Source organism: Humulus lupulus, chromosome 8 (assembly GCF_963169125.1).
Source record: "Humulus lupulus chromosome 8, drHumLupu1.1, whole genome shotgun sequence".
Lineage (NCBI taxonomy): Eukaryota > Viridiplantae > Streptophyta > Magnoliopsida > Rosales > Cannabaceae > Humulus > Humulus lupulus.
The window spans coordinates 13,247,243-13,319,331 of record NC_084800.1 but is presented as its reverse complement, the minus strand read 5'-3'; the positions used below and the strand labels follow the sequence as shown (position 1 = coordinate 13,319,331).

General features: G+C 40.8%; 2 protein-coding genes across 2 annotated transcripts; both read right to left on the bottom strand.

The window, feature by feature from the left end:
- Positions 1 to 35,921: 35,921 nt before the first annotated feature.
- Positions 35,922 to 36,284, bottom strand: LOC133795049 (uncharacterized). Its single transcript, XM_062232503.1, has one exon. It carries the CDS (start codon positions 36,282 to 36,284, stop codon positions 35,922 to 35,924), a length of 363 nt encoding a protein of 120 aa, XP_062088487.1.
- Positions 36,285 to 36,287: 3 nt separating this feature from the next.
- Positions 36,288 to 37,700, bottom strand: LOC133795048 (uncharacterized). The gene has a single exon (XM_062232502.1). It carries the CDS (start codon positions 37,698 to 37,700, stop codon positions 36,288 to 36,290), a length of 1,413 nt encoding a protein of 470 aa, XP_062088486.1.
- Between the last annotated feature and the right edge of the window lie 34,389 nt (positions 37,701 to 72,089).

Below are 72,089 nucleotides of genomic sequence, written 5' to 3'. Positions count from 1 at the left end.
TTTTAGCTCATTCAATTAATAAAGTGAATCATTTTGTTTCTTCACTTTGTCATTTTCTCAAACACTTAACGTTGTGGAACCCCGATGCCTCACCAAACCAATTTTATCATTTATTTTCCTTTCATTTCAATTCTTCAAAACCATAAAAATATAATTTCTTTTACTACTTTCACATTACTTACCTTCTAACTGTTTTATTTGTTCTTTGTTTCTTTACCTCTTTGTGGAATCGATCGCCCATCTATACTACGACTACCGCTAAGTGGACGTTACGTTTGGGCGTTAAACAAATTTTGGCGTCGTTGCCGCGATTTTGAAACTGAACATTTTCTTTTTCCTGAAAATGTGATTAATACTTCTATTTTTTGAGATGCAGGATAAAAGAAAATTCATTTTTGATACTCGATAGTGCGCCAATATGAAATGGGTAGACTTGCCTGAGAGTGATGCTTCTGCCTACCAAAGACTAATTAGGTTTTATCTTTCCTTTCTGTTTTGTGTGTTTGTTGTTTTGTTTTTTCTTGGGTGGATGTCATTTTATAATTTTACCCTTGACATGTTCATAACGTTAGACATTGAGGACAATGTCTCATTAAAGTTGGGGGTAGTGAACATATTCATGCGATGAAACTAATTTGATTACCATTTTGAAATTTTGAGTTAAATTTTTCCAAAATTCATGATAACAAAATTTTTGTGAGATAGTTTTTTCTATTTTTACTATTAGGAAGTAATTTTGAGAGTTATTCTATGCACAACCAAACATTGAAAAAAAATTGTTAACACATTCAATTGAGAAAAATTATAAAGTTTAAAGCTTTTAATTTTTGTGAGATGTGAGAATGAGAAAACAACTTTTAAAACTTCTATTGATCATTTGAGTTGGTAAAATTAATTTTTGGAATTTAAAATGTTATCCAAAAAACTGGCATAGATGACGTGGCAAGTGATTCCTGGACACGTGGCTGACACTTGGAGGAACTCTGCTAGGATATCGACCAGAAGGCACATTATAAGCAGTAGGCGGCCTAGTCTTACCTGCGACCAGTCTGGTCGATGGTTCCGCATGCAACATGATGTTTCCATAAAGATCTTTGTAAATCCCGAAATTGACTCCCACAATCTCCTGAATATCCGATTATTTAGGAGATAATATCTATAACAAACTTGTGTAATCCCCTTTGAGCCTATAAATAGAGAAAGATAGCTCAAGGAAGGGACTCTTTTTTGGCTTTCGAATTATTTGAGACTAGAGTAATTCTATCTAAGATATTGTATTGTTCTTCAGAGGTTAGTGAAACTCATTGAACCCTAGTTCTTTGATCACTCATTTGACTCTCACATCAATAACAATCTAAGTGGACGTAGGTTATTACCAGATTCTGGGGCCGAACCACTATAAAATATCGTGTTCTTATTATTTTCGTCATCACGTTCTTTTCAACGAATTCAATCCACCTCAAGCGTATTTTGACTCCGTGTCAGTTGCCCAAAATTAGGGTCAACATAAAACATGACATTTACTAGAGGTATAATTTTTGTTTTAAACAGCATTTGTTGTATTTTATTGTAATTTTCTTTTTAATTTATTGTAATTTTTTTTATTCTTTTGTTGTCTCTGGTAAAATATATATATATATAAAGAAAAAATATATGTAAAAAAAAATGAATGAAAAAAAAGAACAAGAACAACATTTTTTATCTTCATCTTTTGTAGTTTTGTTGAGGAAAAAAAATTGTCAAATAAAAAAAAACAAAATCAACATTACTACATTTGTTTTCAATTTATGTCATAAAAAAAAAGAAAAAAAAATGAGTATTTTATTTTGGCTCTTAATATCATTTTATAAAATCCTGAAGGTTCTTATGTCATTTAGATTCCAATTAATTGATCAGCTTATCTTTTGATCAATATTTGCTAACATTGTTTGTCCTAAAACGATAACATCCCTTTTTGAGTGTTAATTGGTAAATTTCCAACTCCAAGAGTGTTAACCATCTCCCATAAAAATACTTTCAATACATTTGTGAGGATTTGGAGTTGAGACTTTATTCTTTGGTGATTTTTCAATATTGTTTGTGTTGCAAATTTTTTGAAAGAACAATATGGGTTGGTGTACACACACAAAGCTTTTGAATTACAACTTTGATAGTTTTAAATAACATTTTCTAAATTATCACTAAACATTTTTGTTGACCCTGATTTTAGCCAACTGACACGGAGTCAAATATGCTTGATGTGGACAAATGCGTTGAAATGAATGTGATGACAAAAACAATAAAGCACACAAGAGTTTATAGTGGTTCGGCCCCAGAATCTGGCAACAACCTACGTCCACTTGAACTGTTATTGATATAGGATTCAAAGGAGTGATCAACGAACTAGGGTTCAATGAGTTTCACAAACCTTTGAAGAATAAAACAATCTCTCAAATATGATAACTCTAATCTCAGATAATTAGAAAGCCAAAAAGTCCCCATTCCTTGAGCTATCTTTCTCTATTTATTGGCTCAAGGAAGATTACATTAATTTGTTACAGATATTCTTTCCTAAATAATCTGTAATGACCTAACTACTCTAGACTTTAGACCATTAATGAAAACTATATGTTGACGCCGTTTTTCGTCAACAGTGAAAGAAGAGCACGTAAACAACAAACAGTGATGGCCAATATAAATATGATAATACAAAACACAATTTTTACGTGGTTCAACAGTTAAATCTGCCTAGTCCACGAGTCTTTGTTATTAAACTCAAGATGATCTCTGAAAATTCTTCACGTATGAATTCTTCAGAGTTTTCTCTCAAGATTCAGAGATTCGGTCCCTTACAATGGTGCATGACCTCTCTATTTATAGAGAAGATTGCAGAATACTATCCCACATATTTTGGGTAGTTACTCATTTTGTGCAAATAAATCAAATGGCCTTAAATGCCTGTGATCCGATATAAAAGGAAACGTCCCCTGAAGACCAGGGGGCGTATAACTAATCAAATAATATCCCATGATTTTAGGGGATTTATAGTAACAAATGTAGACCACGTCTCTTATAGACAACACTTTAAGATATTCATGGTTATTATCATATATCACCAAAGCCTTATTCTCCCAGGTCTCACATCAACTTTCGAGCTAATAACATCTCTCGAGGTCACATGGCTTTCGAGATCGTACGCGCGTCAGGCTCGGAACCCATGATCCGAGGTCATCCCTGAGGACAGATGCATCTCGGGAGCTACCCTTCGAGATCGTGTGGATTTCGAGGCCACCATATTCGAAGTCGTCTCGGCTTTGCAGGCTCGATGTCTGATCTTGGAACATACTTCAGACTTTACGAGTTCATTCGCTGCGAATCCAGCTTTCGAGGTCACATTTATCATGGCTCGAAATCTGGGTATAACACTATACATAGACCCTAATCTTTAATAGAACTTACAAGTGAAAAAGATCATACTTTATTAAAAACTTGTAAAAACCAATGTTTAAACTTACATAAATTCAAAGCAGGATATGGGATCCCATTGTTTTAAAAAGAAAACATATCTTAATTGAAATGAAAAGAGATTACATAAATATGTGCGGAAAAATACACATAAACCATAAATAAAAGACTACATCATCGAAATCGAACTCTCGACTCCTTGAATCCATTCATCACCGATACACATTCCCCAAGCATCCACGAATCTTACCCGCCACTATAGCTATTTTCCTGCATATATAAACAAAAAGGAATGAGCCTAATGCCCAGCAAGGAAAATCTACCACATAGTTCATATACATAAATTTCATAAGAAACATAAAAGCATATCATAACACTTACATCATACACATACTATAATGGTCATTATTACTTGGGGTCCCATAGACTAAACAAGTCATATGCCCATTAGATTAGTGGGGTCCTACTAGCTAAGCAGGTCATATGCCCATAATCTATTTGGGGTCCTACTAGCTAAGCAGGTCATATGCCCATAATCTATTTGGGGCTTGTTAGTCATATGGGTCATATGCCCAAGCCTACAAACATACATATCATAACATATTTCATAACATAAAAACATAAGATAACATAAGCATATAACATATAGATTCTATCCTATTTTCCTTACCAAAATACCGGGATAAGAGGACAGAGGTGGGACTTTGGAACACTCCTAAGAACCATTTGAAAAAGAGTGAGTATATAGAAGAAGAGAAATGAAAGGAATGGAAGGACTAAACCATTGAGAAAATACTTACCAAAAACTTATGTGCGAGTTCTTAGATTTCCTAACCAAAATAAGAATAAGGTTAGAATAAGTAGAAGACTATGAGAACTTTTGAAGAAAAAGTACAGAAACGAACTAGAGTTTGGGTTACCTTGAAGACTTGTAAGACCAATCTAAACCTCGAACCGAAATACTATAAATCCTTACTTTCCCAAGTGTTTGATAAGCTTATGATGATCAAGCTTATGATTTCCCCACCCAAGTGTTTACACTCTCACACACACCTATCAACTTGCAGCCTCTGAACTTAGAGCAAAAGATGAATAATGGATGGGTACTAGGTCCTATTTATAGAGTTTAGGAATGAAAGGATCTTAATTTAACTTGAATAAAAATAATGGCTTATTAAGTGAAAATAATTTGAATTATCGTTCAGCAGAGGCTGAAGACTCGTTCAAAAAGGTGTTGGACTTATCAAGAGGTTGAAGGGTTGAATGGAAAATGATTTCAAAATCATTCAAAATATGCTGAAGGAGGCGATATATCGCCCCCCTATAGGCGATATATCGCCTGGACCATTATGCCCGAGGCAAACGTGCATCGTTTCGTGTTTTCCGTATCTACGTGCTGCGATATATCGGCATACGCTGATTATTTAAACACGAAATTTCACATTTTTAGCTTAATTCAAATTGAGTAAACAGCCTTGACTAAGCCCTCAAACGTATTCAAAGCTGCTGACTGACCTTAGAGCATTCAAATTTTACCCTTATTAAATTTAATCCTCTAAATACTTAATCCTTAATCACCCATACATAACATGTGCTTAAAATCCTATTGGTTCTTATCTAAACCTTATAGTATAATAAATATTATCCTCAATATCAGCCATACTAATCAAACCTTAGGTTAACATCAATATTCTTAAACTATAGGTTAAACTTAGAAAATCTACAAGTACTACTATGATTGTCCAAATAATTCCTGGTCTGAACCAAAAATCCACAGTTATAAAGATAATACTATAGTTACTATAATACTACTATCTAACTAGCTAAGTAAAGTTCTTGGACTCTACATAATCGAATACTCAGGAAATCATGGGAGATAATTTCGGATTTGATCATAACTGCATAAGATTTTCTCCGTATATAGCGTGTATACGACCAGGCTGGCCGTATATAGAGATTGAGTGTTGCGCCAATAGATATCTTCCTAGTCGATAGTCGAGCAAGAATTCTGCCAGATGTCAGCCACGTGTATTAAATATCTTCCATGTCATCCATGCCTATTTTTTGGATAACATTTGCCCCCCAAGTTTGTTTAGTGCGACCAGCAATAAAGAAACTTTAGGGAAACAACCGTTCATTGGCCCCACGAAATCTGTCAGGATCCTCGTGCGTTTTTTAAAGCCGTGACATAATTATGTCTAATCAAGCCTTTTCAGTTTTCAAGAAAACAATTTGACGGCTTATACACTTCCCCACGTTTCGAAAATGAAAAGTAATGATTGCCACTTTTTGCCATACCTCAACCTCTATAAGTAACTTCTTTTTCTTCCTTGTAATTTTTTACTCACCATTCTTATCAAGAATCTCAAGAACTTTGCTTCCAGAACCCAGAGCTTCGAAACCAGTCAGACGTCCAGCCGAAGGTCTTTCCGACTCGAAATTTCTACTTTTTTATGAATCTCCACCTTTACCCAAGTAATCACTTTGTCTTTTAAACTTTTCATTATGCCATGCATGCCGTTACTATGCTCTGTGATTTCCCGTGTTCTTGAGCAGGGTTTTATGAGGATTTTTGTATAAACCTTCTAATGCTTGGTAAGAGAGCGTATTTCTGCTTTGTATAAGTTAGGATTTAGTTTGATAGTAAGGATCATAGGCTTAGGGCGTAAGATCGACGTAAAAATTCAATCTTTAAGCTAGTTAAAAAAACTGGGTTTTTTCCCGCCCTTTAGGAGTTGAAAAAGTTCCCTTTCAGAAAACATTTTATTTCCTTTTTGATCCGTTTTTCAAACCACTAGCACCGAAATTAGTGTAGGGGTAGGATGTTGCTGGTCACTTAGACGCAAGCAACGTTATCTCAATCTCCCACGTACTTCGCAGACTATGTGTCTTATCTCCTCCATTGTCTGTTTGCAGTTCATATGCAAGACCCTTGGGGAGGAGAAAGACCCATTGAAGACGACCTCTTGGCTCAACTACTTGAAGGTGAAGAAAACCCATCTACTTTGATACCGGATATCCTTTTTTCTCGCCCTAGCCCAAACCTTCCTCCAGTCCCAACCCAGAGAATGGCTCGAACAAAAACAAAAGCTCAAAAAAGGAAAACCCCTAACTCCTCAGGCTAGCCTTCTGCTGATGCCCCCTCGACCAGTGGTCGAGGTGAATTTTCTCCTGACACCAATGTTCAAAGGCGTGCCCGTCCTCGACATGCTAACCAGCCGGCTGTTGAGTGGCACGTTGTTCCTCAGAGTAAGGTGACACTGCGGATGATCGCCAACTATTTAAATAAATACAACTTGACGGGGGTGACCTTTGTTAAACCTTCTATCAACCTGCGGGCCAACCTGCCAGGTGGAGCCTACAGTGCCTGGTCGAGGTTTCACATTGAGGCAGGTGCCACCCTGCCTTTTCACTCGTTCTTTCAGGGGGTGGCAAATTACTTCTTAGTAGCCCCCTTTCAAATCACCCCAAATGGATATAGAATGTTGGCCGCACTCTATATCCTTTATAAACTCAAAAAATGGCCAGTACCTACTCCCCACGAGGTCAACTTTCTTTTCGGCCTTAAGTCCAACCCCAACCAAGATGGCACGGGGTTTTTCCATTTTTGCCACCAAGAAACTGGGCGCACTTTCTTGTCCGACACTACTCATATCTCTAACGTGGGGAGGTATCACCATGAATACTTCCTTACTCCTGACCTAGCTGCAGACAACTTGGCCTTCACTCGAGGAGGTAAAAATTCTTACGCCAGTAGCTTCTTCACTTAGTGTTTTTCTGTCACAATGTCTTGACATTCCACTGTGTTCCAGGCCCATGGTTACGTCCAATCCCCACTCCAGGGATGGAGTCAAGGGCATCACTCTTAGCCAGCATGCCAAATGCTGATAAGAGTGTCAAAAACTTAGTTACTGAGGCTAACCTTAGACTGGTTGGCCTCTGGAGTTCCCAACCCACGCCGAGTGAACCTTCGGCGGGCGATGTCCAAGCCGAAGTGGAACCCGAGCAGGAACCTGAGCAGCAACCCCAGGCGTCTCCTCCGCGGAGGAGACCAACTGGGGTTACGATCAGGGAACCTGCCGTCCCTTATCGAGCGGAGAAACCCTTGGTCCCCGAGGGCAAAGGGAAACAAAAGGCTGCTGAGCCTACCGAACTTTCTGACGATTCGTCGGATAAAAATTGTACAATAATCTCGCTTTTAAATCATTTGCCAATTCCCTCTCATCTATTTGATGGGGATGGAAACTTTAGGAATGCAGCAAGACCCCTTCGAAGAAGGCTCGAACAAACGACGCTCCAGTCACCGCCCCTTCCAAGGAGAACTTACCACCTCCGCCCCCCACCGAGCAGACGACTCCCACACCTGTTAATCCACAGCCTTCTTCTAGGGCCGCTGACAAGGAGGCATTGGACAACTTGCCCGAAGGCTCCCTGCCCAGCTTCGTGGTCAGATCAGCCAGAGAAAGGATATACAAACTCTCAAAGCACAGACGCAGTCAGGCTGCCATCACCGAAACCGCTTCAATGGAGGCTGATCAGGTCGTCAACAGAGGGTTGAACGAGATAATTAGCGTAAGTCATCTCCTGCTACTTTATCATTTATGTCTGATTTCTTTCCCTTACTTTGTCTCATTTTTTGTCTTTCAGGGGCTGCTAACTCTAACTGCTGGCTGGCGCCGTGTTGGGGCGTTGGTTTCTCGGGGCAAGAACTTTGACTCTAGGCTTGCCCAGACAAAGCAAGTGTTTGAGGTGACAAGGACAAGCTGCGGGAGGAGAATAAAGAGCTGTCCAAACAGTATGAACAAATGTACGAGGACCAAGCTACTTTCACCAAGGAGCTTCTGGACGCCCAAGACGCCTTGAAGAAAGCCAACGATACCCGAGAGAAATTCAGGGAAAGTGTCAAGCTTGTCACCCAAGAATGTAAGCAGCTTGGATTTGATCTGACCGCCAGTAGGCAAGAGACGAGGGAGCTTGAGAAGCGAGTGCAGGAGCTTGAGGAGGAAAGGGCCAAGAATTTAAAGAAGTACAAGGAGGCCACTCACCTCTGCTTCTACGAATTCTGGAAGCACAACCGGGAGGCCAACTTCAACTACCTATCCGAGCGGTTGAAGAGGACTCTGATGGCGCAGTGCGCCATCCGGCTGGAAGAAGAAGAGAAGGCCAAGGTGCCTGCCGCTGACACTGAAGCTGGTCCTCCAGCCGACCAAGGCAATATGGCCCACGGGTCGTATTGTAAAGACAATTGGTTTTTATTGCTGCGAGGGCAGCTCTTTTACTTTTAATTAAACAATTACATCAGAGTAGTACTGCTCGTGGTGTAACAGAATGCTTTTTGATACTATAATATTTTTGTCTATTATAACATCTGTTCGCATGACCGAACTTAGCATAGTACTTTGGTTTGATTTAACAAAATATAAATTTTGAAAAATACTCTAAGTACAGTAGCATGCTTTCACTTATTTTGTTCATGTGTTTACATACTTATTGGTATGCTTTGCTATCGATGTACCTTATATACCTCCCAAGTGATCGAGGAGCTTTAGGTCCTTGGTCACTTGCCTTGACCACGACCTGTGCGAACAGTACTGCTCGATAGGAAACGTAACACTTATAATACACCAAAACAACACACGTAATGAACAAATACTTGTAAAAATAAATTTACAAAGGTTGACAAGAATGACTGGCCACGCACAGTCCCTTATAATCTCGTATTAAAAATGGACTAAATATGTCTTTACGACTGATCTTAGAAAGATCTTACACTTATAACGTGGCTAACCCTTTTTCGCAACTTGTAAAAAGTAAAAATTAATACAAGCCAGTTCTTTAAAAAGGACTGTTTATTGGTAGTACTTGCGCAGGTGTTCACCGTTCCAATAGCGTGGAACGAGATCTCCATTTAAGCGTGCAAGCTTGTAGGTGCCTGGATGAAGGACTTCTTCAACCTGGTAAGGTCCTTCCCAGTTTGGTCCGAGTACTCCAGCAGTGGGGTCGCGGGTATTTAAGAAAACTCGTCGTAGCACTAGGTCACCGACGTTGAATTTCCTTTCTTTCACTTTTGAGTTCAAATACCGGGCGACCTTTTGCTGGTACGCAGCAACTCGGAGTTGGGCTCTTTCTCGTTTCTCTTCAAGTGAGTCTAGGGATTCCATCATCAGTTGGCTATTCTGCTCCTGGTCGTATGTAATACGTCAATGTGAGGGGGGATCTATCTTGACAGGAAACATAGCTTCATACCCGTATGCTAAGGAAAACAGGGTATGACCTGTCGATGTCCAATGAGAAGTTCTATACGACCAGAGTACTTCAGGCAGCTGTTCTGGCCATGCTCGTTTAGCGTCTTCAAGCCTTTTCTTCAGGGTGTCCTTAAGCATTTTGTTCACTGCTTCAACTTGCCCATTTGCTTGTGGATGCGCGACTGAAGAAAAGCTTTTGATGATCCCGTGTCTTTCGCAAAAGTTTGTGAATAAGTCACTGTCAAACTGGGTGTCGTTGTCTGAGACAATTTTTTGAGGTAAACCATATCGGCAAACAATGTTCTTGATGACGAAGTCAAGAACTTTCTTGGTCGTTATGGTAGCGAGCGGCTCAGCTTTGGCCCATTTGGTGAAGTAGTCGACCGCTACAACTGCATACTTCACTCCACCTTTTCCCGTTGGCAGGTATCCAATCAAGTCTATACCCCATACTACGAAAGGCCAAGGACTCTGCATCTGCTTTAACTCATTGGGAGCTGCGCGCAGGATCTTGGCAAATCTCTGACACTTATCGCATTTTTGCACAAACTCCATTGAGTCTTCGTTCATAGTCGGCCAGAAATAGCCCTGCCTTAGAATTTTTTTTGCCAAACTTTGCCCCCCAGCGTGATCCCCGCAGAAGCCTTCATGTACTTCCCTCATCAGCTCTTTAGCTTTCTCTGGTGTAATACATCTGAGCAGTGGCATGGAATATCCTATTTTGTAAAGAACACCATTGACCAGTATGTACCTAGCAGCCTGCCTTTGGAGGGTTCTGGCTTTATTTCTATCTGCTGGTAATACACCATTTGTAAGATATTCCAAGTAAGGCACCATCCATGTGTCCCCCATCCGGATTTCCATACTGGTTTCATCTGCTCGTATGCTTGGCTCACACAATCTTTCTACTGGCATAATATTCAAAGTGTCAGCATCTTTCGCGCTTGCGAGTTTGGCTAAGGCATCTGCGTTCGAATTCTGATCCCAAGGTATTTGCTGGAGGGTATACTTCTCAAACCGAGCCAGCAGATCTCTAGTTTTGTTAAAGTAGGCCACCATTTTGAGGCCTCGTGCTTGATATTCCCCTAGAACTTGATTCACTACTAGCTGTGAATCACTGTAAATATCCAGCACCTTTATACTCATGTCTTTTGCCAGTCTTAATCTAGCGAGGAGTGCTTCGTATTCGGCTTCATTATTTGACGCTGTGAAGTCGAACCTAATGGCGCAGTGAAATCGATGCCCTTCTGGCGTTATCAATATCACTCCCGCTCCTACGTGAGATTCGTTGGACGACCCATCCGTGAATAACTTCCACGAAGGATTATCTCCTTGGGGCTCAGGCGCATTAGACTCTTTGCACTGCTCGTTGTTTGGGAGCTCAGTGAACTCTGCAATAAGATCAGCCAAGACTTGTCCTTTTACTGCTGCTCACGGTGAATATGTAATATTGAACTGCCCTAGTTCGACTGCCCGTTTTAATAAACGCCCAGCCGCTTCTGGTTTTTGGAGGACTTGCCGAAGGGGCTGGTCAGTTAAGACTGTAATGGGATGGGCTTGGAAGTAAGGACGTAGTTTCCTTGAGGCCAAGATTAAACAATAGGCTAACCTCTTGATCGGAGGATACCTCAGCTCTGCTCCAATTAGCCTCTTGCTTACATAATAAACCGCCTTTTGTACGCCTTCTTCCTCTCGTACTAGTACCACACTAGCAGCAACTTCGGTAATCTCCAAGTAGATGAACAAAGTTTCTCCTTCGATAGGCTTTGATAAAATAGGAGGTTGTGCCATATGGGCTTTTAAGGCCTGAAAAACCTGCTTGCAGTCTCCTGTCCATTCGAACTTCTTGTTGCCCCTAAGTAGATTGAAGAAAGGGATGCATTTATCCGTCGACTTGGAAATGAATCTACTTAGGGTGGCAATTCTTCCAGTTAAACTTTGTACATCCTTAATCTTTTCTGGCGATTTCATGTCGATCAGGGCTTTTATCTTGTCAGGGTTGGCCTCGATTCCTCTTGAATTAACGATGAACCCCAAAAATTTCCCTGATCCAACTCCGAAGGAACATTTGAGAGGATTTAGTTTCATCTGGTACTTGTTCAACACATCGAAACACTCTTGTAAATCCTTCACATGTCCTTCTGTTTTTTTCAACTTTACCAGCATGTCGTCCACGTACACCTCCATGTTTACTCCGATCAACTCCTTAAACATGTGGTTAACCAATCGCTGGTAAGTCGCACCTGCGTTTTTCAGTCCGAAGGGCATTACTTTATAACAGTATAATCCCGTATCGGTCCGAAAGCTGGTGTGATCCTCGTCAGGGGGATGCATACTAATCTGATTGTATCCTGAGTAAGCATCCATGAAGGAGAGGATCTCATGTCCTGCAGTTGCATCGACCAGCTGGTCGATCCTTGGGAGTGGGAAGCAATCCTTTGGGCAGGCTTTATTGAGGTCTGTGAAATCCACACAGGTTCGCCATTTTTCGTTAGGCTTGGGAACCAGTACTGGATTAGAGACCCACGATGGATAAAACGCCACCCTGATGAACCCATTCTCCTTCAATCTTGCAACTTCTTCTTTTAAGGCTTTCGATTTATCCCTATCAAGCAGCCTTCTTTTCTGTTGCACGGGTGGAAAACTTTTGTCAATGTTCAGGACATGGCTGATAACTGCAGGATCTATCCCAGCCATGTCTTTGTGTGACCAGGCAAAAACTTCCTGGTTTTTTCTTAGAAATTCCACCAGTGCATGCTTCGTGGTTGGTTCTAAGTTTTTCCCGACCTTCACAACTCTGGTCGGGTCTTTTTTGTCAAGTTGGACCTCTTCCAGGTCCTCGACGGGTCCAACATTTTCCTCAAAATCCCCAAAGCGAGGATCTAAATCCCTATCCTCACTTTGGGCAACACCCTATTTGGTGACTCCATCACCGGATTGGGCTTATGTATCAATAGCCATCTGCAACCTATCTGGGGGAGTGCTCTTTGACGTTCCCTTCTTCGCCTTCGTGACTGAGGCGTTGTAGCACTCCCTGGCTTCCCTCTGATTTCCCAACATGCGTCCTACCTCTGCGTTTGTCGGGAATTTCATGGCTAAGTACCATACTGAGGTGACGGCTCGAAGATCAACCAGTATAGGCCTTCCAATGACCGCATTGTACGCCGAGGGACAATCGACTACTATGAAAGTAACGAGTAATGTCCTGGTAGCAGGCGCTGTACCTGCTGTCACTGGAAGTCTGATTGACCCCGCTGGGGCGAGTCCCTCACTAGAGAAGCCATATATTGTTTGGTTCCAGGGCTCCAAGTCCTTAACGGACAACTTCATGCGTTCTAGCGAAGATTTATACAGGATGTTCACTGAACTTCCTGTGTCAACTAGCACTATTTTCACCATCATATTGGCCATTTGGATATCGACGACCAGCGGATCGGAATGTGGGAACCAGACATGCTAAGAGTCGCTATCAGAGAAGGTTATTTCACCCTCTTCTGACCGAGCCTTTTTTGGTGCGCGGTCCTCCACAGTCATCATCTCGATGTCCTGGTCGTGGCGTAGAGTCCGAGCATATCGTTCCCTAGCCTTTCCCCTGTTTCCTGCAAGGTGCGGGCCTCCACAGATGGTGAGTAAAGTGCCCGCGACGGGATCAGGCTGTAAAGGTGGCGAGCGTTGGCGTGTGGGCACTTGCTCGTTGCCACCTGGAGCTTCTCGTTGGGAATTTCCCGAGGCCCGTATATATCTTCTCAAGTGTCCTTGTCTAATAAGGAACTCGATCTCATCCTTCAGCTGGTTGCATTCATTGGTATCATGTCCATAGTCATTATGATAACGACAGAACTTGGTAGTGCCTCTTCTCGAAATATCCTTTCGAATGGGGGCAGGTTTCTTATAAGGCACACTTGAACTCGTGGCCTGATAAACCTCTCCCCGAGACTCAATAAGGGCAGTATAGTTAGTGAACCAAGGTTCATAACGATTACCCTTGGCTCCTTTATTGTCAGAGGTGGAAGGCTCATTGTGTGGCTGTTTTCCCCCATTCTTGCCATTGCCGTTCCCGTTGTCGTTGGGCTTCGACCCATTGGCGGCTTTGGCAGGCTCGGCTGTCCCCTTGTCTTTGGCTTGGGGCTTTCCTTCATTGGCAATGGCATCCTCGAGCTTGATATATCGATCAGCTCAATCCAAAAATTCCTGGTTAGTTCTGACCCCATGTTTTCTGAGGCTGTCCCAGAGAGGCATGCGGCGCTTAACCCCTGTAATTATGGCCATCATCTTGCCTTCGTCTCCCACTGTTTTCGCTCCAGCAGCTGCTCGCATAAAACGCTGGACGTAGTCCTTCATTGGTTCTTCGTCTTGCTGGCGTATTTCGACCAGCTGATTTGCCTCAGTCGAGTGCACACGACCTGCATAGAACTGTCCGTAAAATTCTTTAAGGAGGGAATTTGAAAAACCACTCCTGTGCAGCATCAGAAAGTGTTGCAGGGAAGATCCTGCACCGAGCGTCTTCGAACACTTTCTGAATGTCCATTTGTATCTCAAACTTGTTGACGTGAGATACCGGGTCACCATACCTGTCAAAGTTCGAATGCGTATGTAACGCCCTAGTTACCCCAGAACAGCTACGGTGAACCGGAAATTTGACTCATTGCCTGAGTCCTTTGGTTAAAAACGTGTTCTAAGTGTTATTAACAGGTTAAGGTGAAAACCAAAAAAAAAGGATAGGATATGTTTGATTTAATACATAAAATTGTTCATGGGCCCACAAGAACATTTGCAAGTTATTTACAACTCAAAAAGGTCATTACTATTCCAAAATTTCAAACCCCGCCGACCTAAGCGGCAAAAATAGGGTAAACCCCCTAGTTCCTCTGAGAACTCCTTGGCCGTGGTGGTCAAGCGGCCGCATATGTACACATCACCACCTAAGCTCTCCACTCAAGGCTGGGTGAGCTTTCTTTTCCTTTACCTGCACCACATAGCACCCATGAGCCCAAGCCCAGCAAGAAAACATAGCATTATATGTAAACATCATCAAATGATTATCATTATAATCACACAGAGCTCATAGCTTTTAAACAGATGAGTGAATATCACTTGAGGTTCTGCGAAACCATACTGAGTGACTAACAAGCAGATCACTAACTCAAATGGAAGAGTGGCTGCTAGGTAAGCCACCAGCCTTCAACAGGTTCTGATAAACCATACTGAGTGACTGACAAGCAAGTCACTAATTCAAATGGAAGAGTGGCTGCTAGGTAAGCCACTAGCCTTCAAGTGCTTATAACATTCATCGAACTTGAGGTCGGTCCGACATTAATGCTCTTTGAGTCATTCAATGCAGAAAGTCGATTAGATCTAATCTTTATTGGCTTGCGTTAAACACACTAAGGCCGTCCTAACTAATGAGTCAGCACAATGTGACCAGTGCCCAGTACCACTGCCGAACCTAACTAATGAGTCACACATTCACAGTTGATACTAGCACCTTTGCCAAATCTGACTAATGAGTCAGCACCATGCATAAGTGAGCAGCATTTGCTACGTATTCCACAATCAATTCGTGTCCACATTTATACAACTAACATGCCTCATGAATAACCATGCATGTCACATTTGGGGTTCAGTTTTCTTACCTCTGGTTCGAGCTAGAATGAATAAAAGAACGACCCTTGAGAACGATCAACCTTTTGGTTCTTTAGCGGTTACCTCAAACTTGGAATTAAACCCCCTTCAATGGATGAACCAACCCTATGAACTCAGCTCCTTGATTTCCTAGCTTGATTCCTCACTTTGAGCTCAAAAACTCCAAAGGGAAAATGAGAGAAAATGATGTACGGGAAGGAGATAAACCTTGCTTTGTTTTTGTTCTGTTTTCTACAGCCATCTAAAGTCTCATATACATCCAAACCAAATGACTTAAATGCCCTTAGGTCATTTAAGGTTTCTAAAGTCATTCCAAGGGTAAAATCGGTATTTTTCGCCTATCTCGTTAATCATAATTAACGCTATCAAATTCCCGCTAATCTCAATAATCTCAAACACCAATAATTCATATCCCGTTACCCTATAACTCCCGGTAACACTCTAATCATTAAAACACCCCGAGACTCACCCCGAGCCCCGAGCTTAAGCCTGTTATGACCAGACCGATAATTTATATTTAAAGATCGTCTCATGCCGAATAGCTCGAACAAACCCACATTATAATGTGGTCTCGAAATATATCACTGACATGCATACAAATAAACAATTTACCCTCAACGGGCCAAATTTCCATCACACCCCTGTAGTTAGAAATATGGACTCACATGCATGCATTTAACATCATATTATAATATAATCCACATATACATGCATTTTATCATTTAATGGCATAATTAAACAAGTATGGCCCTCCCGGCCTACTATTCCCGCCATTAAACCATAACGGAGAATACGGAGAATTCGGGGCATTACAGCGCAGGCATCTTAAACTTGCTAGGAGTTTCTGCCATAGCTATCTTCTGGATGAAAGGAGTGCCCTTTCTCCTATCGTGGTCGATATAAGATGTTCTTCCCCCGACCAGCTGCTGCACTGCCTGGTTGAGGGCATCTATCTGGGCCTGCACGGCGCTAGGAATTGCCGGGGCCTCGGTGCTGGGGAAACATACTCGCGTGTCATTCCCGGCGATCATTGAGTATGTCTCTTAAATCCTCGTCTCTCCTCCACAGCTCGCTAGCTCCGAGCTGGTTAAAGACGTTATTTTTTCGGGGCTGCCCCCCAGAGTCCCGTCTTTCGGGTTGGTCATCCCTAGGTGGTAGGCTTTTGCCCCCACCTCTTTCTTCATTCCTCCGACTGACGTTTCCTCTGCCTGAGTCAGCCTCGTTATAATCATGGCCATCTTTGAATCTTGATTGGCTATGATGGGATCGACTGTTCCCTCGGTTGCCTTCCCGGGCTGGAACCTCCCGAGCGTTAGAGGGTGGCCTGCGTTGGTCGGTAGGCCCCTGTGCATTATCATGCCGTGGGGGGCCTCGGACCGTAGAGCATGACTCTGAGTTCCTTCTGTTACCAGGAGGACGCTGTCCTCTACTCAGAGGATTTGGCTTGTCGCCCCTATGGCGTCTAGGACTGCAAGGCAGCTGCCCGGCCCTATTCTGCCTTTGTTGTGGGGGATTGCCGCGACCAGCTTGGGATGGAGGCTGTGCCTCAGCGTCCTTTAGCGGGACATCGTCCTGAGGCACCGGTGGCTGCTCAGGCCTTTGAAGGCTGGATAGGCGGGCTAGGATTAGGACCCCTCTGGGGCGGCCCATTCGTAGGTTGATCAGGCTGCGAGGCAGGTGCATCTTGGTTCCTAGCCAACTGTAGGGCTGCTTCAAGGGCTGCCATGGCCTCCCTCTGGCGACGGTCTATCTCCGCCTGCCTTTTACTCAGTTCCAGGCGTTGTCGTTCAATCTCCTGTTGCTACCGCGCCATAATTTCTGCAGCACCTTCCTAGCTGGCCCTCAAATTGGTCAGTTCATCCTGCAATACCCCCAGGGTATTCCTCAGCATCTCGGAATCCATTTCTTCCTCATCGAATTCCAAATGTGGCTCATCCTCAGTCACGTTTGGGGGAGGAGGAGGCGGGTGAGATGGTGCAGCGCTAGCCGCCTGTCCAGTTTTCTTGGTAGTTTTCGCCATTGATATTTCAACGATACTGTATCAAGCTCTCAATGAAAGCACCAGAATGTTGACCCTGATTTTAGCCAATTGACACGGAGTAAAATATGCTTAATGTGGACAAATGCGTTGAAATGAATGTGATGACAAAAACAATAAAGCACACAAGAGTTTATAGTGGTTCGGCCCCAGAATCTGGTAACAACCTACGTCCACTTGAACTGTTATTGATATAGGATTCAAAGGAGTGATCAAAGAACTAGGGTTCAATGAGTTTCACAAACCTTTGACGAACAAAACAATCTCTCAAATATGATAACTCTAATCTCAGATAATTAGAAAGCCAAAAAGTCCCCCTTCCTTGAGCTATCTTTCTCTATTTATAGGCTCAAGGAAGATTACATTAATTTGTTACAGATATTCTCTCCTAAATAATCGGATACTCAAGAAATCATGGGAGATAATTTCGGATTTGATCATAACTGCATAAGATTTTCTCCGTATATAGCGTGTATACGACCAGGCTGGTCGTATATAGAGATTGAGTGTTGTGCCAATAGATATCTTCCTAGTCAATAGTCGAGCAAGAATTCTGCCAGATGTCAGTCACGTGTATTAAATATCTGCCATGTCATCCATGCCTGTTTTTTGGATAACAATTTTGTTAAATGATTTTGCATAATTTAGTTCACTAATTCATCTTGGTAATAATTTTTATCCGCTTGAATTGCTAGGGACTAGCAATAAGCTAGTTGGGGGTTGTGATTAAGGGTCAAAAATGCACATTTATTGATTTTAATTGTCAAAATAAATTAAGTTTTAATTAATATTTTCATGGAATTAATGTGATATATTTTATAAATGAAAATATTTAATTTGGATTTAATTTGTTTTTATTTTTGTAGGAAAATGATACAATTTTGGTTGAATGAAATAAAGCAAAAAGAAAAGGAAGTAAAAGTGGAAGAAAATGAAGAAAGTTGGTATTTTGAAGAAGTCAAGCCCAAATTGAAAAAACCCAATCAAATTCATAAAGATGTCATGTCACCAATCCATGCAATTTCTTCTCCACCAATAGAGATGTCAATTACAACTCATTCCAACAAATATTGACAATCAATGTACTTCATTTTCAACCAATAGAGTTGTCTTCTTTTCAACAAAAATTAGCAATCTATGTGCTTCCCTCTCAACCAATGGTAGCTTGCCACATGTCATTTTCATCATAGTTTATTTGTATTCTACACCTATAAAGAGGATGTAGTTTTCATTTGAAAAACATACCTTTTTTATACACTTCTCTCCCTACCATATTTTCTCTCTATTTCCTCATCTCTAAGCCTAGTCTTCTCACATTTTCAATGGAAAATGTGAGAATGACTTTTAACTTAGGCTAGATTTTTCTTTTGGTGAGGATAGGGGTTGTAACGCCCTACTACCTTAGAGTCGTTACTAGGTGAGTTTTAAACGTGCATTCAACTCGCTAATCGAGGTTTTTAGGCCAAAAGTGTAGTTAAATCATAAACAGCGAAACAAACTTTGAAAATAATTACATTTACTATAAATCATTGAATAGTTGATACTTGGGATCCCAAGATACTGTTTAGAAATATTTACAACATATAATTTACAAATTTGAGTCGACTAGACGACAAAAATCTAGGTTTTAATACAATCATCTCCCAAAACCACTGGCTGTGGCAGCCAGGCAGGCCAAACATGTACACGCCGCTTCACGTTCTCCGTACTCATGGTTGGTTGGCTTTCCCCTTGCCCTTACCTGCACCACAGAGCACCCGTGAGCCGAAGCCCAGCAAGAAAACCCTCACAAGCAGCTAACAAATGCATAACAAACACTTAGCATATAATTAGGTCATCGATAGGCTACACATATACGGCCATGCCGTCCCAGGCGCTTTACCAGGCCCTGGGTTCGCGGTTCATACCGTGAGGATATCCCAGGTATCCTATAAGGTCTCACCCTGGCAACTCGCACTCCACGTGCTCAACGCTGCTCCCGGCCCCTTGCCGTACTCGGCCTAGCACTCAACGTGCCCAATGCCGTTCCCGGCCCCTGCCGACCTCGGCCTGCGCCGTTCCCGACTCTCGCCGAACATTCATCTAATCGCATTCATAGCATAACAAACTTATACTGAGTACTAACAAATTCAATCAAAGGGCTGCGCCCTGCAATCCAGACATATTGGGCTCGGCCCTGCAAACAAGCTCTATGGGAACAGTGGTTATCTTACCTGTATCCTGAGCTTTCCAATGCACCAAGGCCGCGAGCACGGTCCTTTAACCCGAGCCTCTCCGGAGACCTAGTCACAACACATATAAAACATCCTTTAATACTAACTAATCCAAAACCACTTCCCGGGACCAATCCCACACACTCGGAATCCCCAAATTCCTAAAATAATTCATCGGAAACATCCCCCGAACCCCCGGAGCAAAAGCTCAAAATTGCAAAATCCCATGTTCTGAAAATAGCCTAGCGCCGCGGCGCTGTCCTAGAGGGCCGCGGCGCCCAGCAAGTCAGAAAGCCTTCCCCTATCCTGAAGTAGCCTCGCACCGCAGCACCCAAGTACAGGGCCGCGGCGCTCCTTCGCGAACCCAGAATTCTGGGTTTCTCCAAGTGTTTTCCCCGAGCCAAAACACTCCCAAACCAACCCCAATGTTTACCTAAACCTCAAATTGAATTTAAAACCTCAAATAAACCATCTAACAACATATAAACACCAACAACAAGTCTAAGCACACAATCAAATCCATGATTCACAAATTGGTTTAAAACTCTATGAAACTTAAACCAATAAACCAGAAACTTAAACCACCTCAACTAAAACATATCAAAGTTGCATAGATACTTACCTCAAGTTGAAATTCGTCCCTGAGCCTTCTCCAAGTCCAATTCCAAGCAAATCCCTCTTATTTCCCAAACCGACCTAGCAAAGCTTCAACCCAAAATCCACCAAACAGAAACACACACATATTAGCTCTTAACCTTAGCATTTCTCTGCAGAATTCCATCAAGTTACTAAGTAAAACTCACCTTTGAGCCTAGTAGATCAATCTCCCAATTCCTAGTCTTGAATCCTTTGAGCTCTAGCTTAGAATCCTTCAAGTTCAGTCACCTTAGAGAGGGAGAGAGAGAGCATCGATAGAGAGAGGTTGAGTTTCCTTTTGTTCCTCTGTTTCCTTTTGTTAAATGGTTCTAGAGTCCCCAGCCCTCAAATTGAGCATATCCATCCACCCAAAATGACCATTTTACCCCTCATAGAAACCCTTTCCTAACTAAACCTCAAGGCCCTTTTCGTCATTTCCTTTCTTTTACTATTCTACCACTTTCCCATCATAACTTGTTACTCTCAGCAGTTACTAATGGTTACTCAGGTTACTCAATCACCAATAACCATTAACCATTAATTCCCAACTCATCTTACGAAATTTCCCCAAAGTACCCCTAGGCTCCTCCTAAGCCGGGTATTAAAATCCTGTTGTGACTTTTAAGTTAACTAGCTCTCTAGGACCGTCTCGACACGTGCATCACATTAATATCACAACACTCACGTGGTACAAATCACATAACACATTTATCACATTTATGCCCTCAGCGGCTAAAATTACCAATTTACCCCTAGCATACAAACGGGGTCCACATGCATATTTATACTACCTAAACATGCATTCTAATAACATATTCATTCAAATTCACATATATAAACATGTTAACTCATTTATTGCCCTCCAGGCACGCTAATCAAGGTCCTAAACCTTATTAGCAAATTGAGGTGTTACAGGGGTAAACCTTTATATGTTGTAATCTTTTTATTTTGAATTTATAAAAGTGTTTTAATATTCAAATATTTGAGTTTTATTATTTCTATCATTATTTATGCAATTAATATTTATTATTAATTTTATATAGATTCACTCAAGCTTTTTCTATGTAATTTTACTAAAATCATTTATATTAATTTTATTATTTTGTGGGTAGTCTTTTATTGCATTATTACCAAGATGGTATAGTGTCGCTTCTAGATTTCTCATAACAATAGTATTATCATTAGATATTAGTTTGTTATTTTGTGAGTAGTCTTTTACTGCATATTGCCAATGATATTATGTTGATTCTAGGTTTCTCATAAAAATAACATATGCATATACTTCAACTAAGAGATTTTATTGCTCAAATACATTTGCAAATTATCAAAGTAAATAAGTGACCAAAATATATTGTGGAACCCCGATGCCTCACCAAACCCCTTTTATCATTTATTTTCCTTTCATTTCAATTCTTCAAAACCACAAAAATATAATTTCTTTTACTACTTTCACATTACTTACATTCTAACTGTTTTATTTGTTCTTTGTTTCTTTACTTCATTGTGGAATCGACCACCCATCTATACTACGACTACCGCTAAGTGGAAGTCACATTTGGACGTTAAACAAGACTATTACTGATGTTGAAGTATGAAGCGCTAATAATAGATAAGTTTTAATTTGTATTGTAATTATAAGGTGAAATAATTGATTTTGAATTATTATTATTTAACATGTTAATGTTATTGTTTTCTCTTTATTTCATTCTTAAAAATTTAATACACATTAATTTTATTTTTTTGTATTTTTTGTAGGTTGTTTTGTTATCTAATTAGAAACTGCGACTTTAAAGATTCTATTGACAATAAGTGTACTTCACAAATAGGTTTTTTCTTCTTTTATCCATTATAATTGATAATTTTATAATTATCGTGGTATTTAGTATTGTTGTCCATTAAATTTTATCATTCATTCAATTTCAATAACTACTGTTGTTTTTGTTTGTATGTTAATTTTAGTTTGTAGGTTGTTTCTTATATATACAAGTAGAATATATGGAGTAAATGGTGGCGATGGATTGAATTGTCTGGCTATATCTTACTATGGATGTTGTTGACACATATTGTTTAGCAGTTGCATCTACTTTTACTAAGAGAGTTACGTTTTACAATGACATTGAGTCTTTGTTAGATGTTATAATAAGTTTGTTATCCAATTTCCATTAGTGTCCTTAATACATGATTTGTTGTTTTATGGTTAGCAGTGCAGCTTGTTTAGCTAGAAAATATCCATCATTTTCTCAAGATATTTAGACTTTCTAAGTTATACGACATTATGATATTTATCAATAAAGTTATCATTACTAAAAAAATATATTTAATATTACAATATCTCTTCTATATAAAAAGTGTGTATATAACGTAAATGATTGGTTTTAACAGTTTTTTTATTTTTTAATGTTAACTTTAACAGAATATTCTTATATTTAACAAAATATTATTATATTTAACGGTAGTTTGTAAACACCACTTAAACTTAAATAAAATAAAATAAATAATTAAAAAAAATTAAAATATGATATTTTGAGATATTTTACAATGATAATTATTTGAAAATAATAAATAATTAAACAAATTAAAATATGATATTTTTGAGATATTTTACAATTATAATTATTTAAAAATAATGAATAAATTAAAATATGATATTTTAAAAATAGTTTACAGTGATAATTATTTAAAAATAATAAAATTATACATTTATAACTTAAATAAAATTTAATTAAACTTAGACTCACTTATTAGAATAATATCATATTAAATATATAATATAATCTAATGTCAATTAGCAACAATTTGTTTTTTAAACTAGCAAGAAACTTAAATTTAAAATCCATGTATAATATTTAATATTACATTAAACATATAATATATAATATTTTGTTGTCACTCCAAAATTCAAAAACTTAAACATTATGATATTACTAAACTAGAACAAATAAATAAATTATTTAATTAAAATATAATATTTATTTAAAATTTATATGATATTATTAATATAAATTTAATAAAAATAATTAATAAATTCTATAAATAAAACTAAGAAAAAACCATTACGTATTACGTATCTAGTATATACATGTAAACATTATTACTTTTTAAGATACAATTTGTATACCGTTTAAAAAATAATTATAATTTATTTCCTTTTTTATATTATTTGATTATATTGATTTCTTTTATTAATTGAAAAATATATTATACTAATAAATGCCACAATCCAAGAAAAAATAAAGTAACTTTCGATATCTCTTCTATATAATAAGTGTGTAGATAACGGAAATTATTGGTCTTAACGGTTTTTTATTTTTTTCGTTAACTTTAACGGAATATTCTTATATATAACAGAATATTCTTATATTTAACGGTCGATTGTAAACATGATTTAAACTTAAATCAAATTGAATAAATTGATTAATTAATTAAAATATGATATTTTTGAGATATTTTACAACGACAATTATTTAAAAATAATAAAACTATATGTTTTATAACTTAAATAAAATTTAATTAAACTTCATGTATTATAATAATATCATATTAAACATATAATATAATATAATCTACTATCAACTAGAAACAAACTTCTTTAAAAAAAAAAAAACTAGCAACAAACTTAAATTTAAAATCCATCTATAATATTAATATTATATTAAACATATAATATACTACTCTACATTATAATTTTTTCTATTCTTATTTTATTCTACTATTAATTTCTCTTTAACTATTATTGTAATTTATATATATATGTTATGTAGCCACATAAATATATATATATATCAATATTGTGCTTAGATGTCATATATGTAGAGATTATTGATATAAATATTTATATATATTATAGAACTATAATTCATTCTATTGTATATTGAAATTATAGATAACGTTTTGCCCTAATTCCTTAATATATTTATGTCATGCATTATATTAAACATATTTTATGTATTTTTCTGATATTTTTTATTTATTTAAAATTTATATAATAATTAAAAAATAATAAAAATAAATACATGTTGAATAAGTATGTTTATAATTTTAAAACTAAGCAAACGTACATTGTACGATACTTTTACCTAGTATATATATAGATACATATTGATTATGAAAATGAAAATCAACAATATTAATAATCTAATATTCATTAAATAATTCAAATTTTAAACTATTTTAATTGACCACCCATTTATTTTTGGAAAAAACTAGTACAAAATTATTTACGTTTTTTAATATGTTTATTATATGAGTTCACGTAAAAATAACATTGAAATAGTTGTCACCAGTTTATTTTTTCACGACAATAAATTTTACATTAGAAATAATCATGTTTAGTATAAAATCGCATGAAAAAAAACATGTAAAAAAATAAACCATATACTTGCAATCATATAATGCACAAAAAAAGTGTTAAAAAATTAATAAATAAAAATGTTTACTTTTCTTAAACAAGCAGCCAAAATGTACTCAAAAAAATAAATAACACCTCAATGTGTACATATTAAAAATAAAAGGTTAATAAACAAAAAAGTTGAATTTTGAAATAAATATAATAAAAAAATACAAAAAACCTGAGGAAATTTATAAAATTTAATAAACAAAATTGTATACTTTACTGCACCACCAAAAGAAGCAAAAATTATTAGTTTGTTGATTATATGATGTATTGAATAATAAACATTGCATCAATATGATATGAACATTTTTGTGAATTTTTTTCTAGGAAAACAAATTTGGTTGTTAAGATGTATAAGACAAATAAAATAATCATTTTTTTACATGAAAAGAATTCATCAAAGTGCTTTTATCATATTTGGTCAATGTTTATTATTTTGTACTTCAATATAATCAACAGACTAAAAAATATACACTTTTGTTAACTTTAGTAGAGTCTGTCAACCTTAAGAACTTTTTCTTTTTCCGAGATTTTCTCTTAATAAATCATAAATCATAACCGTAATTGAATGTTATTAACGCTTTCAAAATTATTTTTATCAATATATATATATATATGAATATTTTGTAATTAATTTTAGTGATTTTAATAATTTATTTAATTATTTGATATCATTATATGTATATATATATAGAAAGCCCATTAATTCATGACATTAATCAAAACAATATATTTTATTTTGGTATATATTTTTGTATATAATTTTATAATTATGTTTTCTTATATATTGTAGTATCTTTACTTTTACTTTTATTGTATACATGTAAAAAATGCACTAACTTTTTCTTTGCTAAATATACCACTTTTTTTTTAAAAAAATTGATAATCTTATGTTTAATTTCCCTTTTGAAAACTCTATAAAGTACTTCCTTTATACAATTTCATCAAGATTATGCTCACAAGCAAAAATATAATTTCACTTTTAACACACTTTTAACACTTAGGTCCTATTTGAAAAACGTTTACTTTTGTTTATAGCTAAAAATATAAGATAAGTATAAGTAAAAAATTTGTCTTATTTTTTATGTTTGGATAACTATTTTATAGATATCTTTTTTTGATAAAAAATTATTTTTAAAGTGTTTGAATATCAATCAAAAAATATCTTTTATAAGGAAATTAAGAATAATAAAATTATTCTAATTTATAAAATAACTTCTCAAAACTGTATTTAAAAAAAGTTACAAATCTTATATTCTCAAAAAAGACATTTTAAATTAAAAAATGACATTTTATTTTATTTTTTACTCACAACACTCCAAAAAGTATTTCTTTAATTCTATAAGCTAAAAATAGTTTATAAAACGTTAAGCCAAACGGAGCCTTAAACGTAGGATTCTTTGTAAATAACACTATAGTACAAAATGTGTAATTCTTCTAATTTTATGTCATTTTGGGAAAATAAATTTGCATTCCTGTTTTTATTTAATTTTTTTTATTTGAATTCTTATTTTGATTTCAAAAGGTTTCATTTATTTTTCGTTCATTATTTGACATTAGATTTAGTTATGTGTTTGTTTTATGTATTATTAATAATTTTGTTTTATTATTAAAAAATAGTTTCTTTTTTATATATTCCTTTAAAATTTTGTTGACTTGAGAATTCTTTAATGAAGATTTGAAGAAAAATATACTCAAAACTGGTGTAAAAAAAACACATGGGGTGAGGAAATCACTGGAGTTATAATAATTCGGCTCTAAAAAATTACGTCTAATGGCTAGTGTTACTTTTCTTTTTCTCAGTGTTGATTTTCGCATACCCAATCTATCTTACATCCTCTATTGTAATCCTCTAATTTATACACTGTAGCCATCAATTCTACTTGTTGGAGCAACAATTTGTCTTTCTATATCTGGAAGCTTCTCCCAACAATGGACGATGCTCGGTCACTATTCCGGTGATGAAATTTGCCTTTGACTCATCGGAATCAGCAAGAAAGACACTCCGATGCTTAAGTCAGTTCAAAAATCGATCCAATTTCCCTTCTATGAATCTTATATTTATAGGACAAAATATGTAAAGCAGTTAGTTGGTTCAAGCGAACCCTGGAATGGGGGGGAGAAATAACTGAATTTCCCTCCAAAAATACCGACTTTGAATGTCTCGCTCAGGGGTCAGAGGCGCGGACCGCCTCTGACCCACAGCTTCTGCCTTCGGAACTTCTATATGCCAAAACGCTCTGTTTTGAACATTCGATAAATGAGGAAAGAGTTTTTGGGCCTAACAGATGCCCCCTGGCCCAAGCATCGAACAAGCGAGGCGTGCTAATCTGTTCGAATCTTGGGCCGACTCTTCGACACCAAAAATTTCGCCTAGAGCCGTCATTCTCCGTAAACCGAGGTAATCCGTAGGTGCATGATCATTTGATTGCCTGACAAGCTACACTTAATGCAAACACAGTTATCGAGTGAAGCGTTTGGTTCAGAATTTCACCTTCCACTTAAATAGTTTTATTTTAAAATAATTTTCATTCAAATTTCCAAACTTTATTCCAACTTCCAGAGAGAAGCTCAGAAGAAACCCTAGAGATTTCCTTTAGTTCAATCCTTCGACAATCATCTTTTTCTGCGTAATAATGTCTTCTCGTTCATCTCTCGAGCCTTTGGATCGCGATGGATATAAGAGTGCGTATGAACGCATGCGCAAATCGTTCGACATTCCTGACAATGTCACGGTGAGGATGCTCTCGGATGCTGAGCTTCGAGAATGGCGATTTAAGGACGTAGTGAAGCCTTCTGAGATCGTCATGAGTCTGAGACATATCGAATGGCTCCGTTTCCCTCTCCCGGCTCTGCTTGTTCAGATAATTTCAAACTCCGGGGCTCACATTTCTCAATTTCTCCCAAATGCTATTCAGTCAATAGTCGGGGCTCAGATGACAGGGAGCCTCAGGAATGTCAACATTCAATCGGACGACATTTACGCGTGCTTCACCAAGTCTACGAATAAGGCGATAGAGGGAAAGCCTTGGAAAACCTTCTCCCTCTCTCCTAAAAAGGATCGGACAATCTTCACCGATTTCGATACCTCCCATCGAAATCGGGATAAATATTTCTTTGATGTTGGAGGAGCGTGGTATCCTGAATACCTGCCTCAGGAAATTTTTCCTTTGGCCAGGGTGTTTATAAAAGGTGAGTCACATTTTTCATTCTGTTCGTTATTAGCTTTAATGTGAATCAATCATATCTGGATGATTATCCGTTAGTCTAACTCTATGTATTACTGTTTTGGTTCTTTGCATCAGATTTTTCTTGGCCTCAGGTTAGTATGAGTCCTGAACGGCAGAGCATGTTGACAGAGAAGGGGCTTCTGCATGAATATAAGGAGAATGCTATTAGTATCAGGGGTGTACTGAACCCCTACTGTATGCAGATTATGACTCGGCTTTGCTTTGTGGATCGAGTCGATCCTGGCGCCGTGCGAGTTAGATCACAGAAGAGTGACATGACCCTTAGCAAGATTACAACAGCATGTACGAAGCAGCTGGGAGCTTTCATAAAGAAATCCCTTCCTACTCCTTCAACTCTGTCGCTGACGAAGACTGAGTGCGAAAGGGCATGTTCTGAGACCTACGCTGCGTGTGCCAAGCATCAAAGGGTCTCAGAAGGTAAAAAGAAAGAGGGCTCTGGTCTGGCTTTTGCTGCAGAGTCGTCCCCTGATAAGTCCGGCTTATCGCGCAGATCTTCCCGTATCCAAGGGCAATCGTCCACGCCTTTTGACGCTCTGCAGATTCAGCCTCTCCAACAAGTGCCTTTGCCTGCAGACGCCTTAGGAAAAAGAAAGGAGCGTGAGGAATCCTCTGGCGAAGATTCGGATGACGGGAAGTGCATTTCGTCCAAGCTTCGGATCCCAAAAGGTTCTGTCTCCACTACTCAAGGATCTCCCTTTGCAATCCCCAAACTTACTCCAGGAAAATTACCAACGGGCCAGGCTCTCTCGTTGTGCAAGAAGCGACGAGGATCTGCCCCCGTTGGACATTTACCTGGGGCGTCTCCTACTTCACACGCAATTGGGTCTTCCTTGGCGGCAGGCTCAGAAGGGGTGGCTCATGCAGAGGGCGTTTCCTCTTCTCCGTCCAAATTATCAGGAGTGGTGACTGGAGATGGAGCGCAGGGTGGCTTACCAGTTGTGGTGAAGTCTCCTGTTGTCTGTATGAAACTGTCAGAGGCATTACCCTCTGCTTCTGCTTTGGCTGAAGGGTCTGACATTGGCCATAAGCGTGGCTTAGAGGGGAGACGTCCTTCTTCTGCCTCTCGTAAGAACAAGCTTCTAGAGGATGCCTTCGGATAGGGTTTTGAGTCTGCGGATACCCCTCCTCTGCTAGTTGAGCCAAGTAAGACCGTTGTATCTGAAACTACCCCTGGGTGTCAGGAATTAGGGGCTGTCGAAGTAACAGGTGTTGACACTCTCAGTGTTGACGTTTCCTTATTACCGCCTACCGCTTCTGAGTCTCTTCCAGGGGATGTCATTGTTGTGTCTCCGAAGGGTACTAGCACTTTTGAATCTCCTAGCGCTTTCTTGGAGCAGCTAACGTCTTCTGCCGTGCAGACGCCGGTGTACCTCCCAAGTGATTTGGGTGAAGATGATAGCTTATTTATACGCCCTTCGAAGATGTATTCTTCTGGCGCGGGGACAATTGTGCTGGTGTCTGATAGCATTATGGTATCGACGTTAGCAGAAGGTGGGAAGCCAGTTGCCCCCGTTGCTTCTGCAGCTGCATTTGTAGGGGGAGAAGCAAGTGACAGAGCAGGAGTAGCGTCGGAATATGGCCCTTCTACATCTACTGAAGTGATGGAGGAAATGCTACGCATAAGCAGGCCCCATTTACCTACAGAAGCAATTGGATCCTTGAGTGGGCAAGGTGATTTGCTGCAGCAGGTATCAGACCACATTTGGATGGTAAGTTGGTTAAAAAATTAGGCCTTGTTATATCTCGTGATATGTGTATGATGTTATATTTAATGGGCGTAATTGTTTTGTCACAGAGCTATGTAAGCGCGTCTGCTGCAAGGCGGGAGTATGCGGCGGCTATACAGAATGGCTCTAAACTAGCGGAGCAGATGGCGAAATTAGAAGAGGAGCGGGCAGGGAGAATGATGGCCGAGGCAAATCGGGACATGCTTGTGGAAGCCATCAAGAAGTTAGAGGCAGAGCTGGCAGAGGAAAAAAAGAGGGTGACTGCCACAGAGGAGAAGCTGGAAGGCACTGTCGAACTCGAAGTAGAGCGAGACAAATTGAAAGCTGACTTGGTGGATATGACCAATAAGTGGATGGAGAAAAATCAAGTCTGCATTCAGCATGAAGCCCGCATGGACAAGCTTAGCTGTATGATGAACGACCTTGAAGAGGATATAGTGTCGTTGCAGACTGATAAGGAGATCTTAGAAAAAGAGAAAAAAGAGTTGGAGCGAAGGTCAAATAATCTTGAGGCCAGCGCAGCAGACGCCAGGAAGTAGAAGTTGGAGGCTGAACTTCATTTAGGGGAGAAGTTGAAGGAAGCAGAAGAGGCGGTGACCGAAACCAAGAAGCAGTTGGAGGAGATGGCAGAGGTATGCGACTCTTCTTCTGTTATTGATGTATTAGAAAATTAACGGGCCCATAAAACACGTGTGTTGATTTCATAATGTTTTTGGTTTTGCAGAGGGCAGCAGAGGCGGCGATTGAAGCCACAAGGAAGCGCATTCGAGATCGAGAGATCACTGAACGCAAACTTGTGAGGGTGGCTGAGGTAGATACTGCGAAGTATTTGGATCTGGCATTACGCAATAAGAAGCAGACCCCAGAGGAGAAATGGGCAAAACTGGAGATGTATTGTAAAAGTGTCGATGTAAAAATATGAGAGTATGATGTCGACAAGTACTTGAATGAACTTGGGGATCTGCAGATTTCCTATCCGCCGTGTCAACTGGAGAAGTTGAAGTTGAGGGGCGACGCGTTGGGGTTGATGTATAATGCCAACGGGGAAGCTGTTGAAGATAGTGTTGCCAATGTGGCGTCTGATCAGAAGGCATTTGAATCCGTGCCTGTTGCAGAAGCCAAGCCAGATGGTGAAAGAGGTGCCGTAGAATGAATGACACACTATCGCTTTGTTAAATTCTGTCATGTTTTGCTTTGAATTAATTTCTGTATATGCATTCTTTGGGCTCTTTTGGCCGCTAGTATGTAGATGATTGTAATAGAGAAAATTATCAATACAAATTGAGCTTTATTTCCTGTTGGCTGTCTTGGTGTGTGTATTGGATGTGTTCATTTTCGTTTAGGACTTAATTGAAGGCGTGATGACAGGTGAGAGTCATATGGTTTATTCGGATCAGGAGCTTCATAGACCCTTCAGGCCATTGCGTGCGAGATACAGCGAAAGATCATACAGATGGTGGGAGAGAATGCCCAGTTAAGTGTTGTGTGAACGATCCGTCTTAGTGTTTTGGTGATGGGTTGGAGCTGACAACATTGTTGTTGCAGGTGAGCACCGTGAGTGGACGAAGGTTACCTTTTTGAGGAGGATCTTTGATAACCCTCAGTGGCTTTACTCAACGTGGGCTATGGAAGAACTTATAAGAAGTGGCATCCCGTACTACATATCGTGTGAACGTTATGGGTTAGGCCATCTGAAGCTAGAGAGTACGATGGCAGAGTACATGCGTCGTATTGAATGGGATTGACTATGGGCGAGAGAATACGTGTGCATAGAGAATAGATCAATTATGAAATCAGGAATTAATATTGTCGTTAATGTAACATAATTTATAAATAACAACTTCTGATTTATTGCCATTTTTTAGTACATGTCGCCTTCTGATTGTGCATAGTACAAATATTCATTTTTGTTTATTGAGAAAGGAATTGAGCAAATATGTGTGCCCATGCCTAGCATCTGCCAATTTAAGTTACAGTGATAAAAGTGTTGTACTCCTGCAACGTTGTTATTATTGTTGAGTGGTAGATCTTCTTATGCGTAGGGAGTTTTGTAGTGGTCTTGATCGGAACAGGTTCGGCCTCTGGAGACTGAAACTTTCCCATGAGGTCAGAGGGGTTAATGTGATTTAGACCGAACGCGGGGGACAAAGCGTAGAGTTGGGTGTCGAGGCAGATGCAAAGAGGTCAAGATTGTGAGGCAGGTATCTTTCCAATGCACCCATACCATGTAGTATAGTGACGGCTTGTGTGGGCTGCCGTGTATCCTGTCAGAGGCACCCATCGTGTAGGATATGGGTGCGACTGCGGGAAAAGTTCCTCCCAGCCTTGGATTGCCAAACCAGCTAGTGTGCACTGGTGAGGAATCTGAAGCATGACAGCTGATGGTTCTGCTGCGATAGTCAGGGCAGAGTAGACAGCAGGAGGTGCTCCTCTTATGCGGGTAAGAGGGTAGGGTTTGCAGTGCACCTCCGTTGGGCAGCCAGATCGGCGTAGTCAGGGCAGATTAGACTGCAAAATGGCTGGTTGTAGCTCCCTGCGAGCTTAGTCAAGTCAGATTAGAATGCGGTACAAAATCCAGTGAAACGACAGAGGCGGTAGGATCGTGTATGCAAATTGTGTGTAGTGGCCTTGCTGCCATGATCTGCTGAGATTCAGCCTGGTGCCAATGTGCGGGGTGTGATCCTCGCTGTGCATTATTATTGCTCTTTGTTTATTGGAGTGTAGGTGTGGGTAACGTATGTATTGAGACTAAAGACATACGGTGTATTGCTAGGGGAGGTTGGTAACTTCGAGCATTCAGATAATTGTTTATTTATAGCCATTGTGGTAGGTGGTTTTTGAGTGCACATGAATAATATTATTTTTGAACAAGGGTAGGTGGGGATATAATTGAGGAAACCTTTCGAGTGAAAAGTTAATTGTCACGTGTCTGGCTTGGTGTAATATGGTGGACAATAATGTCAAGAAATTGAATATACAAGAGAAATTTAAAAGAATGTGAAAAAATGGAAAGTTGTTGTATTACTTTTGAATTGCATAGTACAACTATTAATAATAATATTGTTTCAAAGACATTGAATTCCAAGTACGGGGTACGACTTTTCCGTTACGTACGTTCTTTAGGGTGTAAGACCCCCTACCTAGTATTTTTATGATTTCGAAAGGCCCTTCCTAATTAGGTTCTAGCTTCTTCTTGTTGCCTATGACCTTGCGCAGAACCCAATCGCCTTCCTGAAATGTGCATGAGTGGACTCTTTTGTTGTAGTAGCGCTCTGCAGCCTTTTGATAATTTTCTAGTCGTAATTGTGCCACCGTACGTATTTCTTCTAGAAGGTCTAGGTTGTGCAGTAGTTGAATGTTGTTTGTTGTTTGATCAGATGCGATCTCTGTCTGAAGTGTAGGTAGGTCGACTTCTGTTGGGATGATGGCCTCTGTTCCATATACCATGGCGTAGGGAGATTCTCCCGTGGAGGATCTTTTTGTTGTCCTATATGCCCATAACACTTTCGGTAATTCTTCTGCCCATGCTCCTTTTTTATCTTCCAAGTTCTTCTTAATGTTGGCAAAAATAGCTTTGTTGGAAGCCTCTGCTTGACCGTTGCCTTGTGGGTAAGTGACAGAGGCAAAGCTAAGCTTGATCTTGTATGTGTCGCATAGTTCTTGTACCTTCGCATTTTGGAAGGGAGTTCCATTGTCCACGACTATCTCCCACGGTATCCCAAATTGACATATGATATGCTTCCAGATGAAGGACATAGTGTCTGTTTTACTGACCGTGACGTAAGCCTCTGCCACAACCTATTTCGTGAAGTAATTAGTGGCTACAAGAGCATACCGTCTTCCTCCAGCAGCCTTAGGTAGTTCACCTACCACATCCATACCCCATTTTGCAAAAGGCCAAGGTGCAACGATGGAGTGTAAGGTTTGAGCAGGTTGATGGATGGTGGGTGAAAATCGTTGGCACTTGTCGCATTTTTTGGCATAGTCAAGTGCTTCTGTCATCATGTATGGCCAGTAATACCCTGCTGTAAGTGCTTTATGTGCCAGACTCCGTCACCCTGTGTGATTTACACATGTCCCCTCATGTATCTCTTCTATCAATTTTTTAGCTTCTGATGGACGCAAACACCGTAGGTAGGGGCCATTGAAGGACTTGCGGTATAGCGTCCCATGGATTATGGAATAGCGTTGTGCCCGAAGGCGCAGAAGTTTTGCATCTTTTGGATTAGGTGGGAGTTCGGAGGTGGACAAGTATCTTATGATTGGATCCATCCAGCATTCAGGTTCAGATGATGTTGAATAGACTTCCATGCCTCTGCTTGATCGGCTTATAGATATGGAGGACTGGCGTGTGCAACCTCCTACAGAGGCTAATTTGGCAAGGGCATCGACCTTCTGATTTTGCTCCCTAGGTACTTGTATGAGTTCGAACTGATGAAAATGTGATCGCAAGTCAGTTACCTTCTGTAGAAGGCTAGCCAGATGGGGTGCTTTAGTATCAAAATTTCCAGCCACTTGCTCTATCATAAGCTGTGAGTCTCCTCTGACAGTCAGACGTTGGATGCCCATTTCTTGTGCTAGTTCTAAACCATAGATTAGTGCCTCATATTCTGCTTCATTATTTGTCGTGGATTGCTCTAAACGAATGGCTTCTTCGATTTTGAGGCCCGAGGGAGCCTCTAATACGATGCCAATACCAGCCCCTTGGGAATTGGATGCTCCGTCAGTATGCATCGTCCACACCCATTGATCTTCTGACTCTAACAGTTCTGGCAGAGTGTCAGGAGTGAACGACTGAATTTCAACTAGGAAGTCGGCGAGTACCTGTCCTTTTTTTGCTTTTCGTGGTGAGAACCGAATATCATATGTCCCTAGCTTGATTGCCCATTTAGATAACCTTCCAGAGAGGTCGGGCTTACTCAATACTTGCTTTAATGGATAGTCCGTATATACAATGATGGGGTGGCTTTCAAAATATTGTCGTAACTTCTTCTTTACCGTAAGGAGTGCGAGTGCCAATTTTTCCATCATACTGTAACGAGTTTCAGCGTCCAGGAGCATCTTGCTACAGTAGAACACTGGCCTCTGATGATTAGCTTCTTCTCAGAAGAGAACGGAACTCACAGCGAATTGTGAGACAGACAAGTACAAGAATAAATCTTCATTAGCTGTGGGGGAGCTCAATATAGGAGGGGAGCTCAAATAAGTTTTCAAGTCTTCCAATGCTTTTCTTTGCTCTGGTCCCCAAGTGGTGTTGGTAGATTTCTTTATGCACTGCAGGAAGGGATGGCAACGGTCAGACATTCGTGATATGAATCGACTTAATGCTACTACTTTGCCCGTCAGAGCCTGTATGTCTCGGATGGTTCGGAGCTCTTTGACTTCTGAGAGGGACGCAATCTGTGTTGGGTTCGCCTCGATGCCCCTCTGACTGACAACGTACCCCAAGAACTGTCCAGAGGACACTCCAAAGACACATTTAGAGGGGTTTAATTTCATTTTATAAGCATCAAGGATGTCGAAGCACTCGGTCAAGTTGTCTATATGTGAAGAGCTTTGTTTGGACTTGATGACCATGTCGTTAATATAAACCTCCATATTTCTCCCAAGCAATGAGGAAAACAGCTTGTGCATCAGCCTTTGGTACGTCGCGCCTGCATTCTTTAGACCGAAGGGCATAAATTTGTAGCAATATAAACCACCTTCTGTTATGAAAGCCGTGTGAATCCGATCTTCTGATTTCATGGGGATTTGATTGTATCCAGAGTAAGCGTCGAGGAAGCTCATTCTTTCATACCCTGCCGTGGCGTCTATCATCTGATCGATCTTCGGTAGAGGGTAGCTATCTTTGGGACTTGCTTTATTTAAATTGGTGTAGTCTATGCATACTCTCTCTTTTCCCATTCTTCTTTGGGACCACGACGGGGTTGGCAAGCCAACTGGGGTATAAGCATTCTTCTATTGCCCCTGTGCTTAGGAGCCGTTGGACCTCCTCTTGTATGACTTGATTCACCTGTGGAGCGAACCTCCTCTGCTTCTGCTTGACAGGTGGGAAGTTGTTGGAGATATTTAGGCTGTGACTCATGACGGAGGGGTCTATTCCGGGTATGTCATGTGGAGACCAGGTGAAAGTTCTCGCTCTGGTCTTGAGAAATCTCATGAGGGTCTGTCTCTCTTCTCCAGAGAGCTTGGTACTTACCAGCACTGTCTTAGAGGGGTCAGCGTCGTCTAGACCCACTTGTTCTAAAGTATCTAGCGTAACTAGGGGTTTTTCTTGGTCTTCCTCTAGATCGATTCCTTTTAGGCATGCTGGTGGGTTCTGCTGTAATTGCTATTTGTCAGGGGAGTTGTTTTGGGAAGCAGTGCCAGAGCTATTTATTTCTTTCAAGGTAAGGAAGCACTTTTTGGCTTGCTTCTGGCATCCCTTGATGTCGACGGTGTAGCGCCCATTGAGTGATTGAAACCGCATCACCTGATGTAGAGTTGAGACTACCCCCTGCATCCGGTGGATCCAATTTCTCCCCATGATGGTGTTGTAGCTTGTGGTGGAATCTATAATGAGAAAGTCTACTGGCAGGGCACGTTCTGCGGCCACCACAGTTAATCGAACGACGCCCTTTGGATATACTCTTTGGCTGTTGAATCCCAAAATGGGCGTGGTGGAGGGCCGGATCTGATTCTCCTCTAGCCCCATCTTCTAGAAGGCTTCCCAGAAGAGGATGTCGACCCCACTGCCCCCGTCGATCAGAACTCTGCCCAGCTGGCAACGGTCAACTTGTAGGGAAATGATGAGTGGATCATCATGGGGTAGGTGTACGCCCTTCAGGTCATCATCGGTGAAGGTGATTGCAGAGGCTAGGTAGCTTCTGTCTTCTGAAGTGACAAGATTGACCATGTGGCCTAATGATTTGTATCGCTTCACTCGTTCTTCCATCCTTTTATGGATTTTGGTTGTATGCTCTTGGTTGTCAGTGAGTTCTACGATCCCGTGGATCATAGGGACTTGCTTAAGAGGCTCCTGGGTGCTGTCAGAGGCTGCGTGCACGGGGTCTGACGCTTGTGGAGCGGGGGCAGAAGCGGGATTATGCCGCGAGGCGCCTGGTCTAGCTATCTCCTTGATGTATTGGGTAAGCCTCCCACTCCTCATGAGGGCTTGGATCTGATTGTTCAAGTTGTGGCATTCAGCGATCGTATGACCGTGATCTTTGTGGAAGAGACAGTATCTGCTTTTATCCCTTCTATCAGAAGGAGTAATTTTGTAGGGCTTTCGCCAGATAGGTCTGTCTTTATTTTCTTCATAAATGACTTCTTGCGAGACGGTGTATTCGAAGGACGGGTATCGTGATGACTGTCGATCCTGTCTTGGCCTTTTTCCTTCCTTCGTGTGATCTGTTTGGTTCCGCTTCCTCTTGTCATCCCTAGCAGGTGGTGGAGGATTATTTGTTGGTGGAGCAGAGATGAGTGCAGACTTCTTCTGTGCGTGTTCTCGAAATTCCAAGACCCTGAAGACGCCCTCGGCTCGGGTCTGCATGTCTGCCATGTCGTATGGTGGCGTCATGGTGAGATTCTCATGTAAAAGAGATCCCACCTGCAAGCTTTTGACGAAGAGATTTGCTGCGGTGATTGGATCGACGTCATGGATTTGATGCACGAGGTCAATGAAATGCTGTAAGTATGCTTTCGGATGTTCATTCTCCCCTTGTTCAATCCGATAGAGATCAGCCATTGTTCTGGGTGCCTCTCTGTTCACGCTGTATTGCTGTAAAAAGGTCCGTCGGAGATCACTAAAACTGTTGAGTGACCCGGGTTTTAATTGTCGAAACCATAACAGAGCTGGCCCAGAGAAAGTCGTTGAAAAGACTTTGCACTGAATAGCTTCGTTATTAGCTTCTAATGCCATCTTCTGTTGAAATTGGAATAAATGGTTTAGCGGATCTCCTTTTCCATTGAACGCAGGCAGGGACGGGATGACGAAGTCTTGAGGCTTTGGCTCATTCTGAATCCATTCCGAGAAAGGCGATTTCTCAGTGGTTCTTGATACTAGATCCAAATGCTCGGTGGCGTAGGTTGATTGCCCATCTGAGAACTTCTGCATCATTTCCCTCATCATGTCTTCTTTCCAACTGTCTAAGAACTAGATTGAGGGAACACGACCTTCAGAGGGAGGATCGTGCGCGGCTTGAGGTGTGGTGCGTTGAGGCCAGATTTCGGCTGCTGGATGAGCGGATCCGGTGGGTTCTGCTTCTGTCCGCCCATGCGTGTCAGAGGTTGGGGCTCGTCGTTCTTCGGCCCCGGAGGATGGCGGTATGCCTTGGGAGTTTTCGTTACCTAGGTTCATGTTTTGATGAGGGGAATTAATGTGGTGGATTGGAATTTCAGATCTGCCAGAATCAAGATTGTTGTTGACTTGGGTATTGCATGCGGTGTCAGCAGATCTGCGCAGTTAAGCTATTTCAGCTTCGAGCCTAGCCTGAGCTTCGGTCAATGTCCTGATCGCTTCGTCGGACCGCTGCTAGCTCGCTTCCAACAGGCGACATATCCTGTCGATCTGATCGCTCACGTCCGCCGGAGGGACGCTCTGGGCGACTGGGCCCGAAACTCCGTTGCCTTTTGGTGGCATGATTTCAGGGTTTGTAGAGGATCTTGATTTCTTGGTTCGACGACGTGCCTAAGGCCGAAATATTTTTCTTTCCCACAGACGGCGCCAATTGTTGGAGCATCAATTTGTCTTTCTATTTCTGGAGGCTTCTCCCAACAATGGACGATGCTCGGTCACTATTCCGGTGATGAAATTTGCCTTTGACTCGTCGGGATCACCTGCAAGAAAGACACTTCGATGCTTAAGTCAGTTAAAAAATCGATCCCATTTCCCTTCTATGAATCTTATATTTATAGGACAAAATATGTAAAGCAGTTAGTTGGTTCAAGCGAACCCTGGAATGGGGGGGGAAGAAATAACTGAATTTCCCTCCAAAAATACCGACTTTGAATGTCTCGCTCAGGGGTCAGAGGTGCAGACTGCCTCTGACCCACAACTTCTGCCTTCGGAACTTCTATATGCCAAAACGCTCTGTTTTGAACATTCGATAAATGAGGAAAGAGTTTTTGGGCTGACCATTTTGGGCCTAACACTACTCAAATAAATAAATTTAGATACCGATTTATTATAACTAATATTTAAATAATGGTAACAACATCAATTATAAATTAGGATAAATAACATTTTTTTTACTACGAATTATGACTCTTTTTGTCTTGCCCCTCAAACTTTTTTGTGTGACAAAAAAAATCTGTATGGGGAGCTATAGCAACTATTGAAAATGTACTCAATTTGTTGCATTTCATTTTTTTTTTAAAACAATTTGATGTTGTATCAGTGATGTAGCGTATAGGCATGTAAATGGGGTGAGTCTTCCCTGTCCTGCCCTGATAAGTTCCTTGGAGCGGGTCGGGTCGACCCGCCCCGGCTGAATCAAAGCGGGTCTACCCCGATCCGTTTAACTTTTATTTATTTTATTTAAAAAAATTTGAATTATAATTAAATTAGATTAAAAGTAAGAAATGAAATTCTAAATAGTATATACAATATACATTATATGACCCTATTTCAATAAAAAAAAGTTTTGAAATATATATATTATCTCATTTGTAAAATCATAGTTTACCTGGATATTTGTAATCAATTTTTCTTGACTAAAGAGAAAAAAATAATACTAATATAAAATGGTAGTATAAATACATATAAAAACACTTCACTATTGTAGAACCAACACTAAGACATCTTATAAATAATGATGTTAAGAAAAATTATATAACAGTAGTTGCATATATCTCAAAATAATATTTTTTTAATATTGGATTAGAGTATAGACACTACTACAAAAATATGTTTTAACTTTAGTTTTTATACATAAAATTGTTGGGAAATACATAAAAAACGAAGTTAAAGTTTTTGATGGACTTTTAACTTCGCCTTTTGGTTTAGCACTCATAGGAATTAACCTATCACTTCGGTTATTTACGTATAGTGAAATTAAAGGATAATAGGCGGAGAAGAAAAAAATGACGGAACCCTTTAACTTCGGTTTTTACATAATAACCGAAGTTAAAGAGTATCTTTTAACTTTGGTTTTTAGATACTTTTAACTTCGCTCGGATTAAGTTCGGTTAATATCTCCGCGAGATCCGAAGAATAACAAGTGAAAAAACCAAAGTTAAAGCCTATTTTTGTAATAATGAGAACGAAAAAAAAGTTTTCGGGGCGGGGCCCCGAATTTCGCCCCGTTTTTACCGGGGAAAGACGCCCTATCGGGTCAGGGCCCCGCCCTGCCTCACCGCCCCATTTTACCATGCCTAGTAGTGCGATTCGAGAGTTCACTTGAAAAATGTATTCATAGATAGTAATCTAATAACAAATTCTGGAAATATATAACATTTTTAGAACTAATATTTATATGTTTATCACTAATAAACTTAATTTCAGCTAGCTTCATTTATTTAAATAAACTCCCGTAATACAATTATGTATGTGGCCTATGATCATATCAACAAAGTGTTTAAAAAATAAACGAAATACAGTAGAAATGACACGCTTTTAATGGTTGTCATAATTCGTAGGGGTATTTTTTCTACACAAAAAAGTTATGTGATTTACAAGGGCAATAATTTGGAGGGAATAAAACATATTTATCTAAAAATTAGATATCAACAACTGACATTTCCTATTCTAATAATTGAATATTTGATATTAATTAAGCCATTAAAATCTAAATGACATAATATGAAATTTTTTATTCCTCTTAGCCGAGCTTTATCTGCTGGTGTGCTATGCTAGAGATCAGTCATCCTTCTTGCTCATGAACTTAGGTGATTCTTCGTTGGTGGTAATGGAATATAATGAAATGAAAATTAATTAATTTTCATTTCATTCCATTGTTTGGTTCATTTTAGAGTACTAGAATATCATTCCAATGTAATGGTTTTTCTATCATTTTTATGTAATGATTATTCCATTTGAAAATTTGTGAAAATACTATTCCAATGCAAAATTAAAAAAAAATTATTAATTTTTTTATTTATATTATTTTTATTCCATTATATTATTATATTTGTTGGGCCCAAAATATTCGGCCCAAAGTCCTTTCCCTATTTACCGAACATTCAAAACGGATCGTTTTAACCTGCAGAAGCTCCGAAGACAGAAGCCACGGGTCAGAGGTGGTCTGCGCCTCTAACCTCTGAATACATAATTTAAAATCAGCATGTTTTGGAGGGAAATTCGGTTACCTTTCCTCCACCAATCAAGGGTTTGCTTGAACTAACTAACCACTTACATTTTTTGTTCTATAAATACGTGATTCTTAGAAAAACAATGGGATCGAACTTTTTACTGACTTAAGCATCGCAGCGTCTTTCTTGCAGGTAACCCCGACGAGTCAAAGGTGAACTTCATCACCGGAATAGTGACAAAGCATCATCTACCATTGGATTATACCTCCAGATATAGAAAGGCAAATTGTTGCTTCAACAATTGGCGCCGTCTGTGGGAAACGACGAACATTTCGGCCTTAGCCACATCGTCGAATCAAGAAATCAAGAACTTTATTTTTTGCAACAAAGATCCTCTCAAACCTTGGAGCCATGCCGCCAAAAGGCAACGGAGTGTCGGGTCCAGTCATCCAGGTTGTCCCTCCAGCGGACGTAAGCAACCAGATTGATAGGATGTGTCACCTGTTGGAAGCTAGCTAGCAAAGATCCGACGAAGCAATTAAAACGTTGACCGAAGCTCAGGCTAGGCTCGAAGCTGAGATCGCTGAGCTGCGCAAATCCGATGATGCCACACACAGCACCCAAGCCAACAACAATCTCGACTCTGATAGACCCGAAGTTCCAATCGACCGCATCAGTTCCCCTCAGCAAACCACGAACCTCGGTAGCGAAGGATCCTAGGGTCTCCCACCGCCCTCCCGAACCCATCCTCGTCTTGGGGCCGAAGAGCGACGAGCCCCGCTCTGTGACACACATGCGGACAGGAGCAGAACCCACCCGGTCAGCTCAGCCGACCGCCAAAGTCAAGCCCCAACAAATCGCACAGCGAGCCGCGCATGCTCACCTGCTGAGGACCGTGCTCCCTAGATCCGATTCTTAGACAGTTGGAAATAAGAGATGATGAAAGAAATGATGCAGAAGTTCTCAGATGGGAGATCCGTTCACTCAACCGAGCATATGGATCTGGTGTCAAGAACCACTGAGAAGTCTCCCTTCTCATAGTGGATTCAGAATGAGCCTAAGCCCCGAGACTTCGTCTTCCCTTCCCTGCCTGCGTTTGATGGAAATGGAGATCCGTTAAACCACCTGTTCCAATTTCAACAGAAAATGGTGCTAGAGGCCAACAACGTAGCCATTCAATGCAAGGTCTTTTCAACGACTTTCACTGGGCCAGCTTTGCTGTGGTTCCGACAGTTAAAGCCTGGATCCGTCAACAGTTTTAGTGACCTCCAACGAACTTTTCTACAACAATATAGCGTGAACCATGAGGCACCAAGAACAATGGCTGACCTCTATCGGATCGAGCAAGGGGAAAATGAACATCTGAAGGCGTATTTACAGCGTTTCATTGACCTCGTGGATCAAATCTGCGACGTCGACCCGATTACCGCAGCCAATATCTTCGTCAAAAGCTTGCAGGTGGAATCTCTCTTACATGAAAATCTCACCATGACACCACCTTATGACATGGCCGAGGTTCAGACCCGAGCCGATGGCGTCTTTAGGGTCTTAGAATTTCGAGAGCGTGCACAGAAGAAATCTGCACTTATCTTCGCTCCACCGACAAATAACCCTCCGCCACCTGCTAGAGATGACAAGAGGAAGAGGAATCAGACATGTTATCCAGAAATCAGGCACGGGTGACGTGGCAGACATTTTTAAACACGTGGCTGACACTTGGCAGAAGACCTGCTCGACCATCGACCAGAGAGATTTTCAGGCTTAATATTCAAACTTTGTATACGACCAGTGTGGTCTTGTACTTCGTATATTTGGAAGAAGATCTTGTGCAGTTATGATCATATCCGAGATTGTCTCCCATGATTTCCTGAATATCCGGTTAGTTAGGAAATAATATCTGTAACTGATTCATGTAATCCTCCTTAAGCCTATAAATAGAGAAAGATAGCTCAAGGATGGGGACTTTTGGCTTTTGTTTAATTGAAGGTAGACACTTACGAGAAAATTAGAGTTATTGTATTATGATTGTACTGTTTATCTCTCTCAGGTTTGTGTTACTCAGAGATCCCTAGTTCTTTGATCACTCCTTTGAGATCTCATATCAATAATAGCTTAAGTGGACGTAGGCCATTACCAGTTTCTGGGGCCGAACCACTATAATTCATTGTGTTCTTTACTGTTTTTGTCATTATATCCATTCCAACACATCTGTCCACATCAAGCGTTTTGACTCCGTGTCAGTTGTTCTATTTACTTATATATTTTGTTTAAGAGTTGTAATCTTTTCTTTTGGTCTAAACACTTTATTTTACTTGTAATCTTTTGCTTAGAGTTGTATTCTCACTATTCTCTTCTTCATCATCGTCTTCTTCCTTTTCTTCGTTTATTTGTAATTTTCAGTTATAGAGTTGTAATATTATAATCATTTCCATTGAGGCAAAGCAATATTTTCCTAACATTCAAAAGCTTACCCCTTTTTTGTTTCAATGGAAGGGGAAACCATCAAAATCATGAACCAAGACCTAGTAAGGTTGGATAGGTTTAATGGATCCAATTTACTAGGTGGCAAGACAAGGTGAGGTTTCTATTAACCACACTCAAAATCGCCTACATCCTTGAGTCTTCCTTGGCACCTCTAGCCGAGCCATCTGACAAAGACACTCCTAAGGAGGTGGAGAAAAGAAGGAAGAGGGAGGAGGACAACCTTCTTTGCAGGGGTCATATCCTCAACGCCTTATCCGATAGGCTCTATGACCTCTACACCGAGACCAAATCGGCCAAGGAGATTTGGGATGCACTTGAGAAAAAGTTCAAGGCGGAAGAGGAAGGTACCAAAAAGTTTTTGATATCTCAATACTTTGATTTCAAATTTTTTGGTGATAAACCTATTCTTCCTCAAATTCATGAATTGCAAATTATTGTTAATAAATTGAAAGTGTTAAAGATTGAGCTTCCCAAGGCCTTTCAAGTTGGTGCAATAGTGGCTAAATTACCACCAACTCGGAAGAGCTATAGGAAAAGAATCATTCATAAAAATGAGGATTATTCTTTGGAGGAAATCCAAAAACATATTCGAATCGAAGAGGAATCGATATGTAGAGATAAACTTATGGAGGGGTCTAATGGAGAGACTTCCAAAGCAAATGCGGTGTCACAACCAAAACATCCCAAAAACAAAGGGAAAAAGGGTAATGAGAAACCTTTGGGTCCAAAAACCAACCCAAACAAGTTTAAGGGCAAGAAAGGTCCTTGCTTTGTGTGTGGGAAAAAGGGTCACTATGCTAGAGAGTGTAGGCATAGAAAAGACCAACAAGGACCTAAGGTGAACGCAACTCAAGAGGAAAACATAGTTGCTACCCTTAGTGAGGTGAATGCTGTCCAAGGCAAGGTGAAAGGGTGGTGGTATGATACATGTGCCACCGTCCATGTCACCTATGAAAAATCATTGTTCAAGACCTTTGAAGAGTCAAAGGGCAACCATGAGATACAAATGGGCAATGAGGGCAAATCCAAGGTACTTGGCAAAGGTACTATTGATGTCTACTTCACCTCTGGCAAGAAAGTTACACTAGTGAATGTACTTTATGTTCCCGAAATGAGTAGAAACTTGGTAAGTGGTGATTTTCTTGGCAAGCCCTGCATTAAAGCCGTTTTTGAGTCCGGTAAACTTATACTTACCAAATCAAATGTATTTTTAGGAAATGGGTACTCTTGTGAGGGTATGTGATAAGTACATTTTTGTATAAAGTTTACTTCGTATTCATCAGGGTTTTATGTTCATAAGTAATGTGTTTGGGGATGGTTAGAATCGTTTTGCTAATTTGTTTCATTTAAACTAAATCGTCATTTTTGAGGATAATGTCTATATTTTTGATGAGTTTTTGGTTAAATGATAATGTTGTAGGATTCTAACCAGTGGAGTGAAGTCAAAGAAGAAGAAAAAAATCGAAAAAGAATCAAAGTGTGATCAAGCAGAGAGCTCGCCGCTACAAGGAAAAGTCCTTGCCGCTATGAGGCAAGTCAGAGAGTTCCTTGCCGCGGCAAGGGAAAATCCTTGCCGCGGCACGACAGCCCAGCAAAGTTTTTTCGAAGTTCCTTGCCGCGGCAAGGGAAAGTACCTGCCGTGGTACACGTTTAAATTTGAACTTAAATTCAATCTTTCTGATTATTTGAGGGGAGATAAAAAAGGGGATTAGGGTTAGAATCGAGGATAAGGTTTTATTTTACGTTTTTAGAGAGAGAAACTCATAGAGAGCTTTGGAGGAGAAGGAAGATCGCAATCAACATCTCAATAGTTTTCTTCTTCCCCTACTCTATTATTCTTTATCTATGTTTATGTTTTTAATCATGATGAAGATGATTGGCTAGTTTCTTTTAGGTTAAGGGTTATTCAAAACCCAGACATGATTGTTTGACTTCAGTTATGAGTATTATTTCTTGATTTCCTTCATATTAAATTGATTTTATTCTTCTATGCTTATCTTATGAATTTTGTGATTCCTTGTTAGGGTGTACAACTAATTAGGGTTTACATTATTTCATTATCATCTTAGAATTTCTATTCACCTAATAGTTTAGGGTTCTAAGTATTGGTGATAAATTGCAATTGATGATATGGTCAAATATGTTGTTGATTGTGATGAAGGATAGAACCTAGGTTAAATGAATTATATGCTAAATTGATTTATTGCCTAGATTAACCTATCTCCATTGTTCTTAATGCTTTTACTAAATTAAATGAATCATATGCTTCATAGGTTTGTTATTTGGTAAAAAGAGTTAATTATTGAGCGCTTCGCCGTGATTGATTGTAATAGGGAGATTGGGATAATTGATTGCTTAAGCTTTATCTGCGGGGTTAATAATTTAATTGGGAATCAGAATAATATTCAATATTGATATTCATGCATGATTGTTTGAGGTGGAGAATAATTCTTAACTGTTCTTTAAAAATCGTTATAAATCCTTATTTGTTAATCGTCTTATTAGTTTTAAATTTCAAAATCCCCTTTTCCTTTTAACTTTGTGAATAATAAATTGAATATAGTTCCCTTGGGTTCGACCTCTATTTTCCATTGTACTAAATTAATTGGTGATAGTGTAATCAAAATCTTTATTAAATTTGGTACGCCATACGACACGCATCAGTATGGTTAAATTGTGCACCAATGATGTAACTTTCAATGTTATCAATAAAAATGCTAATTCCGCCTATATTGTTGAGTATGATTCATTATTTTGTGGCATCTTAGACTATCGCATATAGATTTTTCTACCATGAAAAGAGTAGTAAAATGTGGTATGATCACATGCAATATTAAAAACTATGGTAAATGTGAAACATGTGTTAAGACGAAAATGATTAAGAAACCATTTCCTAGTGTAGAAAGATCATCTAATTTACTAGATTTAATCCATAGTGATCTTTGTGAATTAAATGGTGTTTTAACTAAAGGTAGTAAAAGGTATTTTCTTACTTTTATATATGATTTTAGTAGATATACCTATGTGTTTCTTTTAAAGCATAAAGATGAGACTTTTGATGCTTTTAAATTGTATAAATTAGAAGTTGAAAATCAACTAAATAAAAAGATTAAGGTGCTAAGAAGTGATAGAGGAGGAGTGTACTTCTCTAATGAATTCAATACATTTTGTGAAGAAAATGGTATAATTCATGAGTGCACTGCACCTTATACACCACAACACAATGGTGTTGCCAAAAGGAAAAATAGGACTTATCTAGAGATGATAAATTCTATGTTCGTGTTTTCTAAGTTGAACTTCAACTTATGGGGCGAAGCGCTTTTAACCGCTTGTCACATTCTTAATCGAATACCGATGAAGAAAAATGAGATATCTCCATATGAGTTATGGAAAGGAAGAAAACCCAACATAGGGTACTTCAAAGTGTGGGGGTGTCTTGCATATTGCAAGAAAAATGAACCTAATAGAACAAAGTTAGGTTCAAGAGCCATAAAGTGTGCTTTTGTTGGTTATGCCCACAATAGCAAAGCTTATAGGCTATTAGACTTAGAGTCTAATATTATGATTGAATCTAGAGAAGTTGAATTCTTTGAGAACATGTTATGTGACAACAATTCTCAAGCTTCAACATCTCTAAAGGAGAATTTGTTATATGAGAACAATTCTCAAGCTTCTACATCCAAAGTTGATTCTCAAGAGGAGAATTCTCAAAAGGATGTAAAGCAACCCTTTGAACCTAAAAGAAGTCAAAGGCTTAAAAATCATAAAAGTCTAGTAGTGGATAAGATAGATCCTCAACGAATTTCGTTTTACATGGTAGAAGGAAATAGAGAGGAAGTCATTAGGAAAATTCCTATTGTACTTCTCGTTGAGGATGATCCTAAGACTTATAGAGAAGCTATGAAATCGAGAGATAATGCATTTTGGAAAGAAGCCATCAATGATGAGATGGATTCCATTCTTTCCAATAACACTTGGGAATTGGTAGACCTCCCACCGGGGTCTAAGCCAATTGGGTGTAAGTGGGTATTTAGGAGAAAATAACACATTGATGGCACTATCCTAACCTTTAAAGCTAGATTAGTAGCTAAAGGGTTTAGGCAAAAATAGGGTTTCGATTATTTTGATACCTATGCGCCTGTTGCAAGAACAACTTCTATAAGAATTTTGTTCGCTTTAGCTTCTATACACAACTTGTATGTTCATCAAATGGATGTCAAAACGTCATTCCTTAATGGTGACCTCAATGAGGAGGTCTATATGGAACAATCCGAAGGGTTTGTCCTACCAAAATATGAACATAAAGTGTGTAGACTTGTAAAATCCTTATATGGATTGAAACAAGCTCCTAAGCAATGGCATGAGAAATTTGATCAAGACACCATGTATAATGGGTTTAGACATAACAATTGAGACAAGTGTTTGTATTCCAAAACTTGTAAGGGATATGTGATCATTGTTTGCTTATATGTGGATGACATGCTTATTCTAAGTAATAGCATGAAAGGGATAGATGTAACGAAGAGGTTTCTATCATCAACCTTCAAGATGAAAGATCTTGGAGAAGTTGATACCATACTCGGTATCAAAGTAAAGAAACATAGTAAGGTTTTTCGTTAGGGCAAGCCCACTATGTTGAGAAAGTATTGCACAAATTTAACCATCTCAAGGTTAAAGATGCCAATATTCCATTCGATCATAGTGTAAAACTAGAGAAGAATGAAGGAAGAGCGGTGGCTCAATTGGAGTACGCTAGTGCTATAGGGAGTCTTATGTACGCTGCCCAGTGTACTAGACCTGATATAGCATTTGTGGTAAGTAAACTTAGTAGGTTTACAAGTAATCCAAGTGTGGATCACTGTAAGGCAATTGGAAGAGTCCTAGGTTATCTTAAGAAAACCAAAGGACTAAGCCTTCACTACTCCAAATTTCCTTCGATTTTAGAAGGATATACAGATGCAAGTTGGATATCCAATCTTGGGGACAACTTGTCCATAACTGGTTGGGTATTCACACTTGGTGGAGGTGCAATTTCTTGGGGTTCCAAGAAACAAACCTGTATATCTCATTCCACTATGGAAGCAGAGTTCATAGCTCTAGATGCTATCGACAAAGAGGCCGAATGGTTAAGGGATCTGTTGATAGAGATTCCTCTAATCAAAGATAATGTATCTACTATATCTATACATTGTGATAGCCAAGTGACATTGGCTAGAGCATACAGCAGAGTGTATAATGGGAAGTCTAGACACATTAGTCTAAGACATGGATATGTAAGAGAATTGATTCAAAGAGGAGTCATCTCAATATCCTATGTGAGAACAAGTGAAAATCTGGCGGATCCTTTCACTAAGCCACTAACGAGGGATTTAGTGGCTGCATCATCTCGAGGGATGGGACTTAAACTCCATAAAGAGATTCACGATTGATGGTAACCTATCTTAACACTAGTTATTCAACTAGTGTTAGGTTCAATAGGTAATAACAAGTCAATCAAGTGAATATTAGTTGTACTCAAAACAAGTCCCATCTGAGATATTGAGTACTTGTGTGTTACCAAGTGGAGGGTTAAAACCGAAAAGTTTTTTAATAGAATTCAGTCTTGTAAAGACAAGTATTTTTGGTAACAAAATACTGTAAGAATTCTACCTATATGGACCTAGGGGTGGTGCCGCCTCTCATGAGAATTGGGAGTATTCTCAAGAACGTCCATGAATGAAAAGTGCACATGGCCATTAGCGGTGCAAAGCGAGACATAGAGGTCTCAAGTGAACATCGCAAATGTGCGTGTTATCACCGATTTGTCATCATGAAAAGATGGTTCAATGCCTAGTGCAACCTAATTTTCGACAAATTTTGTGATAATTACACTATAATAAAGTTCAAGTTGAAAAACACTTTACTTTATGCACTAATGCAATGACTCCTATAAGAGAGAGTTCTTATTTAATCAAGTGGGGGATATGTTATATTTCAAAATATAATAATTGATTAAATAAGTGTTACAATAGATAACTATTTAATCTTGTGGGGGAATGTTATATTATTTTATAATATAATGTAAAATTATATTATATTATAATATAATGTTTTAGATTAAATAAATGTGACAAAGTGTGTCACATATTGTAACATATAATAGAGAGTTACAATATTTAGATATATGAGATATATCCAAATAATGTAACATATTTGGTGTTACAAATTTGTAACTTCCAATTATTACCATTTATTGTGTAAAATTGTTGTTACACAATATTGAGATGAATTTCATAAAGCCATATGTGATATGGCTGTTAGAGATATGATTTTAACCACAATAATGTGTTTTGGGAGTTACAAAATCATTTGGGAGGGTTTGGAACCGTTTGGAAAAACAACACAATTTTTTGTGCTGAAATTGGTCAGTGGCCGCTGCCTGTGGGACAGAGACCAGTGGCCGTGGCCACCATTGTCTCTGGCCGTGGCCACAGGCCAAAAAACTGACCAATTTTCAGTTTTTTCAATATTTGTTGAACGGCTCAAAAAACTCAAATAACTCCAAAATCTCTTTTTTAATTCCATATTAATCCAATTAAACATTGGTAACAACCATGGGGGTTGGTGGAATTTGAAATTCAAAGGGTGTCTCTAAACTCTATAAATAGGAGCCTATAGCTCATTTGAAAGACACAACTTTTCTATCCACTAGAGCACTTGGCTAAAACACCTTGAGGCTTGATAATTCGAGAAAGCTTTTCCAATATCTGAGAGAGATCCCTTAGTGCTTGAGTTATGGGGAAATAAGCTTTTGGACAAAGGTTTTAAACCTTGTTCAAGTTGGTGATCCCCAATCCTCTTCACTTAGGTTGTGTAAGTGAGAGTTTGATTGTGTTTTTGTTCTTCTTTTTATACTATTGCTTTTCTTCTTATTCTCTTGTTCTATTTACTTGTATATTTTGTTTAAGAGTTGTAATCTTTTCTTTTGGTCTAAACACTTTATTTTACTTGTAATCTTTTGCTTAGAGTTGTATTCTCACTATTCTCTTCTTCATCATCATCTTCTTCCTTTTCTTCGTTTATTTGTAATTTTCAGTTATAGAGTTGTAATCTTATTTAATCGATCATTATTTATTTGTAATATATTGCATAGAGTTGTAATATTATAATCATTTCCATTGAGGCAAAACAATATTTTCCTAACATGAACTGGCCAATCTGAGGGCCAGCCAAGAAAGTGCTGCGGAGATTATGGCGCGGCAGCAACAAGAGATAGAGCGACAGCGCCAGGAGCTAAGTGAAAGACAGGCAGAAATGGACCATCGTCAGAGGGAGGCCATGGCAGCCCTCGAAGCAGCCCTGCAGTTGGCTAGGAATCAGGCTGCACCTGCCTCACAGCCTGATCAACCCGCAAACGGGCCACCCCAAAGAGGTCCCAATCCTAGCCCGCCGATCCAGTCGTCGAGCCCCCAAAGGCCCGAGCAGCTGCCAATGCCTCAGGATGATGTCCCACCAAGGGATCCTGAAGCGCAGCCTCCATCCCAGGCTGGTCGAGGCAATCCCCCGCAGCCAAGGCAGAATAGGGCCGGGCAGCAACCCCGTGTCAAGGGCTGACATTTTGACAGCGGAAATGCCCGTGCGGCACCTTGACTCCTCTGAGCCAAGGTCAGCCTTCCAACCTTTCGAATAACAATGGACACATTTTTCGCGCGACCGTGTGCCTCTGCACACTTCCGTCTCTCGAACAACTCTCATCGAGTCATGCTCTTCAGCATCTATGAGTGCAATCATGCATCAAGGCTATCTAGCCAAGACACTCACACTGTCCATAGGTTCTCACTATGGCAAGGCAAATCCCAACACCGATGCTCACCCAGACATTCGCAAGTCAAGGTAGCATGTGTGGCTAAGAGCCCACCAAGCTGACGTGCCAACACCTCCCATCATGTCTCATTCGATACTATCCGATTAGTTCACGTCACAGACCAAGGACTCCCATACGTCCATGGTCCAATCCTCAAGGCACCATACCATCGTGCATGTTGGCAGGCCCTCGAGACTGGCTGCCAGACTAGTAGCACACACTGGACCTCTGTCCTACTCAAGCATAGTGCACCCTCCAATGCTTGCATGCTAACAAGTCCCACGAATGACTTCCCATGCCATCTCGTGTCGAGATTCGTGGCCATGGCGCACCATGACATCTCTCGAAGGTTTGGGCCACGTTCCATGCAAGCGGAATCCCGGAAAGCCAAGGGAACCGTACCCTTAAACCTCTGGCAGCACACTTCGACGCACTACCGGGGTGGCCCGATAATGTCCATGAGTACTCCTACTCATGGAGACCTATGAGTCCCCTCGTGGTCCTCATATGCCCGCCCTACTAGTCCTACCAACTAGTAGTAGCTCACTTGATGCACCTGCGCAAGGGGGTGGTGGAGAGCTGACACCAGGTGCTCCCCCTACAAAGAGCCTTCTGAGCTTTTAGCCTTCTACCAGGAACATATATGATTTTCGCTTGGGAGACATATTTGGCTTCTAGCTCGCCAATTCTCTGAATCTCCTAAATCCGATCATACCATTGCGTTCATTGACCCTTCAATATGGAACCTACCAAGTCCCGTCCATTTCCGGGCAATATTGAAGATATTTACGAAAATGCCACTGCCGTACAAACTAGGCATCAGCATGCTCACCAGCCTGCACCCTCGCGTGCGCATCTGACCGAGCGCCATCCTAGCTTGTAACATGCCATCAAGGCCAGCATGTTACACCCCGTAGTCCTAGACGCCATAGAGGCGAAGAGCCGAACCCACCGAGCAGGGGGCAGCGTCCTTCTAGCAATAGAAAGGACTCAGAGAAATGCTTTGCGGTCTGGGCCCCCCGGCATGATAATGCCCGGGGACCTACTGACCAATGCAGGCCACCCTCTAACGCTCGGGAAGTTCTGGCCCGAGGAGGCAACCGAGGGGACAGTCGATCCCACCATAGCCAATTGAGGTTCAGAGATGGCCATGGTTACAATGAGGCTGACTCAGGCAGAGGAAATGCCGGTCGGAGAAATGAAGAAAGAGGTGGGGGAAGAAGCCCACCACCTAGGGAAGACCAACCCGAGAGACATAACGCTGGGGGACAGGCCAGACAAAATAACGTCTTTAACCGGCTCGGAGAAAGCGAGCAACGGTGAAGAGACGAAGACTTAAGAGATGTACTCAACGACCGCCGGGAACGGCATGATGAGTACATTCCCCCAGCAGTAGAGGCCCCAGCGATTCCTGACACTGTGCAAGCCCAAATAGATGCCCTGAACCAGGCAGTACAACAGCTGGTCGGGGGAAGGGCGTCTCATATTGAGTACGACAGGAGAAGGGGCACTCATTTCGTTCAAAGGATAGTTGTGGCAGAAACTCCCAACAAGTTTAAGATGCCCACGCTTCTGAACTTTGACGGGTATGGTGACCCGGTATCTCATGTCAAAAAGTTTGAGATATAGATGGACATTCAGAAAGTGTCTAAAGATGTTCGGTGCAGGATCTTTCTTGCAACACTTTCTGATGCTGCACAGGAATGGTTTTTCAAATTCCCTCATACAAGTATTGTTTCTTGGGAGATGTTCATAGAGGAATTTTACGGACAATTCTATGCGGGTCGTGTGCACCCAACTGAGGCGAATCAGTTGGTGGAGATACGCTAGCAAGAAGGAGAGCCACTGAAGGATTACATCCAGCGCTTCATGCGAGTAGCGGCTGGAGCTAAAACAGTGGGAGATGAGGGCAAGATGATGGCCCTAACTGCAGGAGTTAGGCATCGCACGCCTTTGTGGAGTAGCCTCAGAAAGCATGGAGTTAAGACTACTCAAGAATTTTTAGATCGAGCTGATCGGTACATCAAGCTCGAGGATGCCATCGCCAGCGAGGGAAAGCCCCCAGGCAATGATAAGGGGACTGCCGAGCCCGCCAAAGCCGCCAATGGGTCAAAGCCCAACGACAACGACAAAGACAACGGGAACGGCAATGGCAATGGCAAGAATGGGGGGGAAGCGGTCTCATAATGAACCTTCCACCTCTTAAAACAAACGCGCCAAGGGCAATCGTTATGAACCGCGGTTCACTAACTATACTGCCCTTGTCGAGTCTCGAGGAGAGGTGTATCAGGCCACGAGTTCTAGTGTGCCTTACAAAAGATCCACTCCCATTCGAAAGGATATTTCAAAGAGAGATACTACCAAATTCTGTCGTTATCATAACGACTACGGACACGATACAAACAAGTGCAACAAGCTAAAGGGTGAAATCGAGTTCCTTATCAGACAAGGACACTTAAGGAGATACATACGGGCCTCGGGAACTTCCCAACAAGAGGCTCCAGGTGGCAACGAGCAGGCGCCCGCACGCCAACGCTCGCCACCTTTGCAGCCTGATCCCGTAGCTGGAACTTTACTCACCATCTGTGGAGTCCCACACCTTGCGGGAAGCAGCGGAAAGGCAAGGGAACGATATGCTCGGACCATACGCCACGACCAGGACATCGAGATGATGACTGTGGAGGACCGGGCATCAAAGAAGGCTCGGTCAGAGGACGATGAAATAACCTTCTCTGATAGCGACGCCCAGCATGTCTGGTTCCCACATTCCGACCCACTGGTTGTGGATGTTCAAATTGCAACCATGATGGTGAAGAAAGTGCTAGTCGATACAGGAAGTTCAGTAAACATCCTGTACAAGTCTTCGCTGGAACGCATGAAGTTGTCCGTCAAGGATTTGGAGCCCTGCAACCAAAAAATTTACGACTTCTCTGGTGAGGGACTCGCCCCAACAGGGTCAATCAAACTTCCGGTAACAGCAGGTACAACGCCTACTACCAGGACATTACTCGCTACTTTCATAGTAGTCGATTGTCCTTCGGCGTACAATGCTGTAATCGGAAGGCCCATACTGGTTGACCTTCGTGCTGTCACCTCAGTATGGCACTTGGCCATGAAATTCCTGACAGACGCAGGGGTAGGACGCGTGTTGGGAAATGAGAGGGAAGCAAGGGAGTGCTACAATGCCTCGATCACGAAAGCAAAGAAGGGAATGTCGAAGAGCACTCCCCCAGAGAGGTTGCAGATGGCCATTGATACACAAGCCCAATCCGGTGATGGAGTCACCAAATAGGGTGTTGCCCAAAGTGAGGATAAAGATTTAGATCCTCGCTTTGGGGATTTTGAGGAAGATGTTGGACCCGTCGAGGACCTTGAAGAGGTCCTACTTGACGAAAAAGATCCGACTAGAGTTGTAAAGGTCGGTAAAAATTTAGTAGCAACAACGAAGCACGCACTGGTGGAATTTTTGAGAAAGAACCAGGAAGTTTTTGCCTGGTCACATAAAGACATGGCTGTGATAGATCCTGTGGTTATCAACCATGTCCTGAACGTTGACAAGGGTTTTCCACCCGTGCAACAGAATAGAAGGCTGCTCGATAAGGATAAATCGAAAGCCTTAAAAGAGGAAGTTGAAAGACTGAAGGAGAATGGGTTCATCAGGTTGGCGTTTTATCCATCGTGGGTCTCTAATCCAATAGTCGTTCCCAAGCCTAACGGAAAATGGCGAACCTGTGTGGATTTCACAGACCTTAATAAAGCCTGCCCAAAGGATTGCAAATGGCGAACCTGAAGAGGTCCAACTTGACAAAAAAGACCCGACCAGAGTTGTGAAGGTCGGGAAAAACTTAGAACCAACCACGAAGCATGCACTGGTGGAATTTCTAAGAAAAAACCAGGAAGTTTTTGCCTGGTCACACAAAGACATGGCTGGGATAGATCCTGCAGTTATGAGCCATGTCCTAAACATTGACAAAAGTTTTCCACCCGTGCAACAGAAAAGAAGGCTGCTTGATAGGGATAGATCGAAAGCCTTAAAAGAAGAAGTTGCAAGATTGAAGGAGAATGGGTTCATCAGGGTGGCGTTTTATCCATCGTGGGTCTCTAATCCATTACAGGTTCCCAAGCCTAATGGAAAATGGCGAACCTGTGTGGATTTCACAGACCTCAATAAAGCCTGCCCAAAGGATTGCTTCCCACTCCCAAGGATCGACCAGCTGGTCGATGCAACTGCAGGCATGAAATCCTCTCTTTCATGGATGCATACTCAGGATACAATCAGATCAGTATGCATCCCCCTGACGAGGATCACACTAGCTTTCGGACCGATACAAGGTTATACTGTTATAAAGTAATGCCCTTCGGACTGAAAAACGCAGGTGCGACTTACCAGTGATTGGTTAACCACATGTTTAAGGAGTTGATCGGAGTAAACATGGAGGTGTACGTGGACGACATGCTGGTAAAGTCAAAAAAGGCAGAAGGACATGTGAAGGATTTACAAGAGTGTTTCAATGTTTAAAAAAAATATCAGATGAAGCTAATTCCTCTCAAATGTTCCTTCAGAGTAGGATCAGGGAAATTTTTGGGGTTCATTGTTAATTCAAGAGGAATCGAGGCCAACCCCGAAAAGATCAAAGCCCTGATCGACATTAAATCGCCGGTGAAAATCAAGGATGTGCAAAATTTAACTGGAAGGATTGCCGCACTCAGTAGATTTATTTCAAAGTCGACGGATAAATGCATCCCTTTCTTTAATTTACTTAGAGGCAACAAGAAGTTCGAGTGGACTGGAGACTGCGAACAGGCTTTCCAAGCCTTAAAAGCCCACATGGCACAACCTCCTGTTTTATCAAAGCCTATAGATGGAGAAACTTTGTTCATTTACCTGCCGATCACCGAATATGCTGCTAGCGCGGTGCTAGTACTAGAAGAAGAAGGCGTACAAAAGGCAGTTTATTATGTTAACAAGAGGTTAATCGGTGTCGAATTGAGGTATCCTCCCATCGAAATATTAGCCTATTTCTTAATTTTGGCCTCAAGGAAGTTAAGTCCTTACTTCCATGCCCATCCCATCACAGTCTTAACTGACCAGCCCCTTCGGCAAGTTCTACAAAAACCGGAGGCGGCTGGACGTTTGTTAAAATAGGCAGTCAAACTTGGGCAATTCGATATCACATATTCACCACGAGCAATAGTAAAGGGACAAGTCTTGGCTGATCTTATCGCCGAATTCACTGAGCTCCCAGACAACTAGCAGTGCAAAAAACCTAGTGCGCCTGAGCCCCAAGTTGAAGCTCCTTCGTGGAAGTTATTCACGGATGGATCGTCAAACGAATATCACGCAGGAGCAGGAGTGATATTGATAATACTAGAAGGGCATCGATTTCACTGCGCTATTAGGCTCGATTTCACCGCATCAAATAATGAAGCCGAGTATGAAGCACTCCTCGCTGGGCTAAGGTTGGCCAAAGACATGAGTATAAAAGTGCTGGATATTTACAGTGATTCACAGCTGGTAGTGAATCAGGTCTTAAGGGAGTATCAAGCACGGGGCCTGAAAATGGTGGCTTACCTGAACAAAACCAAAGATCTGTTGGCACAATTTGAGAAGTATACCCTCCAGCAAATACCGCGAGATCAGAATTCAAACGCAGATGCCTTAGCCAAACTCGCGAGTGAGAAAGATGCTGACACTTTATATATAGTGCCAGTGGAACAGCTACGCGAGCCGAGCATACGAGCAAATGAAACCAATATGGAAATTCGGATAGAAGACACATGGATGGCACCGTACTTGGAGTGTCTCACGAATGGTGTACTACCGACAGATAGAAACAAAGCCAGGACTCTTCTGAGACAGGCTGCTAGGTACATATTGGTCGATAGTATTCTATACCGAAGAGGATACTCCATGCCACTGCTCAGATGTATTACACCAGAAAAAGCTAAAGAGCTGATGAAGGAAGTACATGAAGGCTTCTGTGGGGATCACGCTGTGGGGCAGAGCTTATCGAAAAAGATTCTGAGGCAGGATTATTTCTGGCCGACTATGAACGAAGACTCAATGGAGTTTGTGCGAAAATGTGATAAGTGTAAGAGATTTTCTAAGATCCCACATGCAGCTCCCAATGAGTTAAAGCAAATGCAAAGTCCATGGCCCTTCATAATATGGGGTGTCGATTTAATTGGATCCTTGCCAACGGGAAAAGGTGGAGTAAAATACGCAGTTGTAGCAGTCGAATACTTCACCAAATGGGCCGAAGCCGAGCCACTCGCTACCATAACGACAAAGAAAGTTCTTGACTTTGTCATCAAGAACATTATTTGCTGGTATGGATTGCCTTGGAAGATTGTCTCAGACAACGACACCCAGTTTGACATCGACCTATTCACAAACTTCAGTGAAAGACATGGAATCGTCAAAAGCTTTTCTTCAGTCGCGCATCCACAAGAAAATGGGCAAGTCGAAGCAGTGAATAAAACACTTAAGGATACCCTGAAGAAAAGGCTCGAAGAAGCTAAAGGATCATGGCAGGAACAACTGCCCGAAGTACTCTGGTCGTATAGAACTTCTCATCGGACAACAACAGGTCATACCCCGTTTTCCTTAGCATACGGGTATGAAGCTATGTTGCCAGTCGAGTTAGATTCGCCCTCACATCAAAGAATCACATACGACCAAGACCAGAATAGCCAACTGCTGATGGAGTCCCTAGACTCACTTGAGGAAAAACGAGGAAAAGCCCAACTTCGAGTAGCTGCGTATCAGCAAAAAGTCGCCCGGTATTTTAACTCGAAAGTAAAAGAAAGAAAGTTCAACATCGGAGACCTAGTACTTCGACGAGTTTTCTTAAACACCCGCGACCCAGCAGCTGGAGTACTCGGACCAAACTGGGAAGGACCTTACCAGATTGAAGAAGTCCTTCACCCAGGCACATACAAACTTGCACGCTTAAATGGAGATCTCGTTCCACGCTATTGGAATGGAGAACACCTACGCAAGTATTATCAATAAACAGTCCTTCTTAAAGGACTGGCTTGTATTAATTTTTACTTTTTACAAGTTTTGAAAAAGGGTTAGTCATGTTATATGACTGATCGCTTATAAGTGTAAGATCTTTTAAAGATCACTCGTAAAGACATGTTTAGTCCATTTTAATACGAGAACTATAAGGGACTGTGCACAGCCAGTCATTCTTTCCAACCTTTGTAATTTTTTTTTACAAGTATTTGTTCACTACGTGTGTTGTTTTGGTGTAATCTAATTCTTACAAGTTATCCTGAGCAGCAATGTTCATACAAGTTGTGGTCAAGGCAAGTGACCAAGGACCTAAAGCTCCTCAGTCACTTGAGGGGCATATAAGGTACACCGATAGCAGAGCATACCAAGAGGTATGTAAACACACGAACAAAATAAGTGAAAGCATGCTACGGTACCTAGAGTATTTTTCAAAATTTATATTTTGTTAAATCAAGCCAAAGTACTATGCTAGGTTCGGTCATGCGAACATATATTATAATAAAGAGAAAATATTATAATATCAAAATGAATTCTTTTACACCGCGAGCAGTACTGCTCGGATGTAACTGTTCAAATACAAGTAAAATGGCTGCCCTTGCAGCAATAAAAGTAAATTGTCTTTATGGTACGACCTGTGGGTCGTATAGTTGAGATAAAAGAAAAATAATTTTTAAGGAGCTGGAGGGTCCTGAGGGTCTTGAGGAGTGCCTTGGTTGGCGGAAGGGCCGACTTCAACATCTGCATCATCAATCCCCCCTGCCAGGGAGATCTCTGGAGAGGCAGGCACTTTGGCCTTTTCTTCTTCTTCCAGTCAGATGGCGCATTGCGCCATCAGAGTCCTGTTCAGGCGTTCGGACAGGTAGTTGAAGTTAGCCTCCCAGTTATGCTTCCAGAATTCGTAGAAGCAGAGATGAATGGCCTCCTTATACTTCTTCAAATCCCTGGCCCCGGCCTCCTCAAGCTCCCGCACTCGTTGTCCAAGCTCCTCCGCCTCCTGCCTGCTGACAACCAGATCAAGCTTGAGCAGCACAGATTCTTGGTAGTTGAGCTTGGCGCTTTCCTTGAACTTTTCCTTGGTCTTGTTGGCTTTCTTCAAGGTGTCCCGGGTAGCCAGTAGCTCCTGAGTCTGAATTGCTTTGTCCTCGAGCAATTGATCTTTCTACTTGGACAGCTCCATCTTCTCCTCGAGCAGCTCGCCATTTTGTTTTGCAAGCTCGATGTTTGCAGCCTTGAGTGCTTGCTTAGCCTCGGCAAGCCTGGCATCAAAGTTCCTTCCCCGAGACACCAGTGCCCCAGTACGGCGCCAGCCAGCAGTTTGGGTCAGCAGCCCATGAAAACAAATAAGAAATTATGTATGAAGCAAAGAAGGGAAAGAAAAAATAAATGTTACAGCAGCAGGAATTGACTTACGCTAACTATCTCATTCAGCCCTCTATTGAGGACTTGGTCGGCCTCCATAGTGTGGGCAGGGAGCCTTCGGGCTGGGTGTTTAGTGCCTCCCTTCTAGGAGCCTTAGGAGAAGGCTGTTGGTCGGCGAGAGTGGAGGTCGGCTGCTCGAAAAAAGGTGGAGGTGGTGAGTTCTCCTTCGAGAGGGTAAGGGTTGAAAGATCGTCAGTTCGAGCCTTCTTCAAGGGAGTCTTACTGCTCTCCCCCCGAACCCTCTTGTTATCTTTCTTTTGGCCAGAAGAGGTGGCAGCAGCCTTGTAATGCTCAAAGACGTCATCGGAGTCCATATCTACACAAAACAAAACAACGCAAACAGTAAGACTAAAAAGTCGTGCAGGGTAAAAGAATGAAAGTAAAAGGACTACAAGTAAAGTACCCGCACTACAAGTATTGGTCGCTACATTATTTACTGAACTACCTACTGCCTGGAAGAAATCTGAATTTAAGGAGGGAGCATTCTTAAAGTTGCCGTCCCCATCGAATAGATGACAGAAAATTGGCAAATGGTTTAAAAGCGAAATTAATATACCATTATCATCCGACGAGTCGTCAGAGAGTTCGGTAGGCTTGGCAGACTTTTGTTTTCCTTTTCCCTTAGGGGCCAAGGGCCTCTCTATTCGGTGAGTGACGACAGATTCCTTGATTGTAACCCCAATTGTTCTCCTCCGTGGAGGAGACGTTGGGGCTGCTGCTCGGGTTCCACTTCGGCATGGTCGTCTTCCGCCGAAGGTCCACTCGTCGCTGTTTGGGGATTCTAGAGGCCAGCCAACCTAAGGTTAGCCTCCGTAACTAAATTTTTGACACTCTTATCAGCATTGGGCATGCTGGCTAAGAATGCCACTCTTGACTCCATCCCTGGAGTTGGGATTGGTCGCAACCATGGGCCTGAAACACATTGAAAATTCAAGACATGGTGGCAAAAACACACCAAGTGAAGAAGTTAGCGACGTGAGAATTTTACCTCCTCGGGTGAAAGCCAAGTTGTCTGCGACCAAGTCAGGTGTAAGGAAATACTCCTGGTGGTACCTCCCCACATTGGAGATATGGGTAGTGTCAGTCAGGAAAGTGCGCCCGGTTTCCTGATGGCAAAGGTGGAAGAACCTCGTGCCTTCTTGGTTGGGGTTGGATATAAGGTCAAATAGGAAGTTGACCTCGTGCGGTGACGGGGCGGGCCAATTTTTCTGGCTATACAGGATATAGAGTGCAGCGAGCATTCTATAACCGATCGGGGTGATTTGGAAGGGGGCAACTCCGAAATAGTTAGCCACCCCCTAAAAGAATGAGTGAAGAGGCAAAGTGGCACCTGCCTCAATGTGAAACTGCGACCAGGCACTGTAAGCACCCCCAGGCAGATTAGCCCTTTGGTCGAGGTTAGGTTTGACCAGGGTCACCCCTGTCAGTTTGAATTTATTTAAATAGTTGGCGATCATCCTGATCGTCACTCTACTCTTAGGGACAACATGCCACTCGACATCCGGCTGAGTAGCATGTCGAGGAAGGGCATGCCTTTGTACATTGGCATCAGGAATATTTTTGCCTCGACCACTGGTCGAGGGGGCGTCAGCAGTAGGTTGGCAGGAGGTGTTGGGAGTCTTTCTTTTTCGAGCTTTAGTTTTGGTACGAGCCATTTTTTGGGTTGGAACTCAAGAAGTATTTAGGTTAAGGCGAGAGAAAGGAATGTCTGGTATCAAAGTAGAAGGATGTTCTTCACCTTCAAGAAGCTGAGCTAGGAGGTCGTCTTCAATGGGTCTTTCTCCTCCCTAAGGGTCTTGCATATGAATTGCAAACAGACAAAGGAGGAGATAAGACGCATAGCTTGGGACTTTATGTGGGAAGTTGGGATAACGTTGCTCGTGTCTATCGACCAGCAGCATTCTAACCGAACACTAAATTTTACGCCAGCAGTTTGAAAAACGGATCAAAAAGGAAAGTAAAACGTTTTTTGAAAAGAAGCTTTTTCAACTCCCAAGGGGCGGGAAAAACTCAGTTTTTCAACTAGCCTAAAAATCGAATTTTTACGTCGATTTTACACCCTAAATCTATGATCCTTACTATCAAACTAACTCCTAACTTATATAAAGCACAAATACACTACCCTATCAAGCATCAAACGGTTTATACAAAATCCTCACAAATTTCTACTCAAGAGCGCAAAAAATTTCAGGGCACAGTAGCAGCATGCATGGCATCTCCAAGAGTTTAAAAGACTAAGAAATTACCTGAGCGAAGGCTGAAGATTCAGAAAAGTGAAAGCTTTGGGTTAGAAAGATCCTCGGCAGGGCGTCTGAAAATTTCGACGTTCTAGGCTCCGGAGTATGGTTCTTGAAAGTTCTTGGCAGAAAGTGGCAAATAAGAGGTTAAAAGGTGAATGTGAGGGTTATTTAAAGAAATCGAAATATAACAAAAAGTGGCAATCATGACTTTCCCTTTTTCGAAGCATGGGGAAGTGTATAAGCTGTCGGGGTGGTTTCTTGAAAACTAAAAAAGCTTGATTAGACATAATTAGGTCACGATTTCCAAAAACGCACGAGGGCTCTGACAGATTTCGTGGGGCATATGAAAAGTCATTTTCCTAAGTTTACTTATTGCTGGTCGCAATAAATAAACTTGGGGGGCAAATGTTATCCAAAAATCAGGCACGGGTGACGTGGTGGGTGTTTTTAAACACGTGGCTGACACCTGGCAGAAGACCTGCTCGACCATCGACCAGAGAGATTTTCAGGCTTAATATTCGAACTTTGTGTACAACCAGCGTGGTCGTGTACTCCGTATATTTGGAAGAATATCTTGTGCAGTTATGATCATATCCGAGATTGTCTCCCGTGATTTCCTGAATATATGGTTAGTTAGGAAATAATATCTGTAACTGATTCATGTAATCCTCCTTGAACCTATAAATAGAGAAAGATAGCTCAAGGATGGGGACTTTTGGCTTTTGTTTAATTGAAGGTAGACACTTACGAGAGAATTAGAGCAATTGTATTATGATTGTACTGTTTATCTCTCTCAGGTTTGTGAAACTCAGAGAACCCTAGTTCTTTAATCGCTCATTTGAGATCTCATATCAATAATAGCTTAAGTGGACGTAGGCCATTACCAGTCCCTGGGGCTGAACCACTATAATTCATTGTGTTCTTTACTGTTTTTGTCATTATATCCATTCCAACACATCTGTCCACATCAAGCTTTTTGACTCCATGTCAGTTGACCAGATCGAGGGTCAACAAGACAGACCACGCAAAGGAAAGGAAGAGGCCAAGACAGGGCCGACAGTCACCGCGATACCCTTCCTTCGAATACACCATCCCGCAAGAAGTCATTTATGAAGAAAATAAAGAAAGACCTATCTGGTGTGAGCCGTATAAGATTACCACTCTTCCAAACAGAAGGGATAAAAACTGATACTGCCTCTTCCATAAAGATCACGGTCATACGATCGCTGAATGCCATAACTTGAACAATCAGATCCAAGCCCTCATGAGAAGTGGGAGGCTTACCCAATACATTAAGGAGGTAAGCAGACCCGGCACCTCACGGCATAATCCTGCTTCTACCCCAGTGCCACAAGCTTCTGACCCCGTACGCACAGCCTCTGCAAGCCCACAAAAGCCTCTTAAGCAAGTCCCCATGATACATGCCACCAAAGTCCATAAGAGGATGGAGGAGTGGGTGAAGCGATACAGATCGTTAGGCCACGCGGTCAATCTTGTCACTTCAGAAGACAGAAGTTATCCAGCCTCTGCAATCGCCTTTACCGATGATGACTTGCAAGGAGTGCACCTACCCCATGATGATCCTCTCGTCATTTCGCTACAGGTCGACCATTTCCAGTTGGGTAGAGTTCTAGTCGAAGGGGGCAGTGGGGTTGACATCCTCTTCTGGGAAGCCTTCCAGAAGATGAGACTGGAGGAAAATCAGATCCGGCCCTCTACTACCCCCATCTTGGGATTTAACAGCCAGAGAGTATACCCGAAAGGCGTCGTGCGATTAACCGTGGTGGCCGCAGAGCGTACCCTGTCAGTAGATTTCCTCCTTATAGATTCCATCACAAGCTACAACGCCATCAGGGAGAGAAATTGGATCCACAAGATGCAAGGGGTAGTCTCGACTTTGCATCAGGTGATGCGATGCCTCTCGACCAACGGACGCTACACCATCAACATCAAGGGATGCCAAAAGCAGGCCAAAAAGTGCTTCCTTACCTTGAAAGAAATAAACAGTTCTGGCACTTCCTCCCATAACGACAATCCTGACAAATAGCAATTACAGCACGACCTACCAGCAAGCCTCAAAGGAATCGATCTAGAAGAAGACCAAGAAAAACCCCAAGTCACACTCGATGACCTAGAGAAAATATGTCTAGACGATGCTGACCCATCTAAAATAGTGCTGGTAAGTACCAAGCTCTCTGAAAACGAAAAACAGACCCTAGTCCAATTTCTCAAAACTAGAGCGGGAACTTTCGCTTGGTCTCCACACGGCATACCCAGAATAGACTCCTCCATCATGAGTCACAGCCTTAATATATCGAACAGCAACCCACCCGTCAAGCAGAAGCAGAGGAGGTTCGCTCTCGAAGTAAACTAGGTCATCCAGGAGGAGGTACAACGGCTCCTGAGCACAGGGGCAATCGAAGAACACCTATATCCCAGTTGGCTAGCCAACCCTGCTGTGGTCCCAAAGAATAACGGGAAAAATAGAGTATGCATAGACTACACCAACCTAAATAAAGCATGTCCAAGGGATAGCTACCCTCTACCGAAAATCGACCAGATGATAGACGCCACGACAGGGTTTGAAAGAATGAGCTTCCTCGACGCCTACTCTGGATACAATCAGATTCCAATGAAATCAGAAGATCGGATCCACACAGCTTTCATAACCGAAGGGGGATTATATTGCTACAAAGTTATGCCCTTCAGACTAAAGAATGCAGGCACAACATACCAAAGGCTGATGCACAAGTTTTTTTCCTCATTGCTTGGGAGAAACATGGAGGTCTATATTGACGACATGGTCATCAAGTCTAAACAAAGCTCTTCACATATAGGCGATTTGACCGAGTGCTTCGACATTCTCAACAATTATAAAATGAAATTGAACCCCTTTAAATGCGCCTTTGGGGTGTCCTCTGGACAGTTCTTAGGGTACATGGTCAGTCAGAGAGGCTTCGAGGCCAACCCAACTGTAGAGTCCAAGAACTTTACTTAGCTAGTTGGATAGTAGTATTATAGTATTTATAGTATTATCTTTGTAACTGTGGATTTTTGGTTCTGTAATGACCCACTACTCTAGACTTTTGGACCTTTAACGAAACTATACATACAAATCCTTAATAAAACTTACATTTGCGAAAATACCATAACTTTATTAGAAAAAAACTTGTAGAAATAAGAGTTACTCACATAAAATATCAAGAAGGATATGGGATCCCATTGTCTTAAAAACAAAACACAATTTAAGATAAAAAGGAGTTACATAGAAAGTGCGGAAAAAATACATGTAAAACCATAAAAAGGTAAAACAAGACTACATCCTCGAAAATCGAACTCCTTGAATCCATTCACCATCGATACACAATCTCCAAGCATCGATGAACCTTACCGCCACTAAAAGCTATTTTCCTGCACATATAAACAAAAAGGAATGAGCCTAATGCCCAGCAAGGAAAATCTAACACATACTTCACATACATAAATTTCATAAGAAACATATAACATAACACTTTATCATACACATACTATAATGGCCATTATTACTTGGGGTCCCATAGACTAAACAAGTAATATGCCCATGAGATTAGTGGGGTCCTACTAGCTAAGTAGGTCATATGCCCATAATCTATTTGGATTCTTGTTAGTCATAAGGGTCATATGCCCAAGCCTACAAACATACATATCGTAACACTTATCATAACATAAAAACATAAGATAACATAAACATATAACATATAGATTCTATCCTATTTTCCTTACCAAAGTTACCGGGATAAGAGGACAGCGTTGGGACTTTTGGAACACTCCTAAAACCATGTATAACAGGGTGAGTAGATTGAAGAAAAAGGTAATGAAAAGAATGGAAGGAATGGAATGACTAAACCTTTGAGAAACATACTTACCAAAAACTTATGAGCAAGTTCTCAGATTTCCTAACCAAAATAAGAATGAGGTTAGAAGACTGAGTAGAAGATTATGAGAAAGAAAATAACATAAAACCAATGAACTAGAGTGTGGAAATACCTTGAAGACTTGTAGACCAATCTAAACCTCGAATCGAAATACTATAGAACCTTACTTCCCAAAGTGTTTGATAAGCTTATGATGATCAAGCTTATGATTTCCCCACCCAAGTGTATAACTCTCACACTCTCCTAGCACTTGCAGCCTCTGAACTTAGAGTAAAAGGTGAATAATGGCTGGGTACTAGGTCCTATTTATAGAGTTTAGGAATGAAAGGACCTAAATTTTACTTGAATAAAAATAATAGCTTTTTAGGTGAAAATAATTTGAATAATCGTTCAGCAGAGGCTGAAGACTCGTTCAAAAAGATGCTGGACTTATCAAGAGGTTGAATGGCTGAATGGAAAAAGGATTCAAAAACTTTCAAAACATACTGAAGGAGGCGATATATCGCCCCCTGTAGGTGATATATCGCCTGGACCAGTATGCCTGAGGCTGTCGTGCATCGTCTCGTGTTTTCCGTATCTACGTGCTGCGATATATCGCCCCCTATAGCTGCGATATATCGACACACGCTGATTAATTAAACACGAAATTACACATTTTTAGCTAAGTTTGAATGGAGTAAACAGCCTTGACTAAGCCCTCAACGTATTCAAAGCTGCTGACTGACCTTATAGCATTCAAACTTTACTCCTTATTAAATTTAATCTTCAAAATACTTTAATCTTTAATCACCCATTCATAACATGTGCTTAAAATCCTATTGGTCCTTATCTAAACCTTATAGTATAATAAATATTATTCTTAATATCAGTCATATAATCAAACTTTAGGTTAACATTAATATTCTTAAACTATAGGTTAAACTTAGAAAATCTATAAGTACTACTATGAGTGTCCAAATAATTCCCGGTCTGAACCAAAAATCCACAGTTACAAAGATAATGCTATAAATACTATAATACTACCATCTAACTAGCTAAGTAAAGTTCTTGGACTCTACAGGTTTAGACCGGGAATTATTTGGACACTCATAGTAGTACTTGTAGATTTTCTAAGTTTAACCTATAGTTTAAGAATATTAAGTTTAACCTAAGGTTTGATTATATGACTGATATTAAGGATAATATTTATTATACTATAAGGTTTAGATAAGAACCAATAGGATTTTAAGCACATGTTATGAATGGGTGATTAAGGATTAAGTATTTTTGAGGATTTAATTTAATAAGGGTAAAAGTTTGAATGCTATAAGGTCAGTCAGCAGCTTTGAATATGTTGAGGGCTTAGTCAAGGCTGTTTACTCCATTCAAACTTAGCTAAAAATGTGTAATTTCGTGTTTAATTAATCAGCGTGTGCCGATATATTGCAGCTATTGGGGGCGATATATCGCAGCACGTAGATACGGAAAACACGAGACGATGCACGACAGCCTCGGGCATACTGGCCCAGGCGATATATCGCCTCCTTCAGTATGTTTTGAATGTTTTGTGAATCCTTTTTCCATTCAGCCATTCAACCTCTTGATAAGTCCAGCATCTTTTTGAACGAGTTTTCAGCCTCTGCTGAACGATTATTCAAATTATTTTCACCCAAAAATCTATTATTTTTATTCAAGTAAAATCAAGATCCTTTCATTCCTAAACTCTATAAATAGGACCTAGTACCCAGCGCTTATTCATCTTTTGCTCTAAGTTTAGAGGCTGCAAGTGCTAAGTGAGTGTGAGAGTGTAAACACCTGGGTTGGGGAATCATAAACTTAAACATCATAAGCTTATCAAACACTTTGGGAAGTAAGGTTTTATAGTATTTCGGTTTGAGGTATAGATTGGTCTTACAAGTCTTCAAGGTAACCCAAAACTCTAGTTCATTGGTTTTATGTTATTTTCTTTCTCATAGTCTTCTACTCAGTCTTCTAACCTCACTCTTATTTTGGTTAGGAAATCTAAGAACTTGCTCATAAGTTTTTGGTAAGTATGTTTCTCAAAGGTTTAGTCATTTCATTCCTTCCATTCTTTTCATTACTTTTTCTTCAATCTACTCACCCTGTTAGAAATGGTTTTAGGAGTGTTCCAAGGTCCCAATTCTGTCCCCATATCCCGGTTATTTGGTAAGGAAAATAGGATAGAAATGCATATGTTATATGTCTTACATGTTATCTTATGTTTCTTATGTTATGATATGTGTTATGATATGTCTTTATGTTTATTATGAAATTTATGTATGTGAAGTATGTGTTAGATTTTTCCTTGCTGGGCATTAGGCTCATTCTTTTTTTGTTTAAATGTGCAGGAAAATAGCTATTAGTGGCGGTAACGTTCGTGGATGCTTGGAGATTGTGTATCGATCGTGAATGGATTCAAGGAGTCGAGAGTTAGATTTCGAGGATGTAGTCTTTTATTTATGGGTTTATGTGTAATTTTTCCGCACTTTCTATGTAACTCTTTTATTTTAAATTATGTTTTGTTTTTCAAACAATGGGATCCCATATCCTTCTTGGTATTTATGTAAGTAACTCTTATTTCTATAAGTTTTCTAATAAAATTATGGTATTTTCGCAAATGTAAGTTTTAGTAAGAATTTGTATGTATAGTTTCGTTAATGGTCCAAAAGTCTAGAATAGTTAGGTCATTACACCAACACAGATTGCGTCCCTCTCAGAAGTCAAAGAAACCAGAACCATCCGAGACATACAGGCTCTGACGGGCAAAATCGTATTATTTAAGCCGGTTCATATCGCGCATGTCCGACCGTTGCCAGCCCTTCTTGCAATGCATAAAGAAATCCACCAACACCACCTGGGGAACAAAATAAAGTAAAGCATTGGAAGAGTTAAAAGCTTATTTGAGATCCCCTCCTATATTGAGCTCCCCCATCGCCAATGAAGATCTATTCTTGTATCTGTTTGTCTCAAGCTTCGCTGTGAGTTCCGTTCTCTTCTGGGAAGAGGCTAGTCGTTAGAGGCCAGTGTTTTATTGCAGCAAGATGCTTCTAGACGCTGAAACTCGCTACAGTATGATGGAAAAATTGGCACTCGCTCTCATCACAGCAAAGAAGAAGTTACGACAATATTTTGAAAGTCACACCATCATTGTATATACGGACTATCCACTAAAGCAAGTATTGAGTAAACCCGATCTCTCTGGAAGGTTATCTAAATGGGCGATTGAGCTGGGGACGTATGATATACAATTCTAGCCACGGAAAGCAAAAAAAGGACAAGTACTTGCTGACTTCCTGGTCAAAATTCAATCCTTCACCCCAGACACCCTGCCTGAATTGTTAGATTCAGAAGACGAATGGGTGTGGACGATGCATACGGATGGGGTATCCAATTCCCAAGGAGACAGTATTGGCGTCGTGTTAGAAGCTCCCTCAGGCCTCAAAATCGAGGAAGCCATTCGTTTAGAACAGTTCACGACGAATAATGAAGCAGAATATGAGGCTCTGATCTATGGCTTAGAACTAGCACAATACATGGGCATTAAACGTCTAAATGTCAGAGGAGATTCACAACTTATGATAGAACAAGTGGCTGGGAATTTCGATACCAAAGCACCCCATCTGGCTAGCCTACTACAGAAAGTAACTAACTTGCCATCGCATTTTCACCAGTTTGAACTCATGCAAGTGCCGAGGGAGCAAAATCAGAAGGTCGATGCCCTCGCCAAATTAGCCTCTGCAGGAGACTGTACACACCAATCCTCCATATCTATAAATCGATCAATCAAAGCTTTGGAAGTCTACTCAACCTCATCAGAACCTGAGTGCTGGATGGACCCAATCATTCGATACTTGTCCACCTCTACACTACCCCCTCATCCAAAAGACGCAAAGCTTCTGCGCCTTCGAGCGTAACGCTATTCCATAATCCATGGAACGCTATACCGCAAGTCCTTCGATGGCCCCTACCTATGATGTTTGCGTCCATCAGAAGCTAAAAAACTGTTAGAAGAGATACATGAGGGAGCATGCGGAAATCACACAGGGGGTCGGAGTCTGGCACACAAGGCACTTACAACGGGGTATTACTGACCGTACATGATGACAGAAGCACGTGACTATGCCAAAAAATGTGACAAGTGCCAACGATTTGCACCCACCATCCATCAACCTGCTTAAACTTTACACTCAATCGCTGCACCTTGGCCTTTCGCAAAATGGGGTATGGACGTGGTAGGTGAACTGCCTAAGGCTGCTGGAGGAAGATGGTATGCTCTGGTAGCCACTGATTACTTCACTAAGTGGGTTGTGGCAGAAGCGTACGTCATGGTCAGTAAAACAGACACTATGACCTTCATATGGAAGTACATCATCTGTCAATTTGAGATACCATGGGAGATAGTCGTTGACAACGGAACCTTGTTCCAAAATGCCAAAGTACAAGAACTATGTGACACATACAAGATCAAGTTGAGTTTTGCCTCTGTCACTTACCCGCAAGGCAATGGTCAAGTAGAAGCTTCCAATAATGTCATTTTTTCCAACATTAAGAAGAACCTGGAAGATAAAAAAGGAGCATGGGCAGAGGAACTGCCGAAGGTGTTATGGGCATATAGGACAACAAAAAGGTCCTCTACGGGTGAATCTCCCTACGCCATGGTATATGGAACAGAAGCTATCATCCCGACAGAAGTGGGCCTGCCTACACTTCGAACAGAGATCGCCTCTGATCAAAACACAAACAACATTCAACTAATGCACAACCTAGACCTTCTGGAAGAAGTAGGTATGATAGCACAATTACGAAGAGAAAATGATCAAAAGGCTGCAGAACACTACTACAACAAAAGAGTCCACTCGCGCACATTTCAGAAAGGTGATTGGGTTCTACGCAAGGTCACCGTCAACAAAAAGAAGCTAGAACCAAATTGGGAAGGGCCTTTTGAAATCATAGAAGTATTAGGTAGAGGGTCTTACACCCTTAAGAATGTATGTAGCGGGAAGATCGTACCCCGTACTTGGAATTCAATGTCTTTGAAAAAATATTATTGTTGATAGTTGTAGTGTGCAATTCAAAAGTAATACAACAACTTTCCTTTTTTCACATTATTTTGAATATATCTTGCACATTCAATTTTTTGACATGATTTTCCATAAGGATTCCTCACTATGAAATCACACTATGCAAGACATGTGACAACTGACACTTCACTCGAAAGGTGCTATCAAATATATCCCCACCTACCCTTATTAAAAACAACATTATTCACATGCACTTAAAAGCACCTACCACTCTGACTATAAATAAGTGACCATCTGAGTGCTTGTAGTTATCAGTTTCCTGTAACAATACACAATAAGCCTTTGGTCTCAATACAGATGTTTCCCACGCCTAAAACAAAAAATATGCTTCCAAACAAACGAAAAATAATGCATGGTGAGATGCAGCATCTCGCCCCACACATCAACACAAGGCAGAACCTCAATGGATCGAGGCAGCAAGGCCACTACACACAATCTGCGTACACAATCTTGTTGCCTCTGCCATTTCAATCGATATTGTGCAACATTCTAATCTGACTTGACTAAGCTTACGGGGAGCTAAGGCCAGCCATTTCGCAATCTAATTTGCCCTGACTATGCAGATTTGGTCGTCCAACCAGGGTACACTACCTACCCTGTCCTCTTACTTGAGTAATAGGAGCTCGCCCTGCAGTTTACTCTGCCCTGACTACCACAGCAGAACCATCAGCTGTCACACTTCAGACCCGTCACCAGTATATGTAAACTGGTTTGGCAATCCAAGGCTGGGAGGAACTTTTCCCGCAGTTGCACCCATATCCTACACAACGGGTGCCTCTGTCGGAATACAAGACTACCCTAGCAAGCCTTCACACATACTACACGGTATGGGTGCATTGGAAAGACATCTGCCTCATGGCCCTAACCTCCTCGTCTCTGCCCCGACGCCCAACCCCACGTTTTGTTCCCCGCGTCCGGCCTGAACCACATCAACCCCTCTGGCAAATGGTAGAGCATCAACCATGCTATTTCATACACCTTAAAGGCCGAACCCGTTCCGATCAGGCATCTACGCGACTCTCCAAGCATAAGAAAGTTTAACACTTAACAATAACGACGGCTTTGCAGAAATACAAAACTCTTAGCACTATAACCCAATTCGACACATGTTAAGCACGGGCACGCATACTTGCTCAATTCTTTTTCAATACATAAAAATGATGAAAGATTTGTAGTTCACACAGCCAGAAGGCCACATATAATAAAAAATGGCAATTAATCAGAAGTTGTTATTTATAAATTATGTTACATTAATGACAATATTAGTT

Coding starts and splice junctions, on each gene's coding strand:
- LOC133795048 (XM_062232502.1), bottom strand. CDS start 37,700: ATGATGAGGGAAATGATGCAGAAGTTCTCAGATGGGCAATCAACCTAC.
- LOC133795049 (XM_062232503.1), bottom strand. CDS start 36,284: ATGGGGCTAGAGGAGAATCAGATCCGGCCCTCCACCACGCCCATTTTG.